The 70,667-nt window shown below is 43.2% G+C and overlaps 3 protein-coding genes across 8 annotated transcripts in view; 2 read left to right on the forward strand and 1 right to left on the reverse strand.

Annotated features, from left to right (window-relative positions):
* The first annotated feature begins 1,639 nt into the window (after positions 1–1,639).
* Positions 1,640–3,631, forward strand: FZD5 (frizzled class receptor 5). Its single transcript, XM_044432078.1, has one exon. The coding sequence runs from the start codon at positions 1,721–1,723 to the stop codon at positions 3,443–3,445; it is 1,725 nt and encodes a 574-aa protein (XP_044288013.1). The 5' UTR covers positions 1,640–1,720; the 3' UTR covers positions 3,446–3,631.
* A 17,516-nt stretch (positions 3,632–21,147) lies between these two features.
* Positions 21,148–60,517, reverse strand: CCNYL1 (cyclin Y like 1). 5 transcript variants are annotated; one of them, XM_044431855.1, is made up of 10 exons: positions 60,081–60,517; positions 47,174–47,248; positions 46,156–46,190; positions 43,555–43,655; positions 41,227–41,262; positions 38,825–38,876; positions 38,073–38,192; positions 29,000–29,166; positions 24,028–24,190; positions 21,148–22,790 (listed from the first exon to the last, which is right to left on the reverse strand). In XM_044431855.1, the coding sequence occupies exons 1-10, from the start codon at positions 60,325–60,327 to the stop codon at positions 22,674–22,676; spliced, it is 1,113 nt and encodes a 370-aa protein (XP_044287790.1). In that variant the 5' UTR covers positions 60,328–60,517; the 3' UTR covers positions 21,148–22,673. The 5 variants fall into 5 exon arrangements, with proteins under 5 accessions (XP_044287790.1, XP_044287791.1, XP_044287792.1 ...); XM_044431856.1 differs by lacking the exon at positions 41,227–41,262; XM_044431857.1 differs by lacking the exon at positions 38,073–38,192.
* A 3,758-nt stretch (positions 60,518–64,275) lies between these two features.
* METTL21A (methyltransferase 21A, HSPA lysine) overlaps positions 64,276–70,667 on the forward strand; it is a 26,499-nt gene continuing 20,107 nt past the window's right edge. The window contains exon 1 of one of the 2 annotated variants that reach the window (XM_044431999.1): positions 64,276–64,527. In XM_044431999.1, coding sequence (XP_044287934.1) covers positions 64,500–64,527 — 28 coding nt within the window. In that variant the 5' untranslated portion in view covers positions 64,276–64,499. The remainder of the gene's footprint in view (positions 64,528–70,667) is intronic. The other variant, XM_044432000.1, reaches the window with a different exon arrangement.

The raw sequence follows: 70,667 nt of genomic DNA on the forward strand, positions 1-70,667 counted from the left end.
CCCCCAAGGGGTTTGTTCGGCACCTACGCCGTTGCTTTGCAGGACCAGGGAAAAGCTATTCTTTTCTCCAGAGCGTTTTAGAGACTTCGTTCTAATTCTTTACGGCTGCTTTACTGACTTCTGTGCTGTTTTTTAAAATGTTGCATTGCATTCTTTTGCGTATTTGTATTGTGTTTTATATTTTGAACAGTTCGTATGGCATGTTAGACTTTTCAACTGTGTGAAATTCACCCCGTAAGCAGAAGCAATTGGTCGGATGAAAAGTAAGAGAAACGGGTAGGGCTAAAAACTTGCGTTTCACGCTGTGGAGGGCTGAAAAGCGCTCCATCCAAGGAGTTCCCACACTCGTCGCAAGGGCAGTGCTCAGATCAGCATCCAGCCATGCCTGAGCAGGACCATGACAAAGGTCCATCAATGGTGGTCGGCCTCATCCTTCTGGAAAGCCCCCGATCTGGGTAGGAAGGAAATAGGACGCCCCAACAGTTTCTCCGCCGCAGCTGAGAGTCCGGGATGCACTGCCTCTGACCTGGGGATCGATGGAGCTGGGCTGTCCTCTCCGCCGCGCAGGTTTCCAGTCCCATTGTAGCCCGGGCGAGCCTCCGCGCCGCGGGCCCGCGCTCTGCCGGGCAAGGCTCCCGGCCCCGAGCGTCGCTTCTTTCTGCAGGGGAGAAGAGGGGGAGGGTCCGCGGCCGATCTCCAGCATGGTGGGCGGGTCCGGGGGCGGACTCACCGCCAATGCATTACAGCGCAGGTGGCTCCGGCTGGGCGCTCCATTCGCCGGCGGTGGCGCTTCTCAGGCTCCGAGCGTCGCGTCGGCAGAGCGGGGCAGCCGAGCCTTGGGCTGCAGCCACGCGGGGCCGGCTTTCTCGGGAGCCCCGGCGTGGAGTGCGCCAGCGGCAGAGGCAGCTTCTTCGATCCAGTGCTGGCTCACGTGCCCCGGCGGTGGAGCCGGCAGGAGCTCGCTGGGGGCTTACTCCGGCTGGACGCGGCTGAAGCCAGATCGCCATGGAGGCTCAGCTCCGTCTCCACGCGGCCAGCACCTTAGCGCGGCCAGCCGTCCCCATGGCGCTCCAGGCGGCACCCAGCCCTCCCCGCTGACCAACTTTTCTCAGGCGAAAGTCGAGGAGATCGGGCCGAGAAGGCCGGCTCTCCTTCCAGTCGGCCTCCAGGCGCTTGCATGGCTTGCCTGGGCCCGATCCAAGGCCGCGCCGCGCCGCCCGGGTTTGCCCCGGCGGGACTTTTGGACCCTGCAGCCAAGCGAGTTTAAGAACAACCACAACAAACTTTTCCTGCTGCGACGCCAGCCCTTGTTCCTGCTTCTGAGCCGCCGAGCAGAGAGAGAACGAGCCCAACATGAAGCTGAGGCGCCTCGGGGTTGGTCCGTCATGGAGTTCGCCTTGTTTTGCTTTGCCGGGTTTTATCCGCCTCGAGGCACCTGCCCGGCGAGAGACCCGAAGCGTCCGGGACGGTTTGAACTGGCGCGCTCGCATCTGAGGACTTGCGATTCCTAAGAAAGGGACGGGACTAGTTTGGGGGATGCCCGACCATGTGTGCCTTGCAAGTGCTCTGGGGCCACGCTCGCCGCAGCCGCGCCTCCTCCTTCCCTGCAATCAGTGGTAAGAACTAACCAAGCAAAGCGAAAACGCGGACGGGGCCAGAGGAGACGGCAGCCGTGACCCTTGGCCGCTCGCTCGCTCGCTCGCTCGCGCCGCTCCTCGCCATGGCTGGCCTTCGTTCCAGCCTGCGAGGGGCTTTGTTGAGCCTGTTGCTCTTCTTGCTGAAGGCCCCCGCTCCCGCGCCGGCTGCCTCCAAAGCCATCGTTTGCCAGGAGATCACCGTGCCCATGTGCAAGGGCATCGGCTACAATTTGACGTACATGCCGAACCAGTTCAACCATGACACGCAAGACGAAGCCGGCCTGGAGGTTCACCAGTTCTGGCCCCTGGTGGAGATTCAGTGCTCTCCCGATCTGAAGTTTTTCCTGTGCAGCATGTACACCCCCATCTGCCTGCTGGACTACGCCAAGCCGCTGCCGCCCTGCAGGTCGGTCTGTGAGAGGGCCAAGGCTGGTTGCTCTCCCCTGATGAGGCAGTATGGCTTTGCGTGGCCTGAGAGGATGAACTGTGACAAGCTGCCGCTCCTGGGAGATGCTGAGATGCTGTGCATGGATTACAACCGGACGGAGGCCACCACCGCACTGCCCCCGTTTTTCACCAAACCCACTCGCTCCTCCAAGGGTGCCCACAAAAACCTCACCCCGCTAAGCAGTGGTGACTGCAAGAGAGTGTGCGAGTGCAAGGAGCCCTTGGTTGTCATCTCCAAAGAAACCCACCCCCTCTACAACAAGATCGAGACAGGCCACGTACGCAACTGTGCCATCCCTTGCTTCCAGCCCTACTTCACCCAGCACGAGAAGACTTTTGCCACCTTCTGGATAGGCCTGTGGTCTGTCCTCTGCTTCATCTCCACCTTCACCACAGTGGCCACCTTTCTAATTGACATGGAGAGGTTCAGGTACCCGGAGCGCCCCATCATCTTCTTGTCTGCCTGCTACCTCTTCGTGTCCATTGGCTACATCATCCGGCTGGTTGTGGGCCATGCCAACGTAGCCTGCAATGCAGATTACAACCATATCCACTATGAGACCACGGGGCCTGCTCTGTGCACGGTGGTCTTCCTCCTGATCTACTTCTTCGGCATGGCCAGCTCCATCTGGTGGGTGATCTTGTCTCTCACCTGGTTCCTGGCTGCTGGCATGAAATGGGGGAATGAGGCCATTGCTGGCTACTCACAGTATTTCCACATGGCAGCTTGGCTCATTCCCAGCGTCAAGTCCATCGCTGTGCTGGCCCTGAGCTCGGTTGATGGTGACCCAGTGGCTGGCATCTGTTACGTGGGGAATCAGAACCTTGACAAGCTGAGGGGCTTCGTGCTGGCCCCGCTGGTGGTGTACCTCTTCACTGGGACCATGTTTCTGCTGGCAGGTTTTGTGTCCCTCTTCAGGATTCGGAGCGTCATCAAGCAAGGAGGCACAAAAACGGACAAGCTGGAGAAGCTGATGATCCGCATCGGCATCTTCACGGTGCTTTATACCGTCCCGGCAACCATCGTGGTGTCCTGCTACATCTATGAGCAGCACTACAGAGAGATGTGGGAGGTCGCTCTGAACTGCTCCTGCCCCGGGGACAAGAGCAAGCCCAAGCCCGACTACGCAGTCTTCATGCTGAAGTACTTCATGTGCCTGGTGGTGGGGATCACCTCTGGAGTCTGGATCTGGTCTGGCAAGACCCTTGAGTCCTGGAAGCGGTTTACAGGGCGATGCTGCCAGCGGGGAAAGCCCCCTAGCATGGCCATGTACAGTGAAGCAAACACCGCTCTGACTGCCAGGACAGGGCTGCCCAGTTCCGCTTCCTACCACAAACAAGCCCCTCTGTCCCATGCATAACACTGAAAAAAGCACCTTGCTTGCCATGGTTGGGAGCAGGTAAGTGGGTGGTGAAGCTCCCGACTGGCAGAGGTTTGGGAACAACCTTGGAGCTTTCTGTCTGCTCTGGAACTGCTTGCTTCACCTCCAGCTCTGAAAGGAGGTGCTTGTGTTTTGCCCACATTTCAAGATTGCTGTATTTACCAATGTCACAATGCACCCTTGTGTGAGATTTCCTTCCCCCTTGAAGAACGGGGAGTGAAGCTTTCTGCAACCTTGCATTCTCCAATTACGTTCACCTACAGCTCTCATCATCGCCTTACCAGCAAAGCTGTGCTGGTCAAGGATGATGGGAGTGGTGTCTCCACACATTTGAAAAATGCCAAGTTGGGGAACGCTGGTGGCATAATATTTAGAGCCAGAAGCTACGTTAGATGGGAGGATCTCTAGGCACTGTTTTGATTTTTATGTGAAGAATGCAGCAGTTGTGAATGAAAGATGGGAAGAGGAGCTGCTTAACCTTTTTCTTTCCTGCTATATCTACTCAGTATGATGCCCTAACTGTTTCTCTCCATCTTTTGACATATTCTTGGGAAAGCAGCTCAGGGTGGATGACTGTGCACAGACAAATGTCTGGAAGGGAAAGGGTTAAGCAGCCCCTCCTCACCTGCCCTTTTCAGGGGACCAGCAGGGCCACCCACTACATGTCTGATCAGAAATAAGCCCTGTTGAGTTGACTGGAACTTATTCCCAGGTCAGTGGCTGGGATTGCAACCCACTCGTGTATTGTCTCCCATGTAGCAGTGAGCTTGGCCTCCCAAATTGAGAAAGGCGTGTTTTGAGTCCTTTCCACTAGGCTGAACTGGGGATGTGTGTGGTCAGACATAAAATATGCCTGTGTCATTTCACACATGCTACTGATGTTTGAAATATAAAGAATCCATTTGGAGGGAGGATCTCCTTTAAAATTGATGGTTGTGGAGTTAACGCCTGACCAGAGCCCAGTTTCAGGTTTTATTTTTGGATGGTAGAACTCTACCATCATCACTTTTGACTGTTGCCTCTGCCAAATTGAATGCCACACAGTCTCATCAAGGCTGTGTAATAGTTTTTCGCTGCTGCTGCTGCTAGGGATGGGTTTAAAATAAAAATAGGAAGGGCAGCCCTAATCTTTTGATGGGTGACGATTGCACAAAGTCCTCCTTAAATGTAGAAACTGCACATGGCATCTTGATGCGTGTTGTTTTTTTCTGTCTCTTTGCAAACAGTGGTGCATTGCTTTAGCATTTCTTTAATTCCTAAAGCTGCTTTTAAATATATGACTCAATCTCTCCCAACCTGGTGTTGGGCAATGACCCCATGACCCCTTGCAGGATGGGGACAAAGAGAGTTGTAGTCCAACAGATTTGAAGGGAGCCAGCTTGGGGAAGTTTCATGCACTGACCCTTCCCAGTGCTGCCTTCCACCCCCCTACCCCCCATAGAGGGGTAAAGAGTTAAGGCTACAACGAGGAGTAGAAGTGGGAGTAAAACTGGAACGTAGTGTGACTTGTGCCTGCATGCCTAGGATTGCACTGCAGGTCTTTAACAATGAAGAGCGCATTTGAGGACCAGTTTCTCTTGATGGACAGCAGCAATCAGGAGGAAAGGAACTGCTCTCTCCTTTGGCAGGTCAGCGCTGCATGTTGGCTCAGAAATGAGCCTGGGGCTCCCTTGCAACAGAGTGCGTGGAGATCCCACCTTAGAAGCCACTGGATACATTTTGATTTTCTGATGCAGCTTTCCCTTTATCCTCTCCTACCCGTTAGTCCATGATTTATTGGAACAATGGTGCTTGGGTGCCCAGCATTCATGTGTGGCTGCTGTGGTGAATGGGGACCGGCATGCCGGGGCAGGGGATTCCAAATGTTTTCTGCTCCCCGGCCTTAACAACTAGGACTCTGCCACTGGTTTGGTCTTCTAAGACTGCATTAGCTTTGTAAAAAAATGTAGGCAAGGACAATCAGTTAACTGCCCCTGCCACCTTGGCCCCTGCTTCAGAAGGGGGTCAAAGCCTGGGCTGCTGCAGACACCTTTGGAGCAAAGCTGCTCCATGCCACCCTTGTAAGGGCGGCACCTGCCAACACCTGCACCTGTTGGCAGGGGCCAACAAACATGAAACAGGAGTAGCTCTGGACAGAGGTCACTAACACAGGCTGTCACACCTCTTCCAATGCAAAATGATTGCACTTTATATGTGGGGAAAATGTAGGTTGAATCTGCTGTGCTGGGAGGATGGGGCCATTTCCCTGACCTCCAGCTGCATATGTGAAGGGCTGCTCTGCTTTTGAGAGGCTGGCTTGAGCAGAGTGCGGCCTCATCTGGCCTTTCACTCATGGGCAAGCAGATCCAGCCACCCCATAAGTCAGACTCAGAGATTTGCCCCACAGCCCCCTCTGGGGAAGGAACCCCTACGAGCCAGCATCTGATGGCTGGACCACACCTGCACATCTGTAGCTTGATGAGCGTGTGCAGCCATCACAACTCAAATTTGTCACCTTGTGTGCTCCTCTCACAGTGCTTTTCTCTGGGTAGGATGTATCCACTGCAGTGAGTAGGGAAAGTTGTGTTCTCGTTCTCTTTCTGTTCATGCTCCATTCAGAAGTGGCAGGACCCCCGCTGCAGTGCCTCATGTGCTTATCTGGGCTTTACCTTGCTTGACATCTGAGGAGGAAGGCATCAGCTTAGGCAGTCAAGGGTGCCTAAAACTGGCTGGTTTATACCCAGTGCTTGAGAGGAAGAGAAAAATCCATTGTCTTCCTCTGCAGTTGCCTGTGCCTTCCCTCTCAGAAGGCAGAGATTTGCTTCATGTGATCTGGGACCCTGCACTTTCAGCACTTTTCATGGAGACTTTCTGATATCACTGCCAACCAAACACACTGGCAGCATCTTGCACTGGGGTCTCTGTAGGACAGCTTTTTCAACTTGGCACCTTTCAGATGCATTGGCCTGCAACTCTCATCATTCCTCTGCAGCAGGGCCACTGCCAGTTGGGTGTGATGGGAGTTGTAGTCCAGCACTTGCAGGAAGCACAAGTGTGGGGAAGACTGCTGCCCTGCAATGGGAGCATCCCTCCAGCTTTCCTCTGGGACTTCTGGTCTGATGAGTAGGGACAGGTGTGAATGGACTCACCTGCATGCACTCAGCACTGCTGCTGGAGTAATGTTGGCTGAAGGCTTCCAAGCTGACACAAGAATCCAGCTTTTGTTTGCTGTGCAGATCTCACATCTGCTGCTGAGGCAAGGTCACGTCCAGTTCCTGGACCGGATGGCTGAAGCACTAGGGGCCAGGTCAGATGTTAAAAACACATGATGTAGAGGAAGACCACGTTGAGGCAAGGCTAGGGGGTCGTGGACATTTGGCTAAAAGGAATTTGGGCCTGGAGGGCAATTAGCAACACTTCCTTTGTGGAAGGTAAAGGGAAGGGCTAGAGCAGAAAGAGGGTTGTGGGGCCATATTTCTGCAGGTTGTCATTGTGTGGAATGGCTCTGGCCGGCACCTCCTGCTGCAAACAGGAGCTTCATCCACTGAAACTATTTTCAGAAAGATTTGCTACAAGGCAGACTAAGAGCCTTGTGGCACCCTAGACTAACCAGTTCATTCTGACAACTGCTTCTGTTGCCTGGGGTCCACTCCATAGAGACCTGCACTAAAATAACACTTCATGTGCCACATAAAGTGGACTCCAAGCCAACAAAGCTTTTGCCAGAATAAGTTAGTTAGTGTTTAAGTCACAGCTCTTTTCATTGCTTCTCCCTCATAGATAGCTAGATTTTTTTAAAAAATCCAAATGGCTTTTAAGGAAAGCACTAGGTTCAAAAAGATGGTATTTGGGTTTGCAAACTGGCATCTTTGAGACTACTGTGAATACAGCTAGTCAGGTGGAGCCGTGGCCCAGACCTTCCTCTGGAGATGGCTTAGCACTGAGGGCAATTTTCTACCAGCCAGGCTGATCATGGCATCATCCTGTGCAGATGTCTGCAGCCCCCCGAGCCTGGAACAGCATGGGCATCCCATTGTGTGTGGCAGGTGGGAGGACCAGGGGGGCAATTCAGCCTTCATGCTCCCCTCAAAAGCCATTGACTTCTGACCGGCTGCTGCATCTTTTGCCTCTGAAGAAGATGCAGAGGCCAAAGACGCAGCAGGCTGAGGTCCCTTCCTGGTTCCTTCATGGGAAGGTGGTGCCTTGCTCCCCTCCTCCCCACACTGCAGAGTTCCCCCCTCCCAAGGCCTGCTGCAGAGACCTCCTGCCTTCAGAGCTGCCATCAACATGGAAAGCACCAGGCGGCTGCAGGGGTGGAGGGAAGGGGGGCCCTTCCAGTGCAGGTGCAAAAGGATCCTGACCTTTTCCAGTGGCAGGCTGGGCAGCTTCTACTGGCCACAGCACGGCACCTTCAATGCCTTTTTTAAAAAGTTGGTTTCCTTGCTGGATTTGTGCCCCATCCTCCACTTCCCTCCCTCAAAAATATTGATGTGGAGCAGATGGCATTTTATCCTCAGACCAGCTCTGCAGGGCAGGCTAAACTGAGGCAAGCCTGGATGGTTCCAAATTGAACTGAGCCCCCGCTTTGGTTGCATTGCATGTGCACCTTGCTTGGTGTCCAGCTGCCTTTTGTTTCTCTGCCTTGTTACTGCATGGCCTGGAGTATTCAAGCTAAGTGGGGGACACAAGCCAGACCACAGGCCACTGGACCTCTCAACTTCTTCCTACCTCGTGGCATTCTGCAGATGTGGCACCTGCTGGGCCCTTGTGCCCTGCAGATGAGAGACTCCAGGGCCATGGACTGATGGGATGCAGGTGAATGCTGCTGTTGGCCATGATGTCTGGTGAGCGCAGAGCTCTTGCTCTGCTTCTGCATCCTGGGGAACAGCTCCTGTTTGCCTGGCAATTGGGGTGGCCACCTTGTCTGGCTTAATGTTGGAAGAAGGACCGATCCTCTCGGAGCCTGTTGTTTTGTTTGTGGTTTTGTGGTGCATGCAATTCATGCTGCTTTCCTAAGAAAGCTGTCACGGAAGGTGCTGCCGATTAAGCAATTCGGCCAATCTCAGGTCTTGCTCATCGGTTCTCTGTTGGACTTTTTCCATCACAAGGAACCCAGCAACTGTCATGGTTGGATTCAGAACACACACAGCCCCAGGCCAGGGGTTCTCGTATTGCCTGGAGAACTCCTTGAGCATTCAGAGCACCTGTAAGTGCCTCTCACCCTGCTTTAATCCATCAAAACTAGTGGGCTCTGCTGGACACATTTTTAAAATGTGTGGCTCAAGAAGTACTTTGACCAGCCTTCCCAGAGCAGCACCATTTCCTTCCTACTAGGAGAAAAATATAGTGGAGAGGATGTTTCTCTTGAAGGTAAGAGCTCAGCTGTGTTTAGGGACCGTGTCTGCAGAGAAGATGTCTTCCCTAAGTGAACAAACCCTGAAGGCAACGTGAATCAGACAGAGTCACAGTTTGTTTTTTTCAAATCGATGCCACTTTTCTGGCAAAATTACAGTCGCAGTAGAAAGGAATTTATTTACATTAACCAAACACATGTGTTTCCCCTCCCAGCAACTTAGTGTGCTAACCAAAATTCTGCTTCTGGGGAAATTTCAATTTACCCTGAAAAGATGTTTTTCACAATTAGGACTTCTACTGAGGCATGCTGGAATAGAAGAAGCTGAAGCTCACAAGCACTGGGTTTCCAAACTCCATAAATAGGAAAGTTACAAGGGTGGGGGAGGACTTTATGGTCAACCTTCTCCAACCTGGCTCCCCCCGGGTGTGTTGGACTAGAACTCCCATCAACTCCCACTTCTAGTCCAACACATCTGGAGGGAGCCAGGTTGGGGAAGGCTGTTCTCCACCCTTGCATTGCCTCCCCAGTTGCCCTCCATGATGGCAGCAACACCCAAGAGCATTAACTGCCTCATCTCTGGATAGGAAGGGACCCATGTGTGTGCCTCTACCTTTCCTCCAGACCACGCAGATTCACTTTTCTTTTTGGTACTAAATGAAGGTTGTCTTTTGTATTTAGTAGGGGGGTATGTGTTAGCTCTGAAAATCCTGATTCACTTATGCCTGCTTTTTAAAAACTTTCTACCATGTGTTGTGCCAAGCAGAATGGTGATACTTAGGAAACAAAAGCTCATCTTGAAGCAACCCGAAAGAAGGTAGAAAAGACACTCTGTGTAAGGTATAGAATAAGTTACCTTGAATCAGTTGGCTGGGCTAGATCAGGCCTGCCCCATTTATGAAATACTCAGCCTAGACCCTGCTGTTAAGTACCTAACCGTTCTGTCATGCCACATGGCCAACAAAAAGAGGTTTATTAAAGTCTCATTAAGCTGTGGACACTGCTGGATAAAACAGCTTCTTTCAGTTCTGGATCTAAGTGTTGTGGTTGCTTGAAGTTATTCAAACTTACATGTCATAATCATATAGTTAGGATAATAATCTGATCAAAACATTATGCTTTGTGTGTTTTACAAACATGAATACTGCTCACTGCAAGAAAATGAAAAAGGTGTGACTGGATGGTGAAAAGAAAAGAAAGTAGAGAAAACAAGACTGAAATAAGCAGCACATAATTACAGTGATTGAAATTGTATTCCAAAGGCAGAAAGCTGCAAATGAAAAGTTATTGCTAGTTTTGACAGGGTCTTTCAGTCAAGGCATTGTGTACACTAATGTGTTTCAAGACAGAATTGCACCATGAAGTTATAGCATGTAAATAGCTGTACTAAAAGAATTAAGTTTGTATGTACTAAAGTTCAAGTGGACTTTGATACGGGTTGGAAGCAGGTTGTGATTTCTTACTGACAAGGAGATGGCTTCTCTGGGGACAGAGTACATGGCAGTGGCCCAGGGCATTAAAAGGCTGTACTTGATGTTAGATTTGTGCTTCGGTTGTGCTGCTCTTTCATTTGTGCCTTGCAGAGAGAAAGAGTTACATACTCTTTGCAATATGAGTAACAGTGCCATGCCAAAAAAGGGGTTAAGAAAGAGAGGGAGAAGACACTGGATTCTGTAAAAAGCTTTAAGTAAAAGAATAAACCAATTTCAGACTGTCACATTAATACATGCTTAAACATGCTTATTGCAATAACGGTTAGGCGATAATTCCCTGGTATGAGAAAGCAAACTGGTTTTTGTCTTAAAAATATACCTTTTGTAGGCCATTTCCTGTTGCAATCTGTATGAAGAAAAGATTTTTTAAAAAAAATCTGTACTAAACTCCCAACTTCTATATGAAATTACACATGGTTAGTGCAATGGAACCACAAACCACAACTCAATCAGAAGCGGTTTGTATGAAAATGTCCTTGTGTCTGTTCTGAGGAAACTGGTTAGACCATTGCATGTTTCTAAGTACAGCAGCGCATTCAACATTTTGTGAAAAGATGAGAGAATGTATTTAGAGACTGTACAGAATGGAGTTAGAGAACAAAGACATGCATAATTTTGTTTTCTAGCTTGTGATTATGGTGAATAGAAAACAAGAAGTTACAAGAATGTATCCCATCTAGAAAAGCATCAGTACACAAAAAAGTGAAGCAGTCCCACTAAGGTTTTAAGCTTGCAGCGTGGCAGATGGCCTAGGATAGCCTTCCCAAACCTGGCACCCCCTAGATGGTGTTGACTACACTCCCCATCATCACCCCAGGCAGCCTCTCTGAGGAGTGATGGGAGTTGTAGTCCAGACCACATGAAGGGCCACAGGATTTGGGGAAGGCTGCCAAGAAGTTTTCAGTGACTGCAGCTCTTCCTTCAACCCCCATCCTTTCTAGGGAATTCACACCTGGATCCCCTCCTGTGAGCACTTGTTTGCAGACTTGGTTCTTTAATTAAATGCAGGAAGCAAAGATGAACTTCATTGCTAAGCCTTCCCTTTACAGAAGGACATCTCCCTCCCCCCTCACACAAAAACCCCACTGAAAGGCCATCCAAGATTTCTGCCCTTCAGTTTGCACAGGGGTTTCTCAGACCCAGGAGTTGTTGGCTTCAGAAGCAGAGGGAAGGCTTCAGCGGCAACGGGGGAGCTTGATCACCAGATCCCCCTCATAGATCACTGGTGAATTGGTGCTGAACATACCACCCTTTGTAAGACACATCGCATTCACACATTATGCAAGCCGGTGTTTTCTTAATGAACAACAAGAGTCCAGAGACTGATGCAGTTCAACTGCAAGCCATGCCTGTGGCCAGGAGTGGAGCATGGAGGCTGGAGAGGCCCTCCAGCTCCTCTCCAGAGACAGCAACTCATGCTCACCAAACAGAGCCAGTGATAGCTCACAAGCAGCTTCTGATACCAATCTGTGCAAATACTGCTGCTAAGCATTTTATAGGGCACTCTTGGAGGCTCAAAAGGCCTTATTGTGTTGCCCCCCCCCTTACCACAAGCCTCCAAGGTGTAAGTACAATGCCTGTGCTGCAGATGGGAAGTAGAGGTGGAAAGCTTGCAATGTGCTGAAGCCTGTTTAGGAATCCAGTGGAGGGATTCCCTTTTCTGCAAGGTCTGGTGGATATTTGCTCTTAGCATTCCAAAGTGGAGGCTCCTCGAAATGTTTTGCTTCTACTTCTAAGGGAGTCATGCTGCCGTTTAAGAATCCTTCCATCCTGACTAAGGGAAGAGTAAGAAAAGCACTGCAGCAGCATTTGGCACTCTATAAAGGCAGGCTGACTTATGACATTTTCCCCAAGCTGCTCTTTCCCAGGACCCGATACTCTTCCTCAGGGAACTGAACACCAATACTGAGGCAGGGAGAGGCAAAAGACCAGAAAAAGACATGACTTCAAATGTGTAACTACAGCTAAACCTTTTTCATTTTAACATTCAAGTAGGTATGGAGGGGCAATCCAGATCAGGACTCTAGCAGGGGGGGGGGGGGTGCTTTTAAGATCCAGATCTTGCCCCCACCCAAGATATCTACTGAAGAATCAAAAGACAGAGCTTCGAGCAAGATGTCTGTTTTGGCACTTAATGTGCCCAACACAATATGCATCATGTTCCACAGCCCAGAAAGCCAGATACAGAGCAGTGTTCTGATCCTAAAACTGCTTCCGACTGTGAGGCAGCACGAAAGGGAAACCGCCAAGAGATTAGACCTCTGCTCCCATTGCAGCACTCTTGATGGGAGGAAAAACTTCACCATTCTGCCTTCCATGAAGGAACCAGATCAGAAGAAGTAAGATGTCTAAGTAGACATGGGCTTAGATGGCCACATCATGGCTACTATTGAATGCCTTTGTCTCTCCCGTATTGTCTTCAAGGCAGAAGGTGCCACCCCTTCATGGTTCACCCTAAAATGTCAGTGATGGGAGGCAGGAACACAGATGGATTTTGTCCAAAGTCTTGAAGCAGAGCCTGCTTTCTTCACATAATGGATGACTTGCGCGAACTACCAGAAATAATCCCAGCTGCAGTAAGTCAGGGTCCACAGAGGGAAGATCCAATAACCAACATCAGGGTTTGGGAACCTTTTGCCCTCCAGGTACCTTGAACTATGATTCCCATAACCATTGATTGTGCTGGCTGCGGCTTTAGGAACCGTCACTGCCCTAAAGCATGTGCTCTAAACAGAGAGGTGTCCAAAAAGCAGGCATCCTGACTCATGAAACAGCTGCCAACATAGAATTGAAAACATCCAGAAGTAACAATGCAGGGTTTGTATCATACTTTCAGTGTCAGGCCAACTAACTTCTCTGGCTAGAGAGCATGATGCTTGGGCATGGCATATCTAGATTCAGACCTTTCCTGCGTAGCTCACTAAGAGTCCTAGGACAAATTAATCTAATGGATGTTCAGGTTAACCAAGATGGGGACCTCAGCTTTTGCACCTGTGGGCACACTAGGGAGTTTGGGAAACTGCAGTGGTCACCACCACAAAATGCCAGATTGGTGGATCCCACCTTAGCATCTGCCTATGACATCTATTGCTTTTAGGCTGTGTCTAGTCCAACAAAACCTGTTGGACACCGTGATATCTCTTTAGTAAGGGGGTTGTCTAATTTGGTTATTTGCTGGCAGTGCAATCATGTCCAGTGGTGGCTTTTTTGTGAGAGGAGGTCATTGCACAGATGTATTTTATAGTGGAACATATTTATGGATGTACAAAAGCTTTTAAATTATTTACCTGCTTCATGGAAATTAACAAATGGTTGGTGTAACTGGATCCTCTGTGCCTTTTTGACAGCCAAAATTCTGATCTGACAAGACTGAAAGCAGAAATAATTCATATATGAAGTTACTCATTTTCTAACATACATAATATGCTCCTAAGATCAGCCACTGTATCTGAAGACAGGAGAATGGCTAATGTAACACACGAGGAAGGCCAGTTTGCTTCATGTCTGTTCTGAGTAAATAGGTTAAAAGCATAGTTAAAGATAAAATTAATAAGCATATAGAAGGACAAGCCCTGCTGAAAAATAAACAACATGGCTTATGCAAAGGTAAGTCCTATTTTACTAACCTTTTAAGAGTTCTTTGAGGGTCTCAATAAACATGTTGATGGGGTGAACTGATAAGACATTTTTTATTTGGACTTCCAGAAGCGTTGGGCAAAGTTCTTCAGCAAAGAGTCCATTAACAAACTTCACAGGTGTGGGATAAGGGGAGATACAAACCCTTGCATGGATCAGTAATTGGTTAAAGAAAGGAAAGCAGAGAGTAGAAATAAATGATAAATCCTCCCAGTGCAGGGTTGTAAATAATGAGGAGCCACAGGAATTTGTACTGGGATCAAGGCATTTCAACTTACTCATAAATGATCTGGAATCAGAAGGGAGCAGTGATATGGCCTGGTTTGCTGATGACACCAAATTCTTTAGGGTGATTAAAACAAAGCAAATGTGGTTCGGTGTAAACAAGAGTAAAATGATGTATTTGGGTTCAAAACCCTCCAACTCCAATTATAAGTGGATGGGATCTGAGCTAGCAGTGACTGAGGGATCTTGGGGTTGTGGTTAATCCATGGTGCAGGTGTTACGAAAAAGGAACTTCCCATGTTGGGCATAATTAGGAAAGAAAATTGCAGTGATCTTACTCCCCATAGAAATCTATGATGCATTCACACATGGACCACTGTGCAGTTCTGGTAACTGCACCTTAAAAAGGGTAGAGTTGGAAAGGGGCACCCAAAACAATCAAGGGGGTAGATCAACACCCCTAGGAAATAACGTTACAACAGTTAAGATTGTTTAGCTTTGCAAGCAGGAGTGTGTATGATGTGTATGAAATTATTCGTAGTGTGGAGAAAATGGGAAGGATGACATTTTTCTGCTTCTCTCTTAATACTAAAACCCATGGTCAACCCATTAAACTTGTTGATGGGAAATGCAGGACAAAATACTTCACACAGTACAGAATTAAACTATGGAATTCACTCCCACAAGATGCAGTGATGGCCTCCAATCTGAATCCCCTTAAAAAGGGAATTGCCATATTCATGGAGGAGGCAATCCATGCTATATGCTAGCGTCTGAGGCAGTTTGCCTATCCACACCAAATGCTGGGGAACATGGGCAGGGAAGTGGCAGATTCTGCTTGTGGGGTTCCTGTGGGCAGCTGATGGGCCGCTGTGTGAGCAGAATATGGGGCAAATGGACCCTGGGCCTGATCCAGCGCAGCGCTCATGCCACTGCCCACATCTTGCTAATGGACCTGTTTTCCACCAGAACTGTCAGCTCCCCAGCTAAGCCAGCATCCTCAACTTGGCATCTTCCATATATCTTGGACTGTTACTCCCAGGATGCCAGCTAGGACTGATGAGAGATGGGGAAGGCAGGCTAGGGGAGGCTGAGCTTAAATCCATTTTTTTCTGCACACATTTGACACTTATGCCCTGCTTACCATCCCAAAAAGGCTCATTACTCCTGGCTCGTTGGCCCTGCCAGAGTACTCTTCTCACTGTTCACAGACTACCAACACCATACCCTCTAGGATGCAAACAGTAGGAAATGGCAAGTTTGATATTTAATTAATGGTAATTTAAAGGGAAAGTAGAGAGAAGGAAATGGCAACCCACTCCAGTATCCTTGCCATGAAAACTGCATGGACAGTACCAAAAGGCAAAAAGATATGACAGCAGAAGATGAGCCCCTCAGATCAGAAGGTGTCCAATGTGCTACTGGGGAAGAGCAGAGGGCTAGTACTAGTAGTGCCAGAAAGAATGAAGCGACTGGGTCAAAGCCGAAAGGACACTCAGTTGCGGATGCATCTGGTGGTGAAAGGAAAGTCCAATGCTGTAAAAGATCTATACTCCATAGGAACCTAGAATGTAAGATCCATGAATCAAGGCAAGCTGGATGTGGTCAAACAAGAGATGACAAGACTGAACATTGACATCTTAGGAATCAGTGAACTAAAATGGACAGGAATGGGTGAATTAAATTCAGATGACCATCAGGTATACTACTGCAGGCAAGAATCCCTCAGAAGAAATGGAGTAGCCTTCATACTCAATAAAAGAGTAGGAAAAGCAGTACTGGCATACAATCTCCAAAATCACAGAATGATCTCATTCGAATCCAAGGCAAGCCATTCAATATCACTGTAGTCCAAGTCTATGCCCCAACCACTGGTGCTGAAGAGGCTGAAGTTGAACAGTTCTATGAAGGCCTACAACACCTTCTAGAATTAACACCAAAAAATGATGTCCTTATCATCATGGGGGATTGGAATGCTAAAGTAGGAAGCCAAAAGATAACCGGAATAACAGGCAAGTTTGGCCTTGGAGTACAAAATGAAGCAGGGCACTGGCTGGTAGAATTTTGTCAAAAGAATACGATGGTCATAGCAAACACTCTTTCCCAACAACCCAAGAGACGACTCTACACATGGACATCACCAGACTGTCAACACAGAAATCAGATTGACTATGCGCTCTGCAGCCAAAGATGGAGAAGCTCTATGCAGTCAGTAAAAACTCAACCAGGAGCTGACTGTGGCTCAGATCATGAGCTTTTGGTTGCAAAATTTAGGCTTAAATTGAAGTAGGTAGGGAAAAGCACTAGGCCACTCAGGTATGACCTAAATCCCTGATGAATATACAGTAGAGGTGATAAATAGATTTAAGAATTAGATCTGATAGACAGAGTGCCTGAAGAACTATGGACGGAGGTTTGCAACATTGCACAAGAGGTAGCAACTAAAACCATCCCAAAGAAAAAGAAATGCAAGAAAGCAAAATGGCTGTCTGAGGAAGCTTTACAAATAGCTGAGGAAAGAAGGGAACCAAAAGGCAAGGGAGAAAGAGAAAGGTACACCCAATTGAATGCAGAATTCCAGAGAATAGCTAGAAGAGATAAGAAGGCCTTCTTAAATGAACAGTGCAAAGAAATACAAGAAAACAATAGAATAGGACCAGAGATCTCTTCAAGAAAATTGGAGATATGAAGGGAACGTTTCATGCAAAGATGGGCATGATAAATGACCAAAATGGCAGGGACCTAACAGAGGCAGAAGAGATTAAGAAGACGTGGCAAGGTTACACAGAGGAACTATACAAGAAAGAGCTTAACATCCCTGATAACCACGATGGAGTGGTCACTGACCTCGAGCCAGACATCCTGGAAAGTGAAGTTAAATGGGCCTTAGGAAGTCTGAGCAACAACAAAGCTAGTGGAGGTGATAGTATTCCAGCTGAGCTATTCAAAATCTTAAAAGACGATGCAGTAAAAGTGCTACACTCAATATTCCAGCAAATTAGGAAAACTCAACAGTGGCCACAGGATTGAAAAAAGGTCAGTTTACATTCCGATCCCAAAGAAGGGCAATGCCACAGAATGTTCAAACTACCGCACCATTGCACTCATTTCACATGCTAGCAAAGTTACGCTCACAATCCTACAAGCTAGGCACCAGCAGTATGTGGATCGAGAGCTACCAGAAGTACAGGCAGGATTTCAAAGAGGCAGAGGAACGAGAGATCAAATTGCCAACGTACGCTGGATCATGGAGAAAGCTAGGGAGTTCCAGAAAAACATCTACTTCTGCTTCATTGACTATGCTAAAGCCTTTGATTGTGTGGATCACAACAAATTGTGGCAAGTTCTTAAAGAGATGGGAGTACCAGACCATTGTATTTGTCTCTTGAGAAACCTGTATGTGGGTCATGAAACAACAGTGAGAACTGGGCATGGAACCACTGATTGGTTCAAAATTGAGAAAGGAGTTTGGCAAGGCTGTATACTGTCACCCTGCCTATTTAAGTTGTATGCAGAGCACATCATGAGAAAGGCGGGGCTAGAAGAATCACCAGTTGGAATTAAGGTTGCTGGGAGAAATATCAACAACCTCAGATATGCAGATGATACCACTCTCATGGCAGAAAGTGAAGAGGAACTAAAGAGCCTCTTGATGCGGGTGAAGGAGGAGAGCGCAAAAGTTGGCTTGAAACTCAGCATTCAGAAAACTAGGATCATGGCATCCGGTCCTCTCACTTCCTGGCAAATAGATGGGGAAGAAATGGAGGTAGTGATAGATTTTATTTTCCTGGGCTCCAAGATCACCGCAGATGGGGACTGCAGCCAAGAAATTAAAAGATGCTTGCTCCTGGGGAGGAAAGCTATGGCAAATCTAGACAGCATACTAAAAAGCAGAGATATCACCTTGCCGACAAAAGTGCGTATAGTCAAGGTTATGGTTTTCCCAGTTGCAATGTATGGCTGTGAAAATTGGACCATAAGAAAGGCTGAGCGCCAAAGAATTGAGGCCTTTGAATTGTGGTGCTGGCGGAGACTCCTGCGAGTCCCTTGGACAGCAAGGCGATCAAATCGGTCAGTCCTAGAGGAGATGAATCCTGACTGCTCTTTAGAAGGGCAGATCCTGAAGATGAAACTCAAATACTTTGACCACCTAATGAGAAGGAAGGACTCCCTGGAGAAGAGTCTAATGCTGGGAACAATAGATGGCAAAAGTAGAAGGGGATGGCAGAGAATGAGGTGGTTAGATGGAGTCCCTGAAGCAGTTGGTGTGAGCTTGAGTGGACTCCAGGGGATGGTGGAGGACAGGAAGGCCTGGAGGAATGTTGTCCATGGGGTCACGATGGGTCGGACACGACTTCGCGACTAACAACAACAGAGAGACTGCTGAGAATCAATTGCAGCTGCCCATTATTGCTGTTTCTCAGTGGCAGAGCCCATGCTTTGTATGGAGGGGTCTGAAGTTCCGCCTCGGTTACCTCCAGCTAAGAAAGACAATACTGAGCTAGCAATAGTGAGCAATGGCATTCCTAAGGCATGTTCCAAGGCTGACACACTAAGGGAAACAGTTCTTAGATGGTTCACTAATTTCTGCTGTGTTAGTAGGATTGTTGTAGGTGATACTACTGGGCATACTTGATAGCTCCACTCTAGAATGAAAAGCTGAAGACAGATGGTGGACTCTGTTCTGCCATCCCATTTCCAGGGAGTAGTGAATCCAAGGGAAGAGGGCTGCAGGGCAAGCATGGAGGCACAGTGAGAGGTCTGGGAAGCCCAGCCTGAAGATTCCTATCACTTAAGCAACAGAGCTTACTGGATAACTTGGAGGCATTCAACATAACTGATGATAATTATAATCATCATATATTATATGATCAGATAATCATATCATCATCATATAATCTTCATATAATCATTATATATAAGCTTTGAGCTTCCTGGAGCAAAGCAGAAGACACATACATGTACAAGCACCTCAAGGTCATAATAAATACAGGAAAATCGAATGACCCACAAAAACCGAGATAGCAAAAAATCCTGGTGTTTCTTGGTTGTTTGATGGATACTCAATCTCACAAATTAGGAATATTGAGCATTTTTATTTGCCATCCTTTTCATGCTTTATGCACTTTTCCCAGGTGCCCTGATGTGTCAGAACTGCATCACCCACAATGGCTCCTGTCTAGGCTCCTGCAGTATGTTCACTTACGGGCTCTGGACAACCTGGTAGCATCCACATCAGTACAACTAACAACAAGTTGCAGTTTAGAACATGTTTCACCTTCCCTTGAACATTCAGTTTCCCTCCTTACTTGCTTGATACCTACCTGCTTATGCAGCATTGGGTGGTTCTGAACATTTACTCCTTGCTCAAGTAAATGTCCTCTACCTGCCCAATCCACTTAAAGAAGTTTCAGTATATAATTGCCTTGGAGACCAAACAAACCATTTCATATACAGAAGCAATATGGCAGCACTCAAGTGAGCTGGCACACTGCCGAATCTTGGCCAGTTGCTGAACCTTCAACTGAGCTCAAATGAGTGAGTGAGTGAGGTTGGGCGCCTTCTAAAAATTATCTCCATGTGGCCAAAAGAGCATATTAGAAACAGCTAGCACTGAAAGTAGCACGTATGTGGCTGGTTCACCACTCGTGCTCAAGAGCTCTCTTAGCATCAGAAGACTGTTATCACACAGTCACAAACATTTACTGAACTGGAATGCTACTTGGCACTTTGAGAACATAGCTGAATTTGGCAGGGTGCAGTACGTTCAGCTACAGCACTGTTTCTCACTTTTTCTGAGTGTGTTCTCGTTTTCAACTATGCAACTTCTCCACATCCTAGTAAAAATGCACAGGCCCTTCTGTTCCCGAGTGAATCCTGCCGCTTAGCACCGAAGTTAGCAGCACAGGGATTTGAACAGCTTCCATAAAATTGTATTTTCTTTCAAGCCAATTCCTCATCTGACTTCAGCCCTACTCATTCAGTCATTGAAGTCTCGCCTTGCATAAAATGGGTTCGATCCAAAGTTACACTCAGATCATCTGCATTGATGTAAGTGCGCTTCCCTATCCACTCCTTCCCCTTGAAAAGTCATTAGACCCTACTGAATGGGATGATTTGTGCTGCATTATGTGGGGAGATTCCCCAAAAGCAAGCAGAGGGACCTTCTGTGAGCAGAGCCCTTCCCTCCTGTGGACAGCAAGTCCTGGATCCAACCCACCATAGATGCCCTGCTGAACATTCAATGAACAGAATACATGGCGAGTCCTAATGATAAGAAAACTTTGCAGTTATATTACCTGAAGTTGCACTCTTAGCACGAAGCACTCAGAGAAATCTTCCATTTGCTCTAATGAACAGAAAATATTTTAATAAAATGCACTATAACCATGAGTACGCAGTTACAAAACGGCAAGACTTTTCAAGGTGATGTCCCTCTTTTCCCAATTCCCCTCATGCCCAAGGAGTGAGGTGAGTGGCCTTAGTATGTTCCAGCAATTCTCAGGGGGGCACCTCCAACTCTTCCTGCAGGCGGTTAGCAGGGGACCAGCCTGTTACTGGGGGCACCATACTTATTCCATTCTCTCTGCAGAAGAGCTAATCTGGTATGGAGTTGGAAGTGTTTTTGGTGCCAGGTGAAGATGAATGTTTTTCTGAGCTTCTTAGTTCTTATGACTGCTTCAACTGGATGGGTTTTCAGGCTGAGGTTGTTGTGCATTGTTATTAACTTTGTACAATTTCTATTGTATTTTCAATGAGCATCAGACGCTCTGAAAGTCTTTTGACTGAAGACTGGAGCATTAAGCTTTTGCAAGCCAACCTGAAATGACCTGGGTGCAATCCAGCAGGCACTGCAGCACGCCATTCCAGTGGCACTTTGTGGAAGGCTCTCCCACTCGCCCTGCTGGGCTGTGCCCATGATGGAGCCCATTCCACACTTTGGAACAAATTGTATGGGACAGAGAAATGCAAAGCAAAACAAATCACACCTCACCTTAATTAAAATAGAGTTTATTATTAGCTTCTCTTTTAATACAAACATGAGAAAGGAAAGCCACCTGAAGATGTAGCATTGGTTTCAAAATTGAACTGTGATCAATACCTGAAGCCACAGGCTTGGTAGAATTCCTGCCTGGGGCTGGTGGACTAAAATACTGCTAACAGTCTGGGTGCCACTGAGCCCTCACGAAGCAAGTGGGGCTCAACAGGAAACCAAACTGAAGATTAGTACAAAGGGCTGCACTTGACTATGTGTTACACCCAATGTGGGAAGTTGTAAAATGCAGACTCATCAGTGATGTTTACCTGGAGTTGTGAAAGTCTGTAACCCAGAAAGTCAATTTACATTTCCTATCTTTAGGAGCAGAAAACTTAAGTCATCCCACATTCCAATGCTGGCAGAGCAAACTTAATTTACAGGAAAAGTGAAGATTTCGAGGATCAATTCCAGAGCAAGGGGCATTAAGTACTAGGCTTTTAAAGGGAGAAAAGGCTTTTTTAAAGCAATTCTATGAATCGAAAATAATCATACCTCCCTCATCAACAAGTCCAGGTCATTCAAAATAGTTTCCCATTGTGAACTTAAACATTTTGAAAGCATAGGACAAAAGCAGGACTTGCTCCGTATTTACTGTTGTAGTGGAAGTGTTTAGCAGAACAGCCTTATTGCCCATTTACCACCAAGTCAGTACATTTGTTCAGGCTAATGAATGCAGCCCTTTTCAGTGCTTCAGGCAAAAGAACTATTTATGGACTGTCCCTCTTCCAGGACTGGCCAGAAGAACAAGAACATGAGAAGCACCATAGCTGACAAAACATGGGCCCAGACCAATGCTGAGTACCGTTTCCCTGCTCCTGTCCCAACCCACTGGAACCCCATGACAACCTCAGAAGGAGAGAGTAATGTTCAGCTCAGCAGCACCCTGGTGAATGCCAGGTGCCAATTAACAGTCTGGGTGGTCTGGTGTATGAATGTGTGAGTGGGTGGGTGGGTGCTGGGGGGAAGGGAAGAACTACCTTTCGCTTGTCAGTGCTACAGCATCAGTCCCAGGGTGGCCTTATCCTCTATTAACGTGAACACTGCCCTGACTCTGAAAGGCAACTGTAGCCATGGTCCTGGGTGACTGAGTGGGAAAGGACATGGTGACTATGGTTGTGTTAATGTTCAAATTCTAAATTTTAAAACTAGTCATTATTAAAAACGCACATAGTTCACAGCTATAGGCCTACATAGTAAGCAAACACCTGTGGATTGTAGTGGGATGCATGAGGAGAATGGGGAAAGGCTCTTTGAAGAGTTTTTGCACCTCTGGATTTTTATGCGAGTGTGCCCCCTCAACAAGGTCCTGTCTTCTTCCCCACATGGAATTATGCTCCTCTGGCTCTGGGCTTCCTTGGCTGGATTTGCTCTCTGTCTTCTGGCTGGAAGACACCATCACTGCCGATCCGTGAGCTTGACATGGAGGTGGTGCTCCTGTCCACAGGAATGCTGGTGCCACAGTATTGCAGCTTTCCGTCTTGTTCAAGAGAGGATGGCATTAGAACGGCGAATGCCAACTAAGTTATCAGCACTGAATGATCGCCTCATAGCAGCTTTTGACAAGTCTTTGTATTTGTCTTCACACAGCCTGGATATAGCCTATAACACATGTTCAAGCCAGATGGAAATTTTTAGCATTATTGGAGCCGGAAATTTTTAAAACCAACATCAATTTTTCTCATCCAAACCAAAACCAGACCTATTTGCATCCCTCTGAACTGGTTTTTTTTTTTTTTTTTTTGGTTCATGTTTGTATTCAAGAACACATCCATATCAATTAAAGAGAACAGACTCACTTTGAAACACAAGGTGTGTAACAAGTGAATAAATGCACTTATAAAGCCAGATCAATAACATGCAAAATTATCCTAATAGATAATGTATAGAAGAACCCAATTTGCTCATCAAAACATGCAGTTTACTTCCACAGTGACTTGAGTATTTCACTAGACAACTGAAGGAATGGCCCCCATCCCTGTATGCCCCATGTAAGAAAAGGCAACCCCAAAGTTCTCAATTGCATTGTAATTTGTGCATCTGCAGCTGAGGAAAGCACTTGTGGGGCACTTCGCCCACCACGGCTCATGCATTTCTTCTTAGGTTGAATTCAGCAATAATCCAAAAATACATGAAGCAGCTGAGACAGAGGGCAACATCAAGGGAATACAGAATCATTCTCAACAACTGTCTAAAACCTTTCTTGGAGAATTAGAAGCCAAGGCATCTTGTGGATAAATGCAGTTTACTAAGGCTAGAATCCTCCACTTGATTACCAGGGAGTAATATGACTGAACTGTCCAAGTTTTCTTTAATTTTTGGCATGTTATTGAGCTCAAAAGGCAGCTTTTTATATAATAATCAATAGGGACTGAATTCTATGGAGTATCAGATGCTGCAAAGAGAAGCACAAGGCCGTTGTGTGATTGTGAGTGATGGGATCTTGGTGGCAGGGGGGGGCGGCGTTGGGTAATTTACACAACCTTTTTCTTCCCAATGTACTCTATAATATATTGAGCAGACATGACCCCACTTCTTTAGAGACTCTGGATTACAGCCTCAAAGATGATGGGACAAATATACAGAAAAGACATTTGCCAGTATTTCTAAGTGTGGAGTCTTATAACTATCTGAATCTACACTGTCTTGTTTCTATACCTCCCCATGCCTGCTTCCTCAGAGAGGTTCATCTTCATATCAAGGATTTCTGTAACTACAAGGTTGATGCTCCAATAAAACCAAACCAAACATTCTGTAAGCCACACTCATGTGATGAACAACAACAGAGGCTGCTGTTATGCAAGCAAATGAGCAAGCACAACAAGTTGCAGACTGTTACCTCCAGCTTCTGTGCTCGTTCTTTACTAAGGGGCTCCAGCAGAAAGCTCAGGTTGTTGTCATCTGCTAAAGAGCGAAGGTCAAAGTAGTATTTGGCGTAAACACTGGCAGGAACATTGATATTGAATTGCAGCAGCTCCAAGAAGTGTCTTTCCATCTCATTCCTGGAGGAAAGTATGTCTGGTTAGCAGAAATACAAAATAATGGCTATTATCCAGTCAAAAACAAAATACTCACACTTTTGAAAACTAATGCTGACTGCAACCAAAGCATTTTTTAAAAAGCAGAACAAGTCTGCTTATTTTAGAGGCAAGATGTAGTTTGAATTCTGAGACCTCCAGCTTGCAGGGAAAGGTAATGTTCTGCCGTGCACTCACTCTGCTGACTTGGAAGTGCTGTTCTTTCGAGTTCCATTAGCCCAGCTGTACACAATTCATACTCCATTTTCATTCTTACAAGACCCTGCGCTATAGTTATCAGATGAAAAGAATGATGTGCGCTGTTGATTAGTTTTGAAGAACTTGCAGACATTTTCACCAGGTTGATAACAGGAAGGGGGTTTGTTGAAGTAGAGGCGGACCAACAAAAGAAGTAAGCGTATCACCACGGCAACAAATGGATCTCTGAATAGCTGCTGCTATTATCTCGGAGTAAAAAGCCTCTTGAGGCAACATGGATTCATCTCCAGCAATAAATAAAAAAGCCAGCCAGCCAGCCGCATCGGTACTGGGGTAGGCAAAGGACTCCTCTGCCCTGAAACGACTGAGAGGATATTTGGTTAGCATAAAGGAGGAGGAGGAATTCTTTGAAGGCTGCCTCTGACATTGCTTCAGCAAAATCCATCCTATGGATTCAGGTGCAGGTCAGCACCTCTGCAGATTGGGTGGAAGAGCATCAAGGAAAACCCAGAAGCTGGAAGAGCTCTGAAGAGGTACATACCACCTATGTTCCAAACAGTGCTAGTGTATAATAACATCTGACTTGGCCTGTGTGCCCTCAAATCCCAAAATGCACTGTTCTAGTTATATTTATTATTTGAAAAGTTCATAAAAGAAGTTGAATTCAAGATATGCAAACATCCATTAAGCTGAAAAGGTAGAATGAAAATGAAGTCCTCCACTATACTACACTTAACTTTATACTACAAACAGGAGTGGTAAGAAACCATTAGCATACTAACCCCATTAACTCATGTCTTGTTAGGATAAACTCATGTCTCAAGCCAATTCACTAAGATGCAGAAATGTTTGAACTTGTACTTGAAATGTTAAAAATCACAAGCAAGCTAGTAACAAACAAAATGAAAACAAATTTGCCCCTACTACCTTCCTTCCTCTCACATACTACATACCAGCACTCAAAAAATCTCAAGGGGCTTTTAAGACACTTTTCACATCACTGACAAAACATCTTAAAAATGATGTGCCCAGTGTTATATCCTGCATATAAAAACAAAAACAGAGTGCAGGATTTTCTAGCCACACTGCAAATACAGAAAGGAGTAATATGGGAGAAGTCCCCCTGATAGTCTAAACATGTGGGGAGCACAAAACTCATCAACAGACAGCAGCAGAGTAGGGAGCCCAGTGTAAGAGAAGATGCTGAACATGAAACCTGTGCGCATCCCACTCTGCCACATTTACCACAACTGGTGTTCACCCAACCAGTTTCAAGGAGATATGCAAAAGTGGCCCAATCTATTCAGAGGAAAAAAAAGGACTTGTTTACAGAGCCCACAAACAACAGAGATTTATTCCTAGACAAGGCAACTGTTTAACTCACAACTGTACAGTAGGTCTACATCAAAATTTTAATTTCTGGCTAACCCTTAGGAGGATTTGGGCAGTGGGGATATTTCCTTTGAAAAATATTGACATTTTACTTGTACAAATGGAAAGCAAACAGGAATCAATCATTTAGATAGCTAGTCTCATTGAGAAAAAGAGAGTTGTACAATTTGTTTCTAGTAAGATAGACCTGAGTCCCATTAAATATACTGCCAGAATTAATTTCCTGCTCATGTGGTCATAAACCTCATAGAAATGCAAATCAGATAAAGTTTTGATGATCAGCTGATCGGGGCTTCATTTACCTCTTTTGTACAGGCCTTGCTAATACATTTTAATTGTATAAAAATACAATACTTTGCCAGATTAATGCCTATTAATATGGGTTAGACTCTGGAAAAGCAAAAAGGCCCAATGTGTTTGTACTGTTTTATTTACTATCACATGTAGCTAAAGAATGAACAGCATGTCCCCTCTTTTATGCAGTGTAATCTACAGGATTAGCAGCTGCATGGCTAGGGTTTTTTCCCACTCTGATTAAGTCACTTTCTTTGAGCAGGTTTTTATATGGCGAAGACTTTAACTAATTAAGTGTTTCAGTTTCCTCTTGTTTCAGAGTTCTTGTCACAGAAGTATAATGAAAAGTGAATTCTTAAGTATTATTTCTCCCAACTCTTGAAGTCACAAATCAGATCCTTTTTTTTTAATCCAGCTAATTCCCACCCAATTTGCCTATAGTGTTTCTTTCTCCTTAACCACCTTACCACAATTAAGAGTCATCTTTCTGAATGCATCTTCTATAGCAAGGGTATGCAATTTCTGGCCAACAACTTGCATGATCTCCCACAATTGCTTGGGGCTACTGGGAATTGGGGGCCAAAACATCTGGAGAGCACATCTGCAGCAGGAATGAGGAGCTGGTAGGCCAGATCTAGCCAATAGTGCCTTTGGCTCTCGCCTAGTCATGATATTTGTAAGAGGGAGGCACTCAGATTTAGAGTAATAGGACTAAATGAAACTAGATCACCCTGTAATAATCATTCTGTAAGCACAAAGCAAGTTTGGTGTTGAACATTGATTGGACTGGCACAGGAAGTTTAATCATTGCATACTCTCTTCTATCTAGACTTAAAGAATGCTTCATTATGGAGATCAGGGGGTGGGGAGTGTGTGTGCACGCACTTGTGTGTGTGTGGGGTGGGGGGGTAAAAGAGCCTCTAACCAGCAGATTTATTTTAAGTCTAAGCCCTTTCTTTCTTTTTCTGTATTAGGCAAGTGTATATTACTTTTCCTAACAAAAAGTATTCTCCTTTATTTCAAACTGTCGACTACCTGTGTGTGTGTATGTAATTCAGAACACTTTAGCATCAAGGCAACCACTGTCTCCTACTCCACACCAGGTATTAGTAGACAGGAAATTGAAACCTGTCAATTTTAAAGAGAAGGTTTGTAAAGAAACACACACACACACACACACACACACACAGTAAATCCAAATTTCCTACACTATGGAGTCATCTTTTGCAGTTCTCCCATCATGTAGTAACTAAGCTTAGGAAAACAACTTCCATTTTTGCCAAAGAAGCTTTTTTCTAACCCTCGCTGCAGGTGAGGCATTTGAGGAGGGTTGTACCTGGGGAGGAAAGTGCTAGGCTGTGTTCTTCCCATGCAGTCACAAGGTTTACCAATATCATCATACAAGGCTATTCTACCTGTTATGCTTATGTTAATAAAAAGCAAACATAATTATTCACCTCCAAAGGACTGAAATCCAAAGAGATTTAGGTATGCATTTTCCACACAAAAAAAGGCGCTTAACAACAGCCATACTACTAGCCATACTACTACTTAGGACATTAGATACAGATCAAACTGCAAGTTTATAACATTAGATACAAATTGCATTCAAGTAATGAGCTGCATGTGTGTCACTAAGAGAAATACATCAGAGGTCACACATACAGCTATTTGCAATCCCTTGAATCCACAATTTGAAATGCATGGCACCAAATATGCAAAGATTCATGTGGGAAGTAGGCAAAAAAAGCCTTTGCTCCTATGATGATGATGCAACACAGTACTCATACATGGTTTGCTCAAAGTGTAACACTCACCATAGGGTAGAAGTGGGGTATTTGTGAGAAAGTAGAACTGTATCTTCTGGAAGGCTCTGATTCCACTTAAGATTTTGTCAGAGAGCATGTACAAGACAGTAAACTTCTACTGCCATGAAAAGATGGTAATGGGTGTACCAGAGGCCAACTTACGACAAGTCATCACAGCAGCCCCACGTACTCAAATGATACCTAAGGATCCTACTGTTGTGCTTTTTCAGAAAATAGATTTTATTGTGGAAAAACTTTCAGTTAGGTCCTTGCTGCTTTTAGTATAACTATTTGTTCCTACTTTCGCATCTGTACAAAGTGACTGGACGTTCCAAGTATTTTGCATTACAACTTCCAGCATTCCTGACCATTCTCATGCTGGCTAGGGTGATGGGAGTTGAAGTCCAGAACATCTGGAAGGCACCAGGTTGAAGAAGGCTGTTTTACTGTATTACAGCAAATGCTAGCTCACAAATGCACATACATCAAGACACTTGATTGTTACAAGGGTGAGGAATGCCACGATTGGGCAGCAGAGGAAATCCTGGTTGGGGAAGCTGTGGGGGAGGTGGTTATGAAATGTTTTGGATACCTGATATTTTCTAAAGACATTAAGGATATGTTAGTTTGTTAGTATAAGGGAGTAGAGATGTCTGCATAAGTCAAACACACAATATTCTATTAAACTGTGAGATACTTATGAGAGATCACCAGAAAGCAGCAAATTAGATTGTCTTGTCATTTACCCTAATAAGTACAGATGGCTAAAGTCATCACAAAGATTCTGGCAATTTTAATATACATTTTCAATAATGGGTGCATTGGCTATGGTCCACCAAACCCTTGTGTTCTCAGATGAAATGTGAAAAAGTATGCATACTATTAAAGAATTACAGAATTAAGTGATGAGCAGAGAAGCAGATTCCAAAGTGTGTTTAAGCGAACAAAACCCATTAAATGGAAACTCCAAAAAATGCAGAATGCACAGTGCAGCATATACAAATGGAAAGTAAATATGTATTTTCAAACACACTCTGGGCAAGCCAAAGATGATCAGATTGAATTAAACCTTGCAACTTACATGTCTTCAATTGTAATATCCTTCAGTATTTGGCAGTAATCCACATTCCACACAGCCTGATCATCCCACACTTTAGAAGCCAGCAGTATAGCACCTAGAACTATTCTTTTCCAGTTACTTGGGCAGATGTCAATCTCTGCATAGGTTAAGAGCCTTTCCAAATAAACCTGAGGAGAAAGAACATTCTTAAATTTGCACATATCACAATTTATTTGTACAACACAGAGAAAAAGAGTTTGTCAGATTTCTTTTAATGTCATTTGTCCACATCCACCAAATACGATTTGTTTTAAAGCAGATTAAACATCATCAACTGACTCTGAAGACTGGACACTGTAGGCTGAACTAATTTTCAAACATCTAAGATTTCAAGCTCTGCTTTGCTCAGCTTCTCAACAGACTGAGTGCTTCCTCAGCTGAAATCTAAGAGGTCAAAATGAAGACTGTAATCCCAAGCCCACACACTGAGTTCTGGAGGACATAGTTCTGTGCAAACTTTCTTATGATTACAATGTTTAAAAATTCCCTCTAGATATAGAATATATTGTATTTGTTAGTGTTGAAATTATTACTGAAATATAAGAGAATTTTGAATAAATGGGTAGAGATGATTGGGAAGGGTGGAATGGGTGTCTGGGGTCTACGAAGGGAAGGCTCCTCCTCTACCCCCTTGGAAGCCCAAAGCGGCGGGAAGGAGAGCAAGGGGGCCTCCATCCACAGTTGTGGTAGGGAATATGGTGGGGGTAGGGTTAAATTGATTTGGGTGGGTGTTATTGTCTTATTGGAGTGTTTATTTTATCACATTTGGAGACCAAAAAGAACATTTAATGTATTGAAAGAATGGGAAAAACACTGAAGATTGTGTCTTGGAATGTAAATGGTTTGGGAGAAAGATATATATGAGCCAGAATTGAAAAACCTTTCTATAAAGAAAAAGCAAATATTATATTTTTACAAGGAATGCATCAAAAGAAAGATGGGGTAAATGAACTAAATTTATACTGGGCAGACGTATATGAGAAATCGTATGGTAGTTCAAAAGCAAGAGGTGATGCAATTATTCTTGCTAAAAGATGTGAATTTAAAATAAAAGCTATAAAAAAGGACCATTTGGGGAGATATCTTATAATACAAGGTCTAATATATGGACAAGAGGTGACGTTAGCTAATATATATTCACCTAATATAAATCAAAGGGAGTTCTACAACAAGGTATATAAAGAAATAGAAGAATTAAAAAAAGGATATGTGATAATGGTGGGTGATTATAATATGGTTATGGATAAAGAAAAAGATAAATCTAACCCATCAAAGTCAGATACAAAATATAAGAATACAGATTTAAGTAGATTTATTAAGGAAAACAGATTTAAAAATGTTTGGAGAGAATTAAATGGGGACCAGAAAAGTAATACATTTTATTCAAATAGACATAAAAATTTCACAAGAATAGACTATTATTAGTAACATCAGAAATAATGTCCAAGATAGTCAGTGTAGATATAAAAGTAATTAAAATATCAGACCATGCATTGATAACAATGGAAATAAAATGTGATTATAGACAGGCAAATAGATGGAGAATAGATTTATGGATTTTTAAAAATGAGAAGATTTTAGAAAAAATGGAAAAAGAATTAAAAGAAACATGGGAAATAAATGAAAAAGGAGGTAGTAATAGAAGTGTAATATGGGATACAATGAAAGCAGGGGTAAGAGGGCTATAAATAAAATATTCATATATTTTAAAAAAACAAAAAGATCATATAATGAGACTAGAAGAAGAAATTAAAGAATTAGAGAAAGAATATATTAAAGGTAGGGAAAACAAAATTATGCTAGAATTAACAGCAAACAGAAAAGAAATACAAAATATTGAATTAGAACAAGTTCAAAGAAATCTAATTTACTTGAAAAGGGAATTTTATGAAAATAGTAATAAAAATTCTAAAATGCTGGCCAGAGCCACACAAGTCAAAAAAGCAAAAAAATTGACTGGAGTAATAAAGAACGAAAAAGGGGAAAGATGTAATAAGGTGAAAGAAAAACTTTTAATTTTCCAAAGGGTTTTTGACAAATTATATAAGGGAAATGAAATAAATTTGAAAGAAAGCCAAAATATATGGAAAAGAATTTAATGTGTAAAATTCGAGAAGAGGGTAAAGAAATTATGGAAACTCAAATAGAAGAAGAGATATTGGAAGTTATAAGTAAATTAAAAATAGGTAAAGCACCAGGATCTGATGAATTGGGTGCTGAATATTATAATTTTTTAAAAAAAATTATTAGTCCCTAAAATGAAAACGATGTTTAATAAAATAATGGAAGAGGAAACAATTCCATTCATTTGGAGACAATCCATGATAGTATTGATAGCAAAACCTAATAAAGACCTTACAAAACCTGAATCTTATAGACCGATATCTCTCATTAATCAAGATGCTAAGATCTTTACAGCGATATTGGTAAATAGATTGAATAAATTTATAGATAAATATATAAGGAATGTGGGTTTATAAGAGGTCGACAAATGTCAGATGTGGTAAGTTGAGTATTAAATATTAACTGTTATTCCGAAGCAAAATATAAAAGCAAGTATACTAGCATTAGATACATTTAAAGCCTTTGACTGTGTGGAATGGCCAACAATGAAGATTTTAATAGAGAAGATGGGATTTGGAGTAAAGTTTAAGAAAGTAATACATCAATTATATTCAGAAAATATGGCAAAAATAATTGTAAATGAAGGTATTACAGAAACAATAATCCTAAGCCGAGGGATGAGACAGGGTTGTCCTTTATCCCCAATATTATTTGCTTTAATGGTGGAAATATTGGCAAATACAATTAGGAATGATATACAGATAGAAGGAATTGGAGTACATCAGAAAATTAAAATTAATTTATTCGCAGATGACACATTGCTAACACTTCAAGACCCAATAAATACTACAGAGAGACTATATTTACATTTAAAGGCATTTGGGAAATATAGTGGATTGCTAGTTAATTCGGAAAAATCCAAAATGATGTTATATAATCATAATACTGAAGAGGTGGATATATTAAAAGAAAAATATAAATTAAAAATAGTAGACAATATCAGATACTTAGGAATCGATATTCCAAAAGACAGTCAAGAATTAAAGAAGAAAAATTAAAGAAGGATATAAAAGATAAAAGAGGAAAATATGAAAAGGTAAAATTATCATGGTTTGGAAGAACAGCAGTAACAAAAATGAAAATTCTGCCAAAGATTAATTTTTTGTTTTGGATGATCCCAATCAGGTTTTACGATCATGAATGAAAGGAAATGCAGAAATTATTGGAGGTTTATTGAAATGGAGGGAAGAGAGCAAGAATAAGTACTATGGTATGAATCGCAAAAAAAGGAGGGTTGAGCATTCCAGTTGTTAAAAAGTATTGGATTGCAAACCAATTAAAGATAGTTCCAGATATTATAGCCCAAAATAAATAATATGGAGTGATATCAAATTAAAAGAATTAAGGGAAATAGGTGATCATTTAGAGACATATTGGTTTAAAAAGGATATTAAAAATATTATTAAGAGAATTCAAAATCCCTTTTTAAAAAATACGATGGAAGTATGGAAAAATGGAGACAACAGATAATCTTGGGAACTTCTCTGTTAACACCAGGGGTCAAAATGGAGAAATTCCCAAAAACAGAATTAAAGGATTAGAAAACTAAATTAAAAAATAACCAAATATAGATGAGAAGACTGGAAAAATAAGATAAAAAATATAATACAATTAAGGAGTATATTGCCAGAGGTTAAATTAAATTGGTTAAATCTAATTCAATTAGAAGAATGGATAAAGATGGAGGATAAATTTAAAGAAGAAGAAAGACAATGAACAAAATTTGAAATGATTATAAAATAATGTGAGACTGAGAAAGAATATACAAATAAAGAATTGCCAAAAATTTACAGGATATTAATGGAGTTAGGGGATCAGACAAAAAGTTTAAAATCAATTTGAGAAATGGATGTAGGTGAAATAAAAGACAAAGACTGAAAGAATATTTGGACTAGAAGTCTATATAAGAATATGTCAGTTAGAATTAAAGAGCATGGATACAAGCCGATATGGAGATGGTATTTAACATCAGTTAAGTTAAATCAAATTGATGACAAATATTCTAATATATGTTGCAGATGTGGTAAAGAGATCAGAACTTACAAACAAGTGGTGGGATTGTGAAAATATAAAAAAGATTTGGATTAAGATATTTAAGAAACTAGAGAAATTTTAGATATAGACTTAGAAATGTCACCAAGAATGGTGTTATTACTGTTGGTAGAAAAACAAGATATAAATGAAGCTAAGAAAGAATTGATTATAAGTATGATAATGGCAGTTAGGAGAGTGATAGTTAAATATTGGAAACAGAATTGGGTTTTGCAAAGGCATGAATGGTATAATGAAATATGGAACATGGTAATTAATGATAAACTGATGACAGAAATAACAATTAAAAGAGGGTTAATGAAAGCAAAATATAATGAAATTTGGGGAGATTTTGTAAAAGCAGTACTGATAGAAGGCAAAGGCTGTAAACCCAGTCAAGTTTATATGAACTTCTAGAGGGGATATGGAAATAATTGAAGTATGTTATATATTATTAATTGTTATAGTATGTGAATGGTGGTAGCATTAGTCTCCAGGGTGGTGGGGGCACATTATTAATTACTCTTTTATTATTGTGTTTTTGTTATGTTATTATTGTTGTGATATATTTCTTTTGTCAAAAAAATAAAAAAGGGAAAAAATCCCTCTTATTTCCACCAAGATAGATTTACCTCTAGAGTTTCTTCATCAATTTAAAAAGAAGTCCACTAGTTTTAAGGTATTAAAGTGGCACCCCAAATAACAGCAACACTGTTCTGCTGTGCTTCCAGCTTCCCATTCAGAGAAAATATAAATCACCTCCCGATTGCAAAATTAATTGTTGTAAGGCACGACTCTCCTTCATGGATCACTGCCTTGTTGTGGCAAAGGGGCTTGCGCAGCTCAATGAAGCTATGAGCTACACCGTGCAGGGCCACCCAAGACGGACAGGTCACAGCAGAGAGCTCTGACAAAACGTGATCCACTGGAGAAGGAAATGGCAACCCACTCCAGTATCTTTGCCATGAAAACCCCATGAACAGTATCAAAAGGCAAACAGATATGATGCCAGAAGATGAGCCCCTCAGGTTGGAAGGTGTCCAATATGCTACTGGGGAAGAGCAGAGGGCTAGCACTAGTAGCGCCAGAAAGAATGAAGCAACTGGGTCAAAGCCGAAAGGACACTCAGTTGCCGATGTATCTGGTGGTGAAAGCAGAGTACAATGCTGTAAAGATCTATATTCCATAGGAACCTAGAATGTAAGATTCATGAATCAAGGCAAGCTGGATGTGGTCAAACAAGAGATGACAAGACTGACCATCGACATCTTAGGAATCAGTGAACTAAAATGGACAGGAATGGGTGAATTTAATTCAGATGACCATCAGGTATAATATTGCAGGCAAGAATCCCTCTGAAGAAATGGAGTAGCCTTCATAGTCAACAAAAGAATAGGAAAAGCAGTACTGGGATACAATCTCCAAAATGACAGAATGATCTCAGTTCGAATCCAAGGCAAGCCATTCAATATCACTGTAGTCCAAGTCTATGCCCCAACGACTGGTGCTGAAGAGGCTGAAGTTGAACAGTTCTATGAGGGCCTACAACACCTTCTAGAATTAACACCAAAAAATGATGTCCTTATCATTATGGGGGATTGGAATGCTAAAGTAGGAAGCCAAACGATAACCGGAATAACAGGCAAGTTTGGCCTTGGAGTACAAAATGAAGCAGGACACAGGTTGGTAGAATTTTGTTAAGAGAATACGATGGTCATAGCAAACACCCTTTCCCAACATCCCAAAAGACGACTCTACACATGGACATCACCAGACGGTCAACACAGAAATCAGATTGATTATGGGCTCTACAGCCAAAGATGGAGAAGCTCTATACATTCAGCAAAAACTAGGACCAGGAGATGACAGCGGCTCAGATCAAGAGCTTCTTGTTGCAAAATTTAGGCTTAAATTGAAGAAAGTAGGGAAAAGCACTAGGCCACTCAGGTATGGTCTAAATCATATCCCTGATGAATATACAGTAGAGGTGACAAACAGATTTAAGGAATTAGATCTGAGAGACAGAGTGCCTGAAGAACTATGGATGGAGGTTCACAACATTGTACAAGAGGCAGCAACTAAAACCATCCCGAAGAAAAACAAATGCAAGAAAGGAAAATGGCTGTCTGAGGAAGCCTTACAAATAGCTGAGGAAAGAAGGGAACCAAAAGGCAAGGGTGAAAGAAAATGATACACCCAATTAAATGCAGAATTCCAGAGAATAGCTGGAAGAGATAAGAAGACCTTCTTAAATGAACAGTGCAAAGAAATAGAAGAAAACAATAGAATAGGGAGGACCAGAGATCTTTTCAAGAAAATTGCAGATATGAAGGGAAAATTTCAAGCAAAGATGGGCATGATAAAGGACCAAAATGGCAGGGACCTAACAGAGGCAGAAGAGATTAAGAAGAGGTTGGCAAGATTACACAGAACTATACAAGAAAGAGCTTAACATTCCTGATAACCACGATGAGGTGGTCACTGACCTCGAACCAGACATCCTGGAATGTGAAGTCAAATGGACCTTAGGAAGTCTGAGCAGCAACAAAGCTAGTGGAGGTGACAGTATTCCAGCTGAGCTATTCAAAATCCTAAAAGACGATGCAGTAAAAGTGCTACACTCAATATGCCAGCAAATTGGAAAACTCAACAGTGACCACAGGACTGGAAAAGGTCAGTTTACATTCCCATCCCAAAGAAGGGCAATGCCAAAGAATGTTCAAACTACCGCACCATTGCACTCATCTTACATGCTAGCAAAGTTATGGTCAACATCCTACAAGCTAGGCTCCAGCAGTATGTGGACCGAGAACTTCCAGAAGTACAGGCAGGATTTCAAAGAGGCAGAGGAACTAGAGATCAAATTGCCAACATACGCTGGATCATGGGGAAAGCTAGGGAGTTCCAGAAAAACATCTACTTCTGCTTCATTGACTATGCTAAAGCCCTTGATTGTGTGGATCACAACCAATTGTGGCAAGTTCTTAAAAAGATGGGAGTACCAGACCATCTTATTTGTCTCTTGGGAAACCTATATGCGGGTCAAGAAGCAACAGTGAGAACTGGACACGGAACCACTGATTGGTTCAAAATTGAGAAAGGAGTTCGGCAAAGCTGTATACTGTTGCCCTGCCTATTTAACTTGTATGCAGAGCACATCATGAGAAAGGCGGGGCTAGATGAATCACCAGTTGGAATTAAGATTGCTGGGAGAAATATCAACAACCTCAGACATGCAGATGATACCACTCTCATGGAAAAAAGTGAAGAGGAACTAAAGAGCCTCTTGATGCGGGTGAAGGAGGAGAGTGCAAAAGTTGGCTTGAAACTCAACATTAAGAAAACTAAGATCATGGCATCCGGTCCTCTCACTTCCTGGCAAATAGATGGGGAAGAAATGGAGGTAGTGACAGATTTTATTTTCCTGGGCTCCAAGATCACCGCAGATGGGGACTGCAGCCAAGAAATTAAAAGACGCTTGCTCCTGGGGAGGTAAGCTATGGCAAATCTAGACAGCATACTAAAAAGCAGAGACATCACCCTGCCAACAAAAGTGCGTATAGTCAAGGCTATGGTTTTCCCAGTTGCAATGTATGCCTGTGAAAGCTGGACCATATGGAAGGCTGAGCACAGAAGGATTGAGACCTTTGAATTGTGGTGCTGGAGGAGACTCCTGCGATTCCCTTGGACCGCAAGGCGATCAAACTGGTCAATTCTAGAGGAGATCAACCCTGACTGCTCCTTGGAAGGCCAGATAGTGAAGATGAAACTCAAATACTTTGGCCACCTAATGAGAAGGAAGGACTCCCTGGAGAAGAGCCTAATGTTGGGAACAATAGATGGCAAAAGAAGAAGAGGACAGCAGAGAATGAGGTGGCTAGATGGAGTCACTGAGGCAGTTGGTGTGAGCTTAAGTGGACTCCAAGGGATGGTGGAGGACAGAAAGGCCTGGAGGAATGTTTTCCATGGGGTCGCGATGGGTCGGACACGACTTCGCGACTAACAACAACAAAGGCAAGACTGCAATGTATAACAAAGCAGTTTTCAAAGTGCCGGCTCCATTAGGCCTCCACTTGCCTATTACCTTTTGCTTGTAATTCAGGTTAGCTCTTTTCTGTGGCAAAACACTGCCAACTAGTGGAAGAAGCGCTTTCACTGAATACCTTTCTTACAGTTCAATTTCCTTTGAAATGATGTTTTTAGAAGAATTTCAATGGAAGTACATACAGCAAGTGTGAAACTTAAAGTGCCACAGACTTCGCCTTTTCCTGCATAATTTGCTATCACTTGATATTATCAGAATTTATCATCCATGGTGATATTACATAACAGTACTGTGAGCAGGATATGTATTTTTTAGTAACTCCAGTTTATGAATTATTCCTGGGTCATGTGGAACATTCCACTTGCGCACCTTTACTAGAATCATCTCAAAAGACCAGCAATGGAATCATTTTTTACATTCAAATTGGGACTTAATTCCTGCTGATGACAAAGATACTCACTACATGGTCTCTATATTTGCACAACTAGTCCAACATCACAAGATACAGCCTAATATATTTCTGTATATATTATTTTTATTTACCTAGTTCTTGTAACTGATTTCTGTGACATGTATTGAACAGGTAGCTCCAATATAAAGTTCATGAAGCCACTGTGTTTTTTATATAATGTTCTGTGTACTGCAAGGTAAAAATGACTTCATGCATTAGAAGTATTCTTACTTTCTAGAGCAGAGCCAGACTGTAGATATTACTGGCCAAGCAGTCATTAGGAGACATCTGCTTAATCCTAGGATAGGAAGTGCAGATTGGACAAGTTGTTGCTTTGTTTTTTTATTAAACACCAGGTAGCAGTATAATTAAGCAGGCCTTACCAGTGTCACTATTGCACATTCGGCCGTCAGCTGTGCTGCACTAAAAAGGGTACGTACAAAGCGATAGATGTGCTTGTGATCAGGGTCGTGCTTATAGTAATCATCCGGAACCTCTTCTCGCTGAAACAGGACATAGTTTGGGACGATTTTAGAAGAAGCTATTGAACACATTGGAATTTAGTTTTGAGTAAAAAGCACAGGACAGTATTATTAGTAGAGTGAAATCATCATGTGTGCAAACAGGACTTTAAAATCCCCAATTTCTACTGCAGTCCCTTCCCTCAGCTCTGATAATGGTGGTGGGGGCGCTACAGAGCTGCATCCTGCAAAAATTTCAAGGAGCTGCCACCAGGAGGGGAAGAACTGGCAACCCTCTTGCTATCTTTGAGTAAGCATCTTCTCTGGATTCCAAGCAAAAGCTATTGGCACACAGCTCAACCAAAACCTGTATCAGCTGCTTCCTATAAGAATATAGTCCAAATTAAGCATCAAACCCGATGTCCCAAGTATTAGTTTTTAAAGCGTGGTAAGCCAAAGTTCAATCTGGATGGATACAGACAGAAATGCTTCTTTGCACATAAGAACAAAAGCTAAGAGTCCAGAACCATCTCTTAATTCCTCCTGCCACCCCACCTTACCTTAAAAACAAACTAAAAATGGAGAAGCATTTAGTTCCCAGATGTAAAAACCTAACTGCTCATGCTAAATGCATTCAAGAAATCAAGGCAAATGAAGAAAACAATCAGATTTACCGTAAGTGGATGTGTTTTCTCATCAAAAATATCCAGTGATCTATCTGAATCCCTGCAACACATGAAAATGCATGCTATTGGTATGAGTGAAGCCTTCCTTGGGATGCACATTCCATTCCTTTAAGAGCAGCTTGATTAATCACAGGCTGAGGAAGACTAGCCCTTTGACTGGTGATGTGCTCAACCCTGTTCCCTGCCGCCCCTCTTTCAAATATCTCCAAACTCTGCATTGTGCCATTTTAAATGTTTAGCACAAAATAACAAATGCAGCATATAAAGCAGCATTACAGCACACTTCAGCTGTTTTCAGAATTTGTCACTAAGCTTTGCTGCATTTCAAGAGGTGACAGCTCATTTGGTGTCAAGGCTAAAAATGAAGTCTAGATGGGGCCCCTGCTGACTTTCCAAGTTGATGGAGGGGCACTGGTCAATCTCTATTCTACCATGTTGTCATGTGATAAAAGGTTGTGCTGATTTTAAGAAATTGTAAAATAAATATGGAACAAATGAATGCACAAACATTTATCACATGAATTTATATACTGTTCTGTTGCTAAGGCAAAATTGGGCATTGCTTTCATTTTCACACTGGTATTTCAGCAGAGGCAGGGAACATGTGGCCATCCAGTAATGGTTGAATGCAGCCAGAATACCCAAGAGTGAGCAATGACCAGGGATGCAGTGAACAATTATCTAATAATCAATGTTCCTTATCCCTGCATTTCAGGCTTATTACTAACCCTTCACCCTGTTGCAACTACCACCCCTCAAACCAGCAAGAATAGCTTTTGTAAACTGAGTTTTCCTCCCACCCACATATTCTTTTAGATCTCTCTCTTTCTATATGCCACAAGTAACAGCCAGGCTAGTAAATATTTGTGTGGTTGTTTGTAGCTTTCACAAACCTGCCTGCAAGGCTGTTTACCTTGAGTCACATGTGCAGTTTTAATGCATACTACCATGGCGGGCAAGATATGGACAAGGGCAGAACAGTAAGTAAAAGGTGGTCAGAAGGAGAAAAAAAAAACAGGGCTGGATTACAAGTAATGAAAGAAAATGGCCATTAACCTGGGTTAATGTCCATCTTGACTTGCTCCATGGTAGTCAGAGTACCCCTATGAATAGGGCAGGATGTGGTATGGTGGGCTGCAGGGGAGGAAGGCAATAAGAGAAACTGGGCAGGGGCACTTTGCACAAGCAGACACCCCCCACCCCCATGCAGGCTGTGATAGTCACCATAAAGTCACTTCCACAAATTAACTCAAAAACTCACAAAAGCCAGCAGAGGTATGACTTGTAAGTGCTGGAGCAGTGGCTCATGATTAGTGGGGCTGAAGTTCAGATCTCACCTCTACCTGCACTTGTTCTTTCAGGCAGTTCACTTGTCCTTTTCATGCCTCCCACAGCAGCCATTCTATGGTGGTGCTCAGGACAGTGCTCAACTAGGCAAATGTGCCCAGAAGCAAAACACATTGCCTGCCCCAGCTATGTATCACAATGGGCAGCCATGACAGTCTGTGGGGCACCTCTGCAGAACATTTACACAGAGGACAATCTTCCTTCTGTCACTGCTCCTTTCAGCTTCGTTTTGTCATGGTCCAACCCCATTCTCACAAAAACAAAGTAGCAAACCAAAATGAAATTTCTATGACTGAAAGGTAGAAAGAAGTGAGATCTGATTGTTGCTGAGCAGAAAAAGCAATTGGTTTTAATTAGGTGAAAATGAACTACTTATGTTTGGTAGATGCAGTATAAATATCTGTGTTACAGAAATTATCAAATTGGTTCTCTATTTAAATAAAATACTTTATTTAATTCAAAGGCACTGATTCAATTTAGAGATTAACTAAGCAAGTATGAGCCTGGTGCCCTCAAGAAGTTTTAGACTAGAATTACTATAATTCCCAAGCAGTATGACCAATGTTAAGGGACTGTTGGAGTTGTAGACTAACACATCTAAAGAACACTGAGTTGTTGGCCCCAAAACTACAGGTTAACAAGCTTACACCCAGGTTTAATATCAAATTATTTAAGAGAGACATAAACATTTTCTCTAAAACAACTGATTTAAATGAAATGATAAAACCCATTAATTTTACAGAATCTACACCCAGAAATCATTTTAAAAACAATCTTAGGGCTTCTAAAATCATTTTATCCACCCTAAAATACAGTTAAAGTCAGCCCATGCAAAAGCCTTCAGAACTTGTAAGTCCAACCATTTTTTCATATTATTTTCACAGTACCAACTTCTTCCTATGTCTGGACATGAGTTAATACCAAGCTTGCAATTTCAGAACAGTGTGAATTACAATCTAATTAATCAGGCTCACATGCCAGCCACTGTTCTAGATTCTTCAGGAACTGATGATTTATAAACAACAGGTTTAAAAAGTGCTCACCTGTTCTTTATGTGATAGTATATTGCTAATGTAACACTGTGGGGAGAGGGGGGAAAAAATCATTTCATTGTAAGTGGTTGTACAAAATCCATCTTGACACAAGATTGCTGTTAGGGATAAAAACAGATTTTTATAACCAAATCTATATTAGAAACATATAATTTCTTTCTCTCTCTTTCCTAAGACCCATTTTTACCTAATGTTCCATTTGTAATTTTTAACGTTCACCTAACGTTCCATTTGTAAATTTTAAAAGTACATTTTAAAACTTTCTTCTATGCAACATCCACATTAATACAAGATTAACTGAAGTAAGATTCAAAACATTTATAGCACTAAGCAACTAGATCACAGCAGTCTAAAGGCTTAATATAGATGCACAGTTGGCCCTCCACATTTGAGAGGGTTAGGGGCAAAAGACCCCCACGAAAGTGGAGAAACCATTAATATAGCTAGCCTGCTTCCCATACCTTAATACTGTTGGCCATATGTGCACTGGACTGTTTCCTCTCTCTCCCTTGGTCTGATTCAGCAGATCAGGTCAGATTAGATTTCTCCTCTTCTTCAATTACTACATTCTTATGTTCTTATTCCCTGTTTCCCTTTCACTCACTAGCACTTCCTCTTTGCACCAAGGAAATGCCAGACAGATTTCCCTCTCTGGATGGGTGGGGCAAGAAGGCATGCTTTGCAGGCCTTCCCTCTTCCCTTTCGCTTCCTCTCTGTCTATGGAAAGAGGTCTATTTTCCTGCAGAAGGTCACACAACTCCAAAAAACCCTCCTGTTTAATTATAGATGGTAAACTTGTGAATAATCAAATCTGTGAAAGTAAAATCCACGAAAGTCAAGTTTCGACTGTACTATTGCATAAAAAATGACCAGTGAAATTACTCTAGGCAGATGGGGCCAGAGGCCATCAATGGCATACCAGAATAGCACTGTTTGTTGAGAGTGAATAAAGGCTGATATAACCCCACTGACAAGCTAGGGTACAATCCTCTAGTAACATATGCTTTCTTGCTATGTCTGAAAGCATAGCATTCACTCCACCTCTTCCAATTACAAACAACTGGGTTATGATCTAGATCACCCTTCCCAACCTGGTACCTTCCAGAAGTTTTGGACGACAACCCTCCATCAGCCCCAACCAGCATGGCCACAGGTCAGAACAGTTTGGAACTGCAGTCCAAAACATCTGGAGAGTGCTAGGCAGGGCCTGTTCCATACCCATTCCAATCTGAGAATATTAACACTCATAGTTCATCCACAGTTTGCCAAAGCTGTGCTTTCCAGAATACAATTTGGGGAAAGGGATTAATATAAAATGCCACACCTATAAATGGGTTAAATCTATTTCCAAGGAATTATCCGTTAAGCAGCTTGCCCTGTAAGGGTGGTGGCACTCTTAAACAAAGCTCTTTATGATTCACGGCATGCAAATAGGCATGCGGTATAATATAATGACTTTTACATTTGTGGGGGGAGGGGAACCACATGCTACTAACTGATACCAAAGCCTAAAAACACTTGTATGTATACAAATTCTACACAACAAATAAGTCAATTTACCAAATACTGGGCTTTACTTTGTATTCAGAATTAATTACACAAGTTTTACTGTCTCAAGTGCTGCAGGATTTTATCAGCTATGGTTACAGTAATGCTCAATGCAAGGATAATGGGGCTTATTCCTTGTATATAAAAATGCACTTTGCCCCAATTTTCTGCTTTTTAACTTGAAACTAGTTTCACAATTTTAGCCAAGAATGGACTACTTTAAGATAAGCATTTAAATTTATAAGTCAACTTTATGATACATATTTCTAGTAACAGGAATCAGGGTGCTTTGGTATTGCAAGCCTGCACAGGTTGATAAACTGGATGCAACTGATACCAAAGATACCAGAAACGAAGTACATATGAATTAACTTTAGAGGATTCTGGAATCAAATAGGTAAGCACTAATCTGATGCCACTAGATGGCAGGCCAACATCAGAGGCAGTGATTACTAATTCAATCTGCAGTGCACATTTCACACTATAGCCAAGTCAGCATAAAACTGTTGCATTTAGCTAGATGTCCTCCTCTTGTACTGCCAGGTTTGGGGATGGAAAAAATTCCAGGGCATATGGATGAATAACTTCTAGATTTCATGAGCAGAATGGAAGCTCCTCTACGGCCTCACCATGAGGCCTCAAAATGGGCTGGGCAGTGGCTAAGGATACTCTAGAGGAGATGCTGCAGGGGAAGAGGAGGTCCCATCACCTCACATACTGCAAGTCACTCATGGTCCACTGGCATTCACCCCCAGATCCTGTGGTACTTACCATTTTATTGTGCTCCTAAGATTAGGCTGGCTGACTGTGCTGTCATCTATAAATATTGTTGAACATGAACTGTATTTTTTTGTAAGCTGCCCTGGGGAAACCTGCAAGCAGAAAAAAGATTTTATTTGTATTTCATTTTATATACTACAGTTGAAGCTAAAGCTCTCTGGGCCGCTAACAACAAGGTTTCTGAACTGCTCTTTCTGGGTTTCATCAACAAATACATGCAATGCATGTGACTTCTCTCTCAGATGATGAATACAATGTTATTCCACAAAATAAAGGAATGCTAGGGATAAATGTTTAAACAGGTAACCTGTCAACCAATACAAATACCAGCAGAGTTCAAAAGTTAGCATCTGGGACAATGACTACAGATACCTACACATTCCTGCAAGATTTTAGGCACAGAGGTGCACACCTTGCATTTCTCCAGTCCTGGTTCTGTAAGCAGCTATTTCCTGTATACAGCTACTGACTAACTGGTGACAGTGGCATATGCAAAGATATGGGCACAACTTCCAAAAGGGGCAATGATCAAATGCTGGAGACTGAACTCAGTACCAGGAAATGCAAGGCCAAATATAGATACTTGTTCACAGACACATTGTGAGTTTGATGTTGTTTCCATTCCATTAAGGCAGCTGGTGTGGGGGAGAGAGTGCTGATCAGAAGCAGAATTGTAGCACAGGGGAAAAGAAGTTTAACTTTTCCCTGTAGTGCCATTTTCTAATCCCAAATCCGCCAAAGCAGGTATCTGCCTCTGAACACGCAACTGCAGCAAATTTGGGAGTATTGTCAGAAGGAAAAAAGCACATCAGTAAAGTATGTATGTATGTATGTATGTATGTATGTATTTAGAAAATTTCTATGCCGCCCCATTCGCCGAAGCCTTACCCCAATCCCAATTCACCACCCACTTATAGCTGCCATTTTAGAAGGGAGCAAAACCAAGCCTAGCTTGGCCCTCACTTCAAGCCAAGAGGAGAAGAATATAATCACTGAGGCAGAGAGAGGCTACACTCTTTGGTCAAGTTCTGGAAAGACATTTCAGAGTTTCAGGACTACAGGTATTTTCCTCATTTTAAATCAATGTGAAACCAGGCCAAATACTGAGAAAGGAGATGAAACACAGCAGGAGCACAACTATACTACATAGCCACCTGCTACCCTATTGTGCACAGGGAGTTCTTAGCTATGGGCACTTAAATGTCATCCTTCAAACAAGCAGTTCTGAGAACTAGTGTGGAAGTTGCTGGCAGGGATCAGCTCACACAGCCTTGCTGGGTATTTTTGTTAGCTTTTTACTCAAATCACCCTGGACTTTTTAACTATACAAAGCAAGAGTACATTCCCAGGCTCCTTCAGCAGGTAAGGCATAAATAACACATGAAGTGATCCAGAACATGGGAGTTTTATTCAGCTAAGTTGTGTTTTACACATTCCGACTAGGATCCACCTAGCTTAGCATTCTTTGCAAGGATCCAGCAGCCAGCCGATACTAGGCAGTCTGCTGGAAATCGAATGTTCTGCCTAGCTGTGCGTTAACAATCATCCACTCCTATTCTACCTTGGCAGCAAAATATGCTTGAAAGACTGGAAGTGGAAGTACACATGAATCACTCTAACAAGACTGGCAGGCAGAAGTCATGGAAGTGGCAGGCTGAAGTGATATGATATCACTTACCCCATTAATCCTAGGTGACACTGTCCTTTAGCTACCATTAAAGCAGAGAGTAGTGCTCCTTCCTATCATAGCATCAGCCATGTAGAATAATTTCCCACTCACTTATTAAAAATATATTTACAGTTGAAACATTAATCTTCTATTTCAGTAATGAAGATAATGTAATTCTCCAAGACACTATGCAGCAGCCAACCATTTGACTGTGCTGAAAGGAGAGGATTTTAAAAAGATATGGTAACCTTATTTTACTATGTAGTACATGGTTTAATCATTCCAACCACGAACTCTACCCACTATGTAATCTTAAAAGTTTTAAAATCCATATAAGCAAGCACAGATCATTTTTACCTTTCATATATGGAGTCCTGTCTAACCATACAAATAAAAAAGGGAAAAAAACTCTCCGGGTGAAAGTCTAGCTGTGTCTCCTTAAGCCACTTTCACTTCCATTCAGCAGTGAGGTTAAAAATTATTTTCCTAATGAACAAAAGAAGGCATGAACCTGCCAGAATTAAACACTTAAATCTCATTGGGCTGAAGCCAACACTGTAATTCTGCTAACAGAACTGCTTCTGTCAGTGGAATGGGGAGATTTGCCCTCCCCTATGGCCCTTTGCACACCCTCAAAATCTACTTGGGGCAGGAGGGAACTCTTCAGAACAATTATTCAGATAGCACAAAGGGCTGCCTGGGGTGGAAGTAGCAGGGAGGGAGAGAAGGTCAAAGTCCCACAGAATTTCTAATGGTGCAACCTTGAATTTAGCCCATTAATTTTTAAGGAGGATATTTTAATTAATCCAGCAAAGTAAAAAGTGAAATCCTAAGATTTTTGCTGCCATTTCTTTCTTTCTTTTTTTTTAAATATTAGGTGACTAGTAGTTGTCACAGCTCTTGTATCTATTATATGTACTTACATGGTTGATGTGGTTGCTTTTCCTCTTCTCTCTCACTAAAAAGGGAGAAAATCTCTATCAATGAATGCTCTAATGTCTAAATAGACTGTATTTTAAAATATAGTATCTGCTTAGTTGCTTGCAGTTGCTCCTCTCATCCAGACACTGAAACCTGACAATGCTACTTGGCAACAGTTAAAATGGACAATAGCTCCTTTTTAAGTTGGACACAGTCTGTCAGTTCCTTTGTGAGTGAGCTTCACTTCATGTTGTCTTTCTGGAAGTCTAACTGCACCATGAATGCAAGAAGATATTCCACAGAATAAGTGCTCCTCAATTTAATACAACCAGTTTGTTGTTGTTGTTGTTGTTGTTGTTGTTGTTGTTGTTGTTGTTGTTGTTGTATTAAGGCGGCAAGGGGAGGGTGTAACTGCAGTAGTTCATCCTATGGATACAAGCATCCCCCAACTAAAAATCACTAACTCATTCTATACTCTTATTATGCAAAAACTTTTGAAAGAGTTATCATTAATGTTGGCCTGAGGAAAAGGGAGGTAAATATGTTACATACCATAAGGAAGAAAGAGGTGGGTTAAAATTTCAGCAGGAAGCACCATCATCAGACATTATACTGCTAGTTTGAGATAATCCAAGCTAAACTAAAAATTGTATACAATTAGGAGCGTATGACTACAACAAGTGTTGTTAGGAGTAGTTACTGAGCTTCAAGCTGCATGGTAAACAGTGTTTCTCAAGAAAAGCCTCTAAGTAGATTTTTCTTCAAAGCTTGGTCATAAGACAACCATCTCCTGCCAAATTCTCATGTAAGGAATGTAATAATTCCTAGGGGGATTGTTAAGAATATATTAAAAGAATATTTTAGTATCTTTGTCAAAACCACAATGGAAAATGCTCTGAAGAGTGAGTAAAACTGTAGATGCAAGCAATATTTTTACAGAAGGAGAAAGAACAAACCTCTCAGTTAAGATCTAAATACCCACTCCCCCACCCTGCTTTAAGAGAACAAAAGTTAGCTTACCATCTGTTTGGGATTTACTCAAGAAAATTGTGCTTGCTCTAGGATGGTCAGATGGATTTGATTCCAATGCTAAATCTGAAAGAAAGGACGCAAAGTTATGTTTTACTCAGGTTTGACCTTATTTTGGGAAGCACAAATACAGAAGAAAATCTTCAAGTCTTGCCAAAGCACCACTCACCTACCTCAAACATCCTAGCCAAGCAAACTGATTCCTGTGACATTCCATACCACACTTTTTCATAGACATAATTAGTATCTAGACAGCCTATGTTGCATGTGAAAACACTTCATAAATTGATATCAGAATCTGTAAAGCAGCTTTGTACAGGGAGCTGAAAATGCTTCTGGGTTTGAATTTGCCCCATTCTATTAATCTCCAGGCTCTACTTTAGTCACAATCTGTATAGACATTTTGATTATCAACATGTTTAATCAGGGCTGTACAAGCACTTTTGAATTAATGCTTATAATGATTAGTCCTTATCATGCTTATAGTTCACACTGCCATACTAGGAAAGGCATTTCAAAATAGACTATAACAGTTTCCAAAGCATCTAATAGTTCAACTTTAATTTAATGTTCCATACTAAGAAGGAAAACAGCTTGAATTATACCAAACCTTTAAATAAAGACTCTGGTAATTAATGGAAAACTGTAGATCTCATCTACAAGAAGTCTCCAAGAATTTGAGAAAGATGTTTACAAACACGCAGCACCTAAGTTTGAATGGAAAAGATGCCATGCTGTCACAGATGGCTCACCAAAAGGATTTATAGTTAAGAGACATGAGTAATCAGAAACTTGTTAATACAGGAGCCACTGTGATTTTGTCCACCTGCAGTTTGCAAAAAAATGCTTTCTGTGTTATGAGATCATCTCAGGGAAGGATTACTTTAACCCAACTTTTAAAAAACATATATAAAATGAGCAAACTAAAGTCCCATTGTTTTCCACTCCGTTGCCTTCTCTCCACTCCACTATAAACCATACCAGTACACATAGGAAGGTGTGTATGTGCTATAGTGCCACAGGGACCCACACTTTGGACTGGACTTCTGACATATTTGCCAAAAAGTTGGCCACAGAATGACTTAAGCTATATATACACTGGGTTCATTCATACTTTAACAGTAATTTTACAAATAAGCTTCAATGAAAAGGATCAAATGCCCTGCGCATTAATACAATACATTGTAGTGCACTGCACAGGAAACTGAAGGGATGTGGCCCAAATTTCTGTCAAGAGGGAACAGTTGTTCTGAGGAATATAAATTGCAGACATACTGTTATGTCTGTAGACTGCTGGCAGTGACAACTCAGGCCACAAGGCAGTCCCCTGCCACCCCCCCCCCCCCCCCCACGGGCAGGGCATTGTTTCTTTCTTTAGCATACAAGTACAACCACCCTTGCATAATGTTAAGCTTCAGTTCAATACACCTACCAGCAGATGAATGAATGAGACTGTAACCTTACTCTCATGTATGCAGAAAAATCAGCCTCGCCCTTAGTGAAGTCAAGCAGTCCTGTTCCATGAAGCTCAACATTAACAATGATGCCATGGAAGTGTGTATCAAAAATACTAATGTTTTACTAAAAGTTATGAAATGCATGCCATAAAGTCAACTAGTTCATAAAAGCTGCAATCTAATGAAAGTAATACATATTATGCAGTATATTTCTCATGAAGCACAACCTATTTGTATAGTCCTTTGAAAGAGGAAAAGTGCATACAATTAATCTAAAGGTAAAGAGAATAGGGAGGACCAGAGATCTCTTCAAGAAAATTGGAGATATGAAGGAAACATTTCATGCAAAGATGGGCATGATAAAGGACCAAAATGGCAGGGACCTAACAGAGGCAGAAGAGATTAAGAAGAGGTGGCAAGATTACACAGAGGAACTATACAAGAAAGAGCTTAATGTCCCTGATAACCACAATGGGGTGGTCACTGACCTCGAGCCTGGAATGTGAAGTCAAATGGACCTTAGGAAGTCTCAGCAACAACGTTGGTTGGCGGATCGGGCTTTGGAGAGGGTGGATTTGACCTGGTCCTGAATGGGGTTGCACTCCCTCTTAGGGACAAGGTCCGCAGCTTAGGAGTACTCCTCGAGCCAGAGCTTTCATTGGAAGCTCAGGGTGACAGCGGTGGCGAGGAGCGCTTTCCTTCAGCTTCGGCTGATTAATCAGCTGCACCCCTACCTGGAGTATGACTGCCTGGCGACGGTGACACACGCGCTGGTGACTTCCCGCCTTGACTTCTGTAACGCGCTTTATGTGGGGCTTCCCTTGAAGACGGTCCAGATACTTCAATTGGTTCAAAATAGAGCTGCCAGGTTGCTGACAGGGACAGGGCGTTATGTTCACATGACTCCAGTCCTCCGACAGCTTCACTGGCTTCCCATTGAAGTCCGGGCCCAATTCAAGGTGTTGGTGATGACCTATAAAGCCCTAAACGGCTTGGGACCTGGTTACCTGAAGGAGCGCTTACATCCATATATGCCCGACCGCCCCTTGAGATCTGCGGGAGAGGCCCTTCTCCGGGAACCCTCCGTGAAAGAAATTAGGAGGGTATGTACTCGGAGGAGGGCTTTCTCTGCGGTGGCGCCCAATCTATGGAATGCGCTCCCCAAAGAGGTCCGCCTGGCGCCGTCGTTATTTGTTTTTCGGCGCCAGGTGAAGACCTTTTTATTTAAACATCATTTTAATTGTTAACAATATTTACTTATTTATCTGGCCAGGGTGACTTCTTTTCTTTTCTTTTCTTTTCTTTTCTTTTCTTTTCTTTTCTTTTCTAACTTTTCTTTTATAACTTCTTTTATATCATTTATATTTATTTTATATTATTAATTTTAATTTTATATTGTTATTTTTGTATTGTATTGTATTTTATTGTGTTGTAAGCTGCCCCGAGGCTTCGGCAAGGGGCGGCATAGAAATGTTCTAATAATAATAATAAAAAATAATGGTGGAGGTGATAGTATTCCAGCTGAGCTATTCAAAATCTTAAAAGATGATGCAGTAAAAGTGCTACACTCAATATGCCAGCAAATTTGGAAAACTCAAGAGTGGCCACAGGATTGGAAAAGGTCAGTTTACATACCAATCCCAAAGAAAGGCAATGCCAAAGAATGTTCAAACTACCACACCATTGCACTCATTTCACATGCTAGCAAAGTTATGCTCAAAATCCTACAAGCTAGGTTCCAGCAGTATGTGGACAGAGAACTTCCAGAAGTACAGGCAGGATTTCGAAGAGGCAGAGAAACTAGAGATCAAATTGCCAACATACGCTGGATCATGGAGAAAGCTAGGGAGTTCCAGAAAAACATCTACTTCTGCTTCATTCACTATGCTAAAGCCTTTGATTGTGTGGATCACAACAAAATGTGGCAAGTTCTTAAAGAGATGGGAGTACCAGACCATCTCATTTGTCTCTTGAGAAACCTATATGCGAGTCAAGAAGCAGCAGTGAAAACTGGACATAGAACCACTGATTGGTTCAAAATTGAGAAAGGAGTTTGGCAAGGCTGTATACTGTCGCCCTGCCTATTTAACTTATATGGATGCTGTGAGCCGCCCCGAGGCTTTGTTGCAATGGGAGCGGCATAGAAATGTTTTAAATAAAACAAATAAATAAATAAATAAATATGCAGAGCACATCATGAGAAAGGTGGGGCTAGATGACTCACCAGTTGGAATTAAGATTAAGAAATATCAACAATCTCAGATATGCAGATGATACCACTCTCATGGCAGAAAGTGAAGAGGAACTAAAGAGCCTCTCGATGCGGGTGAAGGAGGAGAGTGCAAAAGTTGGCTTGAAACTCAACATTAAGAAAACTAAGATCATGGCATCCGGTCCTATCACTTCCTGGCAAATAGATGGGGAAGAAATGGAGGTAGTGACAGATTTTATTTTCCTGGGCTCCAAGATCACCACAGACGGGGACTGCAGCCAAGAAATTAAAAGACGCTTGCTCCTGGGGAGGTAAGCTATGGCAAATCTAGACAGCATACTAAAAAGCAGAGACATCATCCTGCCAACAAAAGTGCGTGTAGTTGAGGCTATGGTTTTCCCAGTTGCAATGTATGGCTGTGAAAGCTGGACCATAAGGAAGGCTGAGAGCTGAAGAACTGAGGCCTTTGAATTGTTGTGCTGGAGAAGACTCCTGTGAGTCCCTTGGACTGCAAGGCTATCAAACTGGTCAGTCCTAGAGGAGATCAACCCTAACTGCTCTTTAGAAGGCCAGATACTGAAGATGAAACTCAAATACTCTGGCCACCTAATGAGAAGGAAGGACTCACTGAAGAGCCTAATGCTGGGAACAACTGACGGCAAAAGAAGAAGGGGATGGCAGAGAATGAGGTAGCTGGATGGAGTCACTGAAACAGTCGGCATGAGCTTAAGTGGTCTCCTGGGGATGGTGGAGGACAGGAAGGCCTGGAGGAATGTTTTGCATGGGGTTGCGATGGGTCAGACATGACTTCACGACTAACAACAGAAGAAAAGTTATGGTTGTAGCAGGAGCAACCTGGCTAAGACATAGTTGGCCAGAGTTAGGAGACCTGCTTATTCAGAGTACACAGCAGGGCTGAATTAATATATATTAGCTGAACAAACTCAGTTCATTTATAACTGTCCCTTCTGTTTTCCCTGGACCAGAGGACAAGTAATCTGACATCCCTGCCAGTCACAATGCTATTCCTGGACTACACCCCATTCCTACTCATATTCAGCTTTTGCATGAGGAAGACTCTTCCAAAACCATGCATCAGTGCTTCAACATCAAAATCTTACATGATTTAGAAAGTCAGTATTTATCTTCTCTTTATAAGCAGTTTGCTATGCATGTTGTTTCTAAAGACTATAATTCAGAGGTTTCTGTACTAAGTGCTGTGTACACAGTGGACTTTCTGCTCCACCTGATTTCCAACTAGCTCTGTTTTGGGGGTTGAAGAAGCTGTGCATAACAGTTCTTGTGCACACAAAGAATTTGGAGCAAATTTTGTAACTTCTTACAGTAAGGTGAAATCAACTTCCAATAAAGATTTAAAATATTGCTTTACTCTTTATAGCAACAGAAGCAACCACTGTACTAGGCTGCACACGCATTTTGATGCAGACATATACAAGTCATTACCAGGGCATGTCTACCACCAGGTGAGTGTGCACAGGACTGCAGCCTAAATCAACTTAGTTGAATTTCCTCCTTTGACAATCATTCCAGCACTGACAGATTACTCCAGCATCCATAGCAAACAAGGTCACTGAATTTTAAAAGTACAAATAACAATGAAATGACTATTTTTCAGCATGTTTCGTCATCTACATAGAACTTTAGAAGATGGATGGATGAAATGATAGGTCCATGCTGCTCCTGCATCATGAGATCTGGATATGGAAATAGTAGCTAACAAAGTGCAAGCGGTGTATCAAACTTTGCATTAGAATGGGTGTGACTGTGAGGAAATTACTGAGTAACTAAAAGTTTAGTAACAAAAAAAGCTAAATTGCAAGGTAGTGCTATTTACTTTAAATTATAATAAAACTCATGAGAGAAAAATTGCTTATCGCGATTCACTTGAATCACTTCTGCAAAACTAATGCTGATTGTTTTTTTTTTTTTGTCCAGTCTCTGCATTTCTTTGAGAAATACAGAAGTTAACTGTTTACAGAAGAAGTTAACTCTTTCCATTTCGGCCTTCTGTACATAAGTAAGGAGACAAAGAAAGATCATATGCTTGAAGCAGAGGGTTCACAAGTCTACTTGGTATGGTGCATGTCCCTTCCCACACTGATGGGTGCAACAGGCTTTCCCTCCCTGCCCCACTGAGATAAGTTTACCAGTTGGTGATGTGCACTGAACTCAATCATTCCTTAGAAATGCCAAAATGAGCTTCCTACATGAGCCACTGCTGTTCACCACCAAAACACATCTCAAGCTCCTCCAAGCCTGCCCTATATAGGCAGGTTGTGTGTGTGCGTGAATGCAGAGTGGCACAGAACAGTGGCTCATGCAATGAGCAGCACCAGTGCATGCTAGTATGGCACGAGACAATAACAAAGGGTTAAATTCTACACTTCTACTTCTAACCACCTGATTGCTCTCACAAAGACAGAATTAGAGAGAAAACAAGCAAGCACTGTCTGGGAGAAAAAACTGTGTTATTAAATATGACACAATGAATCAATTAATGTATTTAGTATTGTAGAAAGTTTTAACTATTTTAAAAATATCAACTACAGAGAACAGTGTAGCTTTCCATCTCAGGAAAAAACTTGTTTGGCTCCATAATTGCCCCCTTCCTTACTTCTGGAAAATTCTGGGCTCTTGGCCCACAATCCAGCACATCCAATTCTGTGCTGGATTGTGTGTCTTGTCTTCAACAAAGTGATCTTACCTTGTGAACAGAACCAAACAAAAATCTACTAGCTTAACAATCACCTCCTTTGTTTCTAAGCAGATAGAATTCTGTAGTGTAAAAGGAATGTGAACTGCATTTGGATTATGCTCCTAGGTCATATGAAGTCTTTATTTCATTGAAACAAGTGGTTTAACTACTATAGCAACTAAGTACTGCACATGATTGATCAGGAAATATAAGTTTTCAACAATGGGAAAATTGATTTAAATCAGCCTCCCCCAACCTGGTGGCCTTCAGGGTCATTTGGACCATAACTCCCAAAATTCCCATCCAGCAGGGCCAATGACTGGGAATTCTGGGTGTTGCAGCCCAAACATATCTGGAAGGCACAAGGTTGGGGAAGGCTGATTTAAATTAGCCTCTTTCCTTGGTGATTTAAAATCAGATTTAAATTAATCCATCCTATCACTGAGTACAAGCTGTTTGTGCACACCTAACTGAACAGCTTTGACTTTCCAGAAATAGGATCTAGTAGCTTCATAGCAGAATGGGATACCTTCCGCTTGGAGCACTGACTTTACAACTCACAGAGGAAATGTCTATTAAATCTATAATGTTTGGTTCATAGATTGGATTTGGATGACATGACAACTGTGTCCACTGTGAGTGCAGGGAAACAGTGAGCAAGCAATTTGGCAAGAGTGGCAAAATTACCTTGCTACTCTTGCTAGGCAACCAGGGCCACTGACAGCAGCAGCTGCTTCAGTAAATGCCCAGACAGCACTTTTGAGTGACAACTGCAGGTTGGGTCTCCCCACTCCTAAGAGTCCTTTTGTGTTCACCACCCCACTTATGGCAGTAGTCAGTTTTGACAGCTTCCTTTTAAAATGGGGTTTTGACATAGCTAAAGAGGGTTGAGAGGGACATATATGCGCCCCCACACATATGTGCATACATATGTACACGCAGATGTATCTCCCTATCAAAAACCCAGCTTGGCTCTGTCAAAACCCTCATTTTAAAAGGAAGCTGTCAAAACTCCATGTTCCCCTAAGAAGGGTAGATTACACTTTTCCACCTAGAATCTGGGAAAAGGGTGGAAAAGTGCAAATACACTGAAAAGAGGATCTAGCCATGATCTACTAGTGAATAAAGATCGTATGTGGCTTTGGTTTTTTCAACAGCTCATTTTTTGACAGCTGTCAAGATAGTGCAAAGTACAAAACAAACCTCTTTGCACAAACAGCCCACACTGAGTAGACATACGGAATGTGTTGTTCATAACATGCAGACTCATCCATACAAATGCATGATCTGACAGAAAAGCATATTACCTATGATGTATTTACAATGCTTGACCTCATATTTTCTTCATAGATGATGAAGAAAGGCAGGTTCTAACTCAGGTGTGGACAAAAGAGATCTTTTGGACTTCAGCTTTAAGAAATACCTTCCAACATGGCTAATGGCCAAGTATGCTGGGAGTTAAAAGTCCAAAACATGTGGAGTTCTTTCTGTGCCCTAGAATGGTACTTGTCTGGCACCAAAAAGAATAGTGTAAATGCTAAGCAAAGCTCCTTTTGGAAGGCATTCCAGAAAAAGGGCACTATATCTGAGAAGGTCCTCTCCTGAAATCACCCAACCAACATTCTTCAGCATCTAGAAGAAAGCCTGTGAAGATGGCCTACGGTTTCAAAGCAGGTGCATATAAGATGTTCCTTAAAGATATTGTACAATAAATCATTCAGAAATGACAATAACATTCTGAATTGGGGCTCAGAAATGGTCTGGAAGCCAACACAGCTGATATGTACCGGCATCATATTAACCAGTCCCTTAGCAACCTAGCAGCTCTATTTTGAAGTTTCTGAGCCACCTTCAAAGGTACCTCCACATGAAACCCATTGCTGTAATCCAACAAGGAAGTTATCAGAGCATGGATAACTGTTACCAGGCTAACTCTGTTCAGATAGGGTTGCCAACTGGTATATGCTGATAAAAGGCTTCCTAGGCACAAAAAACATCTATGTCCCCAGTAATGATAGATGCAGGAACACCGAGAAATGGTGCAGCTGGTATTTCAGGAGGAGTGCAGCTCCATCATATTAGGTTGAACAACCACTTAACAGGTTGTATGAACCACCTATTTACACTAGCTTTGTCCTGTCTGGATTGAACTTCAGGGCATACACTGCCTCTCATGAGTTAGTTAACTAGGAAATGAAAGCTGAGTGTCATCTATAAATCTCAGACTTTAGCCCAAATCTCAGAATAACCTCTCCAAGTGGTTGTATGCAGATGTTACATAGTACTGAGGATAAAATTAAGTTCTGCAAGAATAATAGCCATAAAATAAAGTAATCCCCCTGCACTACCTTCTAGAAATGACCACCCAAGCAGGAATGGTACTTCTCTAAAATGGTGCCCCATTTCAGACAACTAATCCAGAAGGATATTATGGATGATGGTGCTGAAAGCTGCTGAGAGGCCCAAGACAGGCCAAAGCTCCATAAATAATCACCATGCCTTCTGAACCCTTTGGAGGTAACTTTGAAGTGTTCCATTCACCTTTCCTTTCTCTGTCATAATACTGTTTCATAGGTTCATACGTTTGTGAATTTTAATGTTAGAATTACACAACAAAGGAAATGCTTTCCTATGGCTAAAATACTATACCACAGTTCTTACTGTTCATTTATATGAATGTTTTTATTGCTGCCACTTTTAGGATGTGTTTCATCTGTTTTCCTACAATTACTGTGGCACCTAAAAAGTTTTTACTTTAATTTTTACTCTGCAGAGTTTTCTACAGTCCTGAATATTATTGGTGACTATGTTTTGTTCCGTTAAGTACCCTTTATAGGGACATACAGAATTCTTACTATTCTCTTGTTTCTGGAATGAAACATAATCCACATAATCCAATCTTGAGTGAGAAACCTGCATGGAACAAAAGCTGGGTGGAGGTGGGTTGCTGAAACTTTAGTGCTGGAACTCAACTTCCTGTTGGTTTGAATACAGCTTGCCTTTGTCCAGTCATAACGGTGTCATACTTTGTTCAGCCTTCAGAATCCCCTTGTTCCACCACCCTTTTCCTTCCTTCTGATAAATACATAGAAAATACAGTGTTTACGTCACTCAGACTTCTCCTGATAACCATAATTTTTCCTCAAGTGTAGCAGTTTGTGGAACAATCCTCATAACCAGATATGACTTATAGCTATGCAGGGATGACGGGCGCGATCACGGTTGTGATGCGGAGGCGGGGAGATGGCAGGGCTCGTGTTTGGGGTGTGTGTGGGGGGGAGATGGCCGCGATCTTTGTTGTTGTCACTTTGCTTCACCTTTTTTCTTATTAAAAAAAATAGTTACAGAACGGATTAACCTTATTTACATTGAACCTTATGGGGAAATTTAACTTGGCTCACAACCAATTTGGGTCACAACCGGAGTCCTGGAACAGATTAAGTTCATGAGCAAAGGTACCACTGTATACTAAGTTTGTATACCAAGAAATACATGTTGAATCTAAACTTCATCATCCTTACAGAAGAACCAATGAAACCAATGGGGATGAGTTTGGTCATGACTTACATATCCCTTTGATTTCAGTGGAGTCTACTCTAAGCAGAACTAAGTTAGGATCCAACCCTCTTAATTTCTGGGACATGTCTATGCTGTACACATTTGAGATGGAATATAACTGTTTATTTGGAAAATTTATGCTGCTTAAATGTCACCAGGAGGTGTCCAGATCCATTGGTTGAGATGTGAAGCCCTTTTTCACACAGCTGCACAACTTCAATTCAGTTCAAATATGCATTGTCAGAGTAATAACATCTACACAAAGATAATATGGGAAAGATCACTCCCTAAAATTATTCACCAGTGATGTTCAGATTACTGCCATAGAGCAAGGTTTAATCTTGTGCCCCATGCCAAGGGCCAGGTCACGTTACATAGCTAAAAAAATGTGTAAATATTCAAGTGATATTAATGCAACATATACTGAATCATGAAGAACAAATGCTAACCCTGAAGCTGGATTTCAACTCTCCAGAAGACTGCTTGGGGAATGGGAAGAACAAATGATCATAACCCAGAGCTTGTGTGTTCTGGGTGCAATTAAGAGTTGCTGCCTTCTTTCCTAAATAGTCTCAAATGGAAAGGAGGGCTATTTAAGAAACAGCATACAATCTCAATTAAAAAGATGATAAATAGTCGCTGCTGCTTAGAAAGACACAACACATAGCTAGCTGCTAGCTATGTTTGAATTAAAAGGGAATGGGCAAACATCCAACAATGTTAGCCATATTAACTCCTCTCACAGTGGTCTTAAGAGGGAAGGGGCTGAGGCCACTCTGGTTCTCCTGCACTTTGTTAACTGCCAAATGAACAGCAAGGCATAACACAGGCAAAGAGTTTATGGACATCCTTCTCCATGTTTTCATTTTTTGACAGGCATTTTTATAACCAGTATTTCACATCTGCAGACTCATGCCCATTTTCTTCCAAAACCAGTTAGCTTACTTTCCCATTAACTTTGAAACACTTCATTTTGGTACCATTTCACACCCCTGCTTCACTAGGAATTAAACTATCTCTTCTCAGTTTTAGACTTATGCTGAAAAGACAATGTAGCTGCCCTCACATTAATTCAAGCTTTCAAAGAGAACCTGTAACCCAACTACTTAAAACAGCAGCAAGTTACTAACTGACCTTGCAGCAGTAATTTAATGGCAAATTACCACTGCTCAATTGCAAACCACAGAGAAATATGAGGCCACACAGCAGTAGAGACAACAGTGAAGTGTCAGTGCCAATGCATTCAATCATGGGGTTCACAGAACATGCTAAGCCACTGAGGGAGTGGCTTAGTGTGTTGTCTGAACCCCCTTACTTGCTGAAGGAGGGTTTGTTAAGTCACTCCAGGGTGACTCATATACCATCCCAACTAACCATGGGGGGGGGTTAGGAACCCCTCTGTGGTTTAGCATGTCATCTGAATGCAGATGACATATTAAGCCATAGTCTAGCCAAAAGGCTAAAGAGCTTCTTAGAGGATCAAAAAAGGGTGCTTTGTCATTGATTTTTCCTGTACTCCTGCTGATATGAGGGGGAAATTGGGACTCCTTGTGAACAGGCTGCTCTCCTTCCAGCAGTGGCAGCAGCATGGGGGAAAAGCCTCCAGGTTCCACTGAGTGCCACCTTCTCAACACTTCCGCTGGGGCTTGGCAATACAATACACTGTGGAGGAGAAACTAGCTGCTTGGTCTCATTTCCTTGAAGGGATGCAAGGCCAAGTAGCTGGATCCCACCCACCATTGTATGCAGGAACAAGTCACTCTGCACCTCCAACTCCATTTCCCTGAATGGGGAGGGGGCACAGGGAGGAAGCCTCTCCTAACATCTCATCACCAGTGCAGCTAGTGCTCATTGCCACCCCTGCTGATTGAGAGGGGCAGCTTGTCCTTTCTTGTCTTTCTGCCAAGCCAACACTCTGTGAGTGCCAGCTCTGCCAGGCAAGGAGGGCACAAGCCTCCCAGTGCAAGATAGTTCATGCTTCCTGCATGAGCAAGTACCTCCCCTCTCCTATACCAGTCAGCATGATGGCTAAGAGGTGCTCTTCCTCTGCCTCCTTTCCAAAAGAGGAGACTCACACGGACAGCACGGGCAGGGGCACAGGGCAGGGAAGTGTTCACTTTTGGCAGATGTCAGCTCAAGCCCCCTCAGTGCTCTTGCAGTGTTCCCTAGGATACCTCAACGATGGATTCAGAAAGAAAGATTGGGAAGTGCTGCCTGAGGACCCCTGCTGTGCCTGATCATTAGTGGGGCACAGCTAAGACTCCCAGGCAATTTTAAACCTGGATGGCTATATACCTACCCTTGAATTAAAGCATCATCTTGACCAAGCTAATATAAAATAGAAAATTACAGTAGAACAATAGATCAATACTAGCATCTCTTGCTCAGATGGGTGGGAAGGAGCACACTGATTCCCATACTATAAAGGATTGTTCTCATTCAGTTTGATCAACTTGGTCTACGATTTCTTTTTCTATAAATGAGTGACTTTCTTTTTCATAACGTGCATATTTGCAGATGTTTCAGCTTATGGTGCTAATCTTACTAATGGGAGCACAGCTGAGCTAACTAGACCCCCCTCCTTACAGCAATGTTAGCATTCTCTTGCACACAACGGCAAACATCACGTGTCATCCCTCAGCAGAGGGTGGGGAATAAGTCGTGCGTTCCTGCTGTGCAACTGGCCCTCCTGAATAACACTGGATGACTTCCAGAATAACGGAAGTTACAGCCACGGTACAAACCGTGCAGTGCTTTAAGCAAGAGGTATGCACTTATTTCTCGTGTGTAACGTGCAGGAAGACAGATTCCTAAAGCAGTATGCAAAAAATATTTAATTTTACACCGGAGGAAGTCAGCTGGAGAAGGGGAAAAGGAGACACTCCCACTTCCCGTTCCACAGTCCCACTCGCGGCAGCCACAGGGGCGGCGCATCAGCCGCAGCACCTCACTCACCATCCGGGAATTCGCGGTCACTGATGTGCTGCAGGTGGGGGCCGCCCCCGCCAGGATCCGAGTCCCCCGATTCAGCCTCAGTGGTCTCCCGATAGGCGCCGCCTCTCCGCTCGAGCCCCACGGCCGCTGGTCTGGCTCCCACGCCGCCGCCACCGCCGCCCGCCGCCGCCCCCAGCGCAGACCTGCGGGCCCGGCCGAGCTTGGGGCTGGCGCCGGGAGAGATGCAGCAGGTGACGGTGTTTCCCATGTCGGCACAGAGAAACGGCCGTCTTCGGCGGTGGGCTCAGGACGGGCTATACAGGGCCGCGGCAACGGCGACACCAGCTTCGCCTCATGGTCACGCCGCCTCCGGCTTCCCTCACTCGGCTCTGGTCCTCAGAGCGAGCACAGAAGCCGAGCTGCAAAAGGAAACACCACCTTCCCAATGGGCCTGCCGCTTCTGCGCTCTCGTTCCGGCGCCGCTCGCCAATCACAGGCCGCGCATTACGCCCCCACGTGATCCCCAGCGCCGTATCATTCCAGTACGAAGGGGGACAAGCCCAGTGGTGCCACCCGAAGCCACGTGACAGGCCGCGGCCGAAACCGGAAAGGGCCACGCCCATGCATTTCTTCATAGGAGAGTAAACAGAGATACACAATCACTTAGAGATGCACACATGCGAAGAAGAAAATAACTTCAGCATGGCACAGTCTATGTTTTCCATGGGTATACAATGGCTGTGACAGCTCTGCCCCTTGTTTGTTCTGCACAGAAAATCCTCCGTAGTTTGCCTAAAGCTAAGTGTCTCCTCCTTCATGGATCACTGCCTTGTCGTGCGAAGGGGCTTATGTCACTCAATGAAGCTATGGGCTATGCGATGCAGGGCCACCCAAGACGGACAGGTCATAGCAGAGAGCTCTGACAAAACATGATCCGCTGGAGAAGGAAATGGGAACCCACTCCAGAAGCTTTGCCATGAAAACCCCATGGACAGTACCAAAAGGCAAAAAGATATGATGCCGAAAGATGAGCCCCTCAGGTCGGAAGGTGTCCAATATGCTACTGGGGAAGAGCAGAGGGCTAGTACTAGTAGCGCCAGAAAGAATGAAGCGACTGGGTCAAAGCCGAAAGGACACTCAGTTGCAGATGTATCTAGTGGTGAAAGGAGAGTCCGATGCTGTAAAGATCTATACTCCATAGGAACCTGGAATGTAAGATCCGTGAATCAAGGCAAGCTGGATGTGGTCAAACAAGAGATGACAAGACTGAACATCGACATCTTCGGAATCAGTGAACTAAAATGGACGGGAATGGGTGAATTTAATTCAGATGACCATCAGGCATATTATTGCGGGCAAGAATCCCTCTGAAGAAATGGAGTAGCCTTCATACTCAATAAAAGAGTAGGAAAAGCAGTACTGGGATACAATCTCCAAAATGACAGAATGATCTCAGTTCAAATCCAAGGAAAACCATTCAACATCACAATAGTCCAAGTCTGTGCCCCAACGACTGGTGCTGAAGAGGCTGAAGTTGAACAGTTCTATGAAGGCCTACAACACCTTCTAGAATTAACACCAAAAAATGATGTCCTTATCATCATGGGGGATTGGAATGCTAAAGTAGGTAGCCAAAAGATAACTGGAATAACAGGCAAGTTTGGCCTTGGAGTACAAAATGAAGCAGGGCACAGGCTGGCAGAATTTTGTCAAGAGAATACGATGGGCATAGCAAACACTCTTTTCCAACAACCCAAGAGACAACTCTACACATAGACATCACCAGACGGTCAACACAGAAATCAGATTGACTATGTGCTCTGCAGCCAAAGAGGGAGAAGCTCTATACAGTCAGTAAATACTAGACCAGGAACTGACTGTGGCTCAGATCATGAGCTTCTTGTTGCAAAATTTAGGCTTAAATTGAAGAAAGTAGGGAAAAGCACTAGGCTGCTCAGGTATGACCTAAATCATATCCCTGATGAATATACAGTAGAGGTGACAAACAGATTTAAGGAATTAGATCTGAGAGACAGATTGCCTGAAGAACTATGGAGGAGGTTAGCAACATTGTATAAGAGGTAGCAACTAAAACCATCCCAAAGAAAAAGAAATGCAAGAAAGCAAAATGGCTGTCTGAGGAAGCTTTACAAATAGCTGAGGAAAGAAGGAGAGCAAAAGGCAAGGGAGAAAGAGAAAGGTACACCCAACTGAATGCAGAATTCCAGAGGATAGCTAGAAGAGATAAGAATGCCTTCTTAAATGAACAGTGCAAAGAAGTAGAAGAAAACAATAGAATAGGGAGGACCAGATATCTCTTCAAGAAAATTGGAGATATGAAGGGAACGTTTCATGCAAAGATGGGCATGATAAAGGACCAAAATGGCAGGGACCTAACAGAGGTAGAAGAGATTAAGAAGAGGTGGCAAGATTACACAGAGGAACTATACAAGAAAGAGATTAACGTTCCTGATAACCACGATGGGGTGGTCACTGAGCTCGAGCCAGACATCCTAGAAAGTGAAGTCAAATGGGCCTTATGAAGTCTGAGCAACAACAAAGCCAGTGGAGGTGACAGTATTCCAGCTGTGCTATTCAAAATCCTAAAAGACAATGCAGTAAAAGTGCTACACTCAATATGCCAGCAAATTTGGAAAACTCAAGAGTGGCCACAGGATTGGAAAAGGTCAGTTTACATTCCGATCCCAAAGAAGGGCAATGCCAAAGGATGTTCAAACTACCACACCATTGCACTCATTTCACATGCTAGCAAAGTTATGCTCAAAATCCTACAAGCTAGGCTCCAGCAGTATGTGGACCGAGAACTTCCAGAAGTACAGGCAGGATTTCAAAGAGGCAGAGGAACTAGAGATCAAATTGCCAACATACGCTGGATCATGGAGAAAGCTAGGGAGTTCCAGAAAAACATCTGCTTCATTGACTGTGCTAAGGCCTTTGATTGTGTGGATCACAACAAATTGTGGCAAGTTCTTAAAGAGATGGGAGTACCAGACCATCTTATTTGTCTCTTGAGAAACCTATATGCGGGTCATGAAGCAACAGTGAGAACTGGACACGGAACCACTGATTGGTTCAAAATTGAGAAAGGAGTTTGGCAAGGCTGTATACTGTTGCCCTGCCTATTTAACTTGTATGCAGAGCACATCATGAGAAAGGCGGGGCGAGAAGAATCACCAGTTGGAATTAAGATTGTTGGGAGAAATATCAACAACCTCAGATATGCAGATGATACCACTCTAATGGCAGAAAGTGAAGAGGAACTAAAGAGCCTCTTGATGAGGGTGAAGGAGGAGAGTGCAAAAGTTGGCTTGAAACTCAACATTAAGAAAACTAAGATCATGGCATCTGGTCCTCTCACTTCCTGGCAAATAGATGCAGAAGAAATGGTGGTAGTGACAGATATCATTTTCCTGGGCTCCAAGATCACCGCAGATGGGGACTGCAGCCAAGAAATTAAAAGACGCTTGCTCCTGGGGAGGAAAGCCATGGCAAATCTAGACAGCATACTAAAAAGCAGAGACATCACCCTGCCAACAAAAGTGCATATAGTCAAGGCTATGGTTTTCCCAGTTGCAATGTATGCCTGTGAAAGCTGGACCATAAGGTAGGCTGAGCACAGAAGGATTGAGGCCTTTGAACTGTGGTGCTGGAGGAGACTCCTAAGAGTCCCTTGGACCGCAAGGCGATCAAACCAGTCAGTCTTAAAGGAGATTAACCCTGACTGCTCTTTAGAAGACCAGATACTGAAGATGAAACTCAAATACTTTGGCCACCTAATGAGAAGGAAGGACTCACTGGAGAAGAGGCTAATGCTGGGAACAATAGATGGCAAAAGAAGAAGGAGAAGGTAGAGGATGACATGGCTAGATGGAGTCCCTGAAGCAGTTGGTGTGAGCTTGAGTGGACTCCGGGGGATGGTGGAGAACAGGAAGGCCTGGAGGAACGTTGTCCATGGGGTCGCGATGGGTCGGACACGACTTCGCGACTAACAAGTGTCCCTTCGTCTTTAGAACTGTAGGCTTAGATTGGATGGTGATCATTTTCAGTTCTCACTTGTCCTATCTCTATGATCCTCCTGTCCCATTGGCGGCTCACCCTGCTGCCTGGCAGTTATTGGCTCCGCTCACTTCGCCGTCCTTTTTTTCCCCAGGGTTGCTTGGGCCGAGTTTGCCTTTGCGCGCGATTTGCCTCTCGTTTCTCTCGCAGCCGCCGCGACGGGCGGGGCGGGGAGCCTTCGCGGGTGCGGCGAGACGGGAGGAGTGGCGGCGCGCCTGTCCTGTGGATCCGCTCTGACGTTGATAGGCCTCTGGCTCTGCCACGACGGGAGGAGCTGAGACTCTGGTCGCCCCAGGCTGGGAGGAGGACGCAAGAAAAGCGGCGGGCGAACTCTGGGGTTTCGCAGAACAATTCCGTATGTAAATGCCAAGCAGAGGACGGGGGAAGTGCGGTTAGTGGACCGGTCTCCGCTGCACGTTGGGCTGTTCCCTCTGCTCTCCGTTTTTCTTGTGTCTCGTTCCTTTTTTCAGGCTTCTCTAGCAGTTTATTGGCTAACAACACTTTAAAAAGAGTTAACACAGTAAAAGAAAATATTCTAAGAGCTGGATAATTTTAAAAAGTCAGCGCTGCAGTCCTATGCATGTGCTTCTGTTAAAAAATGAGCATAAGATGGTGGCCTAAGGTAGGGCCTTAGCTTGTTATTTTTGGTACCTTTATTAATGCCTTGCTTTATTCATATATGGATCTTTTTTTCAAAGACCAAAACAACTTTTCATGTGTGTGTGTGTGTGTGTGTTCTCAGAAGGAGGGCAGGGTACCATCCATCATTCTCTTACTAACGGGCACGTTTGTGTGGTAACTGTTGGTTAAGATAATCTTTTCCACACCCTGACAGTGTTATGATTCCTTTGAAGTTGCAATCCCATGCACGTTTAGACAGAAGAAAAGCACAACTGGGTCATGCTGAGAGTTGCAGCCTTTTTCTTTTCTTGTCTGAATTTGCATAGGATCAAGCTTTTAATCCTTCTTCCTGCATCAGCTTCAAACCTAGCATTAGCCACATTTGGGGTCATTTTATGATCCCACCCAAGGCAGATACTGAATATGAAAGGCCTTTGTTTGTTGAGTGTACCCCCACCATGAAGTTTGAATCAGCATAAGAATGGATTTCAGATTTAAGTTAGTACAGGCAATTCAAGATTTAATCTTTCAAGAAACAATATATAATAAAATCCACATAACAGTGCTTGACCTGTTACCTGTGATCTGCATAACAAATGGCTTCAAATCATCATAAACAAGGTTTTAATTCAGACTGTAGCTGAAAATTCACAAAATACCTTTTGTGTCACTATATTCTCTAGTGCTCATGCATTTTGAATTAGGGAAACAAAGCTTCCCCAGAACCTCTCCAAAACAGCACACTTAATGTGCAAAGTGTCTCATTGAATTCAGTTTTACTCCTGGGTTATAACAATATAACAATTGTTATATTGTAGAGGTTTCCAACTTCTAGCCTGCCAGATGTTTTAGCCTACAGCGCCCATCAACCCTGAGCAGCATGGCCAGCAATGAAGGATCATAGAAGCTGTAGGCAAACACATCTACATGGTCACATGTTGTCCATCCCTTCTGCATAGAAGTGCAGGTGGCCAAAGTATTCCTGTGGATGATAGGAGATTCCCTGGCGGAGTTGTGCCATTTCCTAAGCCCCACCCTTTTGCTGCAGCTTGGGAGAAGAGCATGATGACTTTATCTAAATTGTATGGTTGTGTGTCTTTCTGCTTTCTCTTTTTTCTTTGCCCTCCACTGTTACAGTTAGTGGTGGAGAATTACCTGCTCTGACTTCAGGGTTGGTGTAATTAAGGGCATCTTGGGGAGAGGGACCTCTCTTATGATCGTGGAGATCTTGGACATGTCCCATTTTTCACCATCACCAGAACACTATTGGTAGGATATCAGGACCTCACCCCTTTCCGTGGGTGTTTGGCAGAAGGGGCTTGCATTGGTGTATGTACTTTCCCACCAGTGGAATAGGACTTGAGCTGCATCCAATGCCGTTACCTCTGTTGCCTTGATTACTGCATACTTAGTCACTCCTAGGACATCTTTTTCTCGGGGAATGATGAATAGAATCTGTACATCCAAAGAAACCTCAACTGTCTTTTTTGGAAGGCAGCCTTCCTTGTCATTCTAACAGGCAAAAGTGATTGTGCAATATTCTACTTTTTCCTCCACACTAATTTTTGGGGATAACAAAAGATTGAAGAAATGGTGGGAAATATTACAAATGAAAATACATTGTGCAGATAACTAGTAAAATCCTGTGAATGAGGCAGAGCGATTGCAAAAAGACCCCTCATCTGGAAGATCAGAATCTACAAAGCATGAATCTATGAGCCTCTCTACATGAGAGGTTTACATGGGTTTTCTTCCTGGAGTTTGTAGTTCTCTGTTCCTAGGAAATGATTTTTTGCACCCTTGTTGGAATGAATATCTGATAGAAACTTAGTTAAGGAATAGTGTAAATTGCTTGTTCTGACTTATTTTTATGTACAGCTTTCCTCACTGTGGCTGCTAAAATGAAATTAAAAAATGCAAAATAGCCCTCCCCCCCCCCCCAAACGGCGGGCCATTTGAATCATGATATTTTCCTTACCATGAGAGGCAGTGATGAGGGCCCTGTAATACTTAAAGGCCCACCCTCTTGCTGTACATCCTCTGAGTAATAACTGATTGCTTCAGCTCCTTGCCATTCTACCCCCCCGGGAAAAATGTTGCAATTCAGAATGCTGAATGCTGTAAGGCTGGACTAGCCCAGCACTCTCTCTCAGAGGTGACTGTAATGCTAAAGCAGGCGTCCTCAAACTTTTTCAACAGGAGGCCAGTTGACAGGTGCCAGCGGTGGGTGCAGGCTGCCAAGGCGGTGCTGGCGGTGGGGGGGATGCTGGTGAGGGGGTGGGGTGCGTGCGCGTGCGTGCGTGCGGACACAAGGTGAGGTGGGGACGGGGGGGGGCGCAGGGCAAAATGCTGGCTTGCTCATGAGGAGATCGTTTTCTCCGAGCGAGTCCAAAACAACCTCCTTGCGAGCAAACCGCGCACTGCTCAAGCACACAGCGAGTGCAAAACCTTTGGGGCGGGCCAGTTAAATGGACAAGGTGGGCTGAATCCGGCCAGTGGGCCTTAGTTTGAGGACCCATGTGCTAAAGCAACAACCAGAGGACAGGAATGTTGCATTCCTATTTTGTTCCTCACTGTGAGCATCCCCATTTGGGTTTTGCAGGAAAGGGTAGATAATATCTTGCCTTGGCAATTACTCTGTAGCAATCCAGTCCTTATGTGTAACCTGAGATGCACTTGCTGGAATGTTTTCCTGGATTCTTATTTTTTGCTGTTACTTTTGAAAAACTTTGGAGAGAGGTGTCTGTGAAGCTGCTTAGTGAAAAAGATGAATTTTAGATGCTTTGCTGTGTAGCACTGAGGATTTGTACACTGATGTAGGGCAGCTTAACCATATTCCCCCTGATCAGACTTTCCACACCTCCAGTTTATATTGCTGAAAGGTTGTTCAGTTGTCATGTAAATTGCAATGTTTTAGTTCTTTATCTTTTTTCTCAATCACTTTGGTTATGGTCTTGTAATGCACAATAAAAATCAATAAAAAGTAAATTGACGGCATGGTGCAAAGAATCAATGCTTCCTCCACTAGGGTGCTGATTCATAATGGGTTCCATGTACAATGGTACCTTGGCTCATGAACTTAATCCATTTCAGGACTCTGGTCATGACCCAAATTGGTCGTGAGCCAAGTTAAATTTCCCCATAAGGTTCAATGTAAATAAGGTCAGTCTGTTCTGCCACTACTTATTTTTTAATCAGAAAAATATGAAGAAGCAACGTGACAAAGAACAACAAAGATCTCGGCCATCTTCCTCCTTCACCCCAAGCATGAGCCTGGCCATCTCCACACCCCCCCAGCACAATTACGCCCATCATCCCGGAGCGCTGGGGGGGGGGGAAGATAGGCATGAGTGCAGGCGCGCTTGGGTGGGGGGAGAGACGAACGTGTGCTCGCTGGGGGAGAGAGACGGGTGCGAATGTGGGCGTGCGGGGGGGGGGGGGATGGCCGAGATTGTGATTGTGCTCGTGCAGGAAAGACAGGTGCAATCCCGGGCATGCGCCTATAGGAAAGATGGTCGTGATCTCGGTCATCTCCCCCCCTGCCCCCACTCGGGTGGTGGGGATGGCCATGATCGCAGTTGCCACCCAATGCTGAGTTCACAACCTGAGTCAAAATTTTTATGAAATTTTTGTTCGTGACCCAATTTGGTCGTGAACTGAGGCGTTAGTGAACCAAGGTCCCACTGTATTTACTTTTGAGTAAGCAATCAGGGCAGGAATTTAGTTGCAGATTTAAGATAACATATGGTTCATCTTCATGGAATTCAGGAGGATGGAATGGCATAGCCTCACTGCCTTTCCTAAAGCAGAAATGAAACACAAGGGTTCCACTGCCTGAGCTTGATTTCCACATACTAAAGGTAATTAGTACCTTTAGTATGTGGATTGGGGCTGCTGCACTTACCTATGTGGTAGCAAAAGGATCATGTGTGATATATTGAACATGTATTGATCATGTCTAAGAATATTCACATAGTACACCAAATGTGTATTCATATTCCCTGCATGCCTGTTCAGATAGATGGTTGTAAGAATCTAGCATTATGCAGTCATTTTGCTCTCATGCAAGGAAGCTGAGCAGCAATGAGTCCATTAGTACTCTGGCCTCCGCATGCTGTTTTTGTTGGACCTCCAGTGCAGGTGAATTCAGTGCAGGTGAATTCAGACATAAGCATTTCTGAACATGCATAGATACACTGATTTATTTGTACACATCTGTCTACCCATTAATGATTTGATTGTCTCTATCCCAACTACCAAACGAGGCTGTGGCTGAACCATGAGCTCTTGCTGAAACATGGGTTAACCTCATGAAGTGACAACAAAATGCTCATTTCACAGAAGTCAAACAGGTGATTCTCAGGGAGTCACAAAAAGAAAGCCAAAACGTCCATACACACATGCTAAAAATAGCAACTGAAACATGCCACACAAATGAACCTGGGTTCCCTTTGAGGGTTGGGGAAGCAAACTATAGAGTTTCTCTTCTGTACCAACCTTCCTGAACCCCAAGTGATCTCGGAGGGGTGTTCCTTGTGGTTGAGGAGACCTTCACTTCTGCCAGCTCCCAGAAAGATCACTGTCCCGGTGCTGCTAACAGCTGTAATGAAACAGCATTTCCCCACAGCACATTCCTGCTGATGAGCTGGGCTGCATGGAAAGCAAGAAATCCCCAGAGTTCCAAGGAACTCACTCCTGAAGGTGCCAAGGGCTTTACAGTATATCACAGAAGTGAGTACACCCCTCACATTTTGTAAATATTATATCTTTTCATGTGACAACCCTGAAGAAATGACACTTCGCTACAGTGTAAAATAGTGAGTCTCCTTCAGGGACCACTGCCTTGTTGAAGCGAAGGGGCTTGTGTAGCTCAATGAAGGTATGAGTTATGCCATGCAGGGCCACTCAAGATGGATAGGTCATAGCAGAGAGCTCTGATAAAATGTGATCCACTGGATGAATCTCCAAAATGACAGAATGACCTCAGTTCGAATCCAAGGAAAACCATTCAACATCACAATAGTCCAACCACTGGTGCTGAAGAGGCTGATGTTGACCAGTTCTATGAAGGCCTACAACACCTTCTAGAATTAACACCAAAAATTGATGTCCTTATCATCATGGGGGATTGGAATGCTAAAGTAGGAAGCCAAAAGATAACCGGAATAACAGGCCGGTTTAGTCTTGGAGTACAAAATGAAGCAGGGCACAGGCTGGTAGAATTTTGTCAAGAGAACACGCTGGTCATAGCACACACTCTTTTCCAAAAACCCAAGAGACGACTCTACATATGGACATCACCAGACGGTCAACACAGAAATCAGATTGACTATGTGCTCTGCAGCCAAAGATGGAGAAGCTCTATACAGTCAGTAAAAACAAGACCAGGAGCTGACGGTGGCTCAGATCATGAGCTTCTTGTTGCAAAATTTAGGCTTAAATTGAAGAAAGTAGGGAAAAGCACTAGGCCACTCAGGTATGACCTAAATCATATCCCTGATGAATATACAGTAGAGGTGACAAATAGATGTAAGGAATTAGATCTGACAGAGTGCCTGAAGAACTATGGACGGAGGTTTGCAGCATTGTACAAGAGGTAACAACTAAAGCCATCCCAAAGAAAAAGAAATGCGAGAAAGAAAAATGGCTGTCTGAGAAAGCTTTACAAATAGCTGAGGAAAGAAGGGAAGTAAAAGGCAAGGGAGAAAGAGAAAGATACACCCAATTGAATGCAGAATTCCAGAGAATAGCTAGAAGAGATAAGAATGCCTTCTTAAATGAACAGTGCAAAGAAATAGAAGAAAATTCTTTAGAAGGCCAGATACTGAAGATGAAACTCAAATACTTTGGTCACCTAATGAGAAGGAAGGACTCCCTGGAGAAGAGCCTAATGTTGGGAACAATAGATGG

This window comes from Varanus komodoensis, unplaced genomic scaffold (genome assembly GCF_004798865.1).
Source record: "Varanus komodoensis strain SLA01 unplaced genomic scaffold, ASM479886v1 scaffold23, whole genome shotgun sequence".
In the NCBI taxonomy this organism is placed as follows: domain Eukaryota; kingdom Metazoa; phylum Chordata; class Lepidosauria; order Squamata; family Varanidae; genus Varanus; species Varanus komodoensis.

Excerpts from the sequence above, each read along its gene's own strand:
- FZD5 (XM_044432078.1), top strand. The coding sequence starts at position 1,721 with ATGGCTGGCCTTCGTTCCAGCCTGCGAGGGGCTTTGTTGAGCCTGTTG.
- CCNYL1 (XM_044431855.1), bottom strand. The coding sequence starts at position 60,327 with ATGGGAAACACCGTCACCTGCTGCATCTCTCCCGGCGCCAGCCCCAAG. Across the intron at positions 47,249-60,080 it reads TGACCGCGAATTCCCGGATG|ATTTAGCATTGGAATCAAAT; the intron begins GTGAGTGAGGTG and ends CCTTTCTTTCAG. Across the intron at positions 38,877-41,226 it reads TACTATCACATAAAGAACAG|GGATTCAGATAGATCACTGG; the intron begins GTGAGCACTTTT and ends CATGTGTTGCAG.